Source organism: Gossypium hirsutum, chromosome A03 (genome assembly GCF_007990345.1).
Source record: "Gossypium hirsutum isolate 1008001.06 chromosome A03, Gossypium_hirsutum_v2.1, whole genome shotgun sequence".
Lineage (NCBI taxonomy): Eukaryota > Viridiplantae > Streptophyta > Magnoliopsida > Malvales > Malvaceae > Gossypium > Gossypium hirsutum.
In genome coordinates this window covers 1623702-1695790 of record NC_053426.1, presented here as the reverse complement: position 1 = coordinate 1695790, position 72089 = coordinate 1623702, and the positions used below count along the sequence as shown (strand labels likewise).

The 72089-nt window shown below is 34.3% G+C and overlaps 1 protein-coding gene and 1 long non-coding RNA gene across 2 annotated transcripts; one reads left to right on the top strand and one right to left on the bottom strand.

Moving 5' to 3' along the window:
* Window positions 1-1284: 1284 nt before the first annotated feature.
* LOC107943414 (uncharacterized) lies at window positions 1285-3052 on the bottom strand. The gene is made up of 2 exons (XR_001696008.2): window positions 2923-3052; window positions 1285-1494 (listed from the first exon to the last, which is right to left on the bottom strand). It is a non-coding gene; the product is annotated as an uncharacterized lncRNA (long non-coding RNA).
* A 54281-nt stretch (window positions 3053-57333) lies between these two features.
* LOC107944100 (uncharacterized) lies at window positions 57334-60747 on the top strand. The gene is made up of 5 exons (XM_016877923.2): window positions 57334-57338; window positions 57731-58701; window positions 59328-59357; window positions 59448-59490; window positions 60223-60747. The coding sequence occupies exons 1-2, from the start codon at window positions 57334-57336 to the stop codon at window positions 58698-58700; spliced, it is 975 nt and encodes a 324-aa protein (XP_016733412.1). The 3' UTR covers window position 58701; window positions 59328-59357; window positions 59448-59490; window positions 60223-60747.
* The last annotated feature ends 11342 nt before the right edge of the window (window positions 60748-72089 follow it).

The following is a 72089-nucleotide window of genomic DNA, read 5'->3' as shown; positions in this document are numbered from 1 at the left end:
GAACGTCAATGTGCTTTGTTATCTCATGAAATATTTGATTCTTCGTAAGGAAGATGGCACTCTAACTATTACAAAACACTGTACTGATTTGAAGGTCTTTAATGAATTCACCAAAGAGTCCCTTCAACCAAATAGCTTATTTACAAGCCTCAATAATTATCATGTACTCAGCTTCAGTAGTAGACAAAGCAACTATAGTTTGCAAAGTGGCTTTCCTACTTATTGCATAACCTCCAATAGTAAAGACATACCGGATGAGAGATCTTCTTTTATCAAGGTCTCCAGCAAAATCAAAATCAACATACCCAATGACTTCTTCTCTAGTTCTTTAAAATTGTAAGCAAACATCAGTAGTACCCATAAGTATTTGAAAATCCACTAAACTGCTTTCCAGTGTTCTTTACCGAGATTCTCCATGTCTCTACTGACTGTATATGATAAATCTAGACGTGAGTAAACTATAGCATACATGAGAGATCCCATTGCACTAGAATATGGAACACGTGACATTTAGTCAATTTCATCATTTGATTGTGGAGACAAAGCCGATGAAAGTTTATGGCCTTTAAGTTTGAGAAAATTTCTGTAACACCCCTAACTCACGTCCGTCGTTAGCGGGGTTACGAGGTATTATAGAAGAAAAACATAGTATTCGTACAATCACATAATTCTATAGATCTTATTCGTAAAATAATTATATTAAATTATTAATCACACTGTAAGCAGGAATTATAATTCCCAAGTTCAAACGAATTCAAATCAAATATTACAAGTACTATTTAACCAAATAAAACATTTCACATAGCTTACTATTCAAATCATGTGCAGCATTAAAATTGGCTATTATAAAAAAAATAAAACATATTTGGCAATTCATTTAAAGACCAAACATGCCTACTTGCTAATTACAAAGCCATGCGCATTTGACCATTTTAATATAACCCATTTTAAGAACACATACCAACCACTAGTGTATTCAATTCCCATATCATCTATCATTTTTAGAGTATAACCGCATAATTAAAAAACCAATTATACTTTAAAAATAATTCACATCCTATAATAGCATATTAATACATCCAAATATCATAATAACTTGATATAACTCAATCAATTCATATAACAACAATGACATATGCGCAAATTTAAAAGTATATATGTTCTGTTAATTAACACCCTATTGCCGAACATATATATATATATCAATTATGCAAATTATAATCTATACTTATCAAATGGATTTAAATCGCAACTAAACCATCAAACCAAACATATCAAAACATCTAACCAAGAAGATTTTATACCAAGCATAACATATAATAATTAAGCCATTTTCGCATGGCTTAAATACACTTCTCATTCATAATGGATTCAAAAGATAGAATAGTTTATACATGCCATAAGTTCAAATTTAAGCTTTCAAGAGTACCAAAATATAGACGATAGTGTGATGAGCTTCACTGATGATCCCGAGCACGTAACAATCTCCAAAATCTATAAAATTAAGACAAGCAAGCACACTCTCAAAGTAAGCTACCTTAGCTTAGTAAGTTATAAGCAATTTAAACAATTTAAAAGACATTAATAGCTCAATTTGAGTAACCAAGTCATGCTACTATAATCACATATTCAACCAAACTTGACTACTCATATATCTATCAATCAATCAAGTTTAATCCCCAACATGTTCGAATACATAAACTCTTTAAAAATAATTACTTACCACTTCCCATCTTACCATTTAATACCTAGCCGAATGTTCACTCACATATAAAATAAATAATAAAACATTATAACATATATATATAACATATCATTTTATTTTTATTTTTTTTTCCTTTTCAACTCATCCATCTTTCATTTTTCCAAATCTATCATACATATAACATTTATTACTACCAACCACATAAATTTCAAGTTCAATAATATCAACCACAAAGGTTTGATTACGTACCTGCATTATTACGAACATAAATATTACACTACTACTCTTGCATTTGATCTAATTATTTTCATTCACCCGATGTATTCACACACTTAGTGCTATTGTTTAACTAGAAAAGCCATGAAATCGCACACTTAGTGTTTAATATTTTCCTTCGCACACCTAGTGCTCGATAATCAAACTTGCACACTTAGTGCTCGTTAACCAAACTCGCACACTTAGTGAAATTTTTATGTCCATAACTATTTATATTCACACACTTAGTGCCTAAATTTAATTAATCAATGCATATCAATTCATATTTATTATTTCTATTTGCATTCGGCAACATCAAGATTTTATACATTTCAACTTGGCTCACACATATATATAAATTATATTTATTTAAACCAACAATAAATATTTGCTAAATGACTTACTTCGGATATCGACAGACAATAAAGTTTGACTATTCAACTATTTTTGTTTTCCCCCGATCCACTTCCGATCTTTTTGTTTCTTGATCTATAAAGTTCCAAATTAAGCTTATTAAAATAAAATTTCATTCAATTTAATCCCAAACACATAAATAAGAAAATTACCATTTTGCCCCTCATATTTCACACATTTATATTTTAATCCAAAACACATTAAACACAAAAAAATACACCAAATCTCAACATAGTACGCTTAGGCCGAATACTCCCTAAGCTTATATAAGTCTCCATATTTCATAAATTTCACAATCTAGCCCCTTAATTTAATATTTTTGCAATTTGGCCCTAAATACTCAAAATTACCAAAAATCCCAATACCAAACATGTTAATCTAACACATATATTTTATTTTCTATCATCAAACATAAAGTTCATCAAATTATCAACAATGGCAATTCATGAGATCATCATCAAATTCAAAAATTCAAGCATGGGTCTTGTAGTACTCGAAGCAACGATCTCAAAAACGTAAAAATTATCGAAAACCGAGCTAGAACTTACCTTGGATTAAGCTTGAAAGTCACGAACCCTAAGTTTCTTTTCTTTTTCTTCTTTGTTTTAGTTTCGGTGGTGGAGAAATAAAGATGAACTAATGTTTTTCATGTTTTATTTTTTTATGATAATAAAACTTATTTGATAATTTACTAGTTTGCCCTTACTAATAAAATTTATAAATTATATAATCTATGTCTAATGCCGTCCACCATCCTTCAAAATGGCTTATTAATCACTTTAAGGCTTCTATTTAAAAACCCATCAACAATTAAGTTCTTCCAATTAAAACTAGCAAATTTTTAATTTACGCGACTGGGTCCTTTTATTAAATCGGGCATCTGAACAATAAAACTTTTAAACGAAACTTTCACAAAAGCAACTTCACACATTTCAAGCATATAAAGTAATATTTAAATATTATTTTAACTCGAATTTGTGGTCCCGAAACTACCATTCCAATTAGGGTCAAAATTGGACTGTTACAATTTCTTTAAACACAGTTAAGTGTTCATGCACAGACACACCTTCCTTCAAACGATGAGTATAAAGGCGTTGCTTCATATGCAACTTGTTAGTTAGGGTTTTCGACATGCATAGTTGTTGCAGCTTTGCCCATAATGCAACGATGGTCTTCTCCTTCATCACATCCTGTAGAATTTCATTCGACAGATGTAGATGTAATTGCGTTTAAGCCTTTCGATCTTTATGTTTCTTCTCTTCCTCCGTCAATGTTAAAGGCGTCTTATCTAACCTTAGCAAGGCATCCTCCAAATCCATTTGCGCAAGAACTTTCTACATCTTTATCTGCCACAATGAGAATCTAGTGTTATAATCCAACTGCAAAATATTATACTTTATTGTCGCCATTACCATGATCGAAAACAAACAACCCGAAAAGCTCTAATACTAATTTGTTAAAAAACTGAACATTGATAATGGAAATGTAGAAAGATCGCAAAGAAAAAGAAAGAAAAATATAACACACGAATTTTACGTGAAAATCCTTTCAAGGAAAATTTATGGTCAGAGGAGAAGAAAATTCACTAATGTCGAATTCGTATGATCCAAGAGGAGTTTCAACCACATCTATTTATAGGTTGAAAAAATCTAATTATAATTAATGTCAAATATATTATGCTAATAAATGATAAATATATTATACTAATAAATACTAAATCTTCTCAAAATAAAATATATTTTGTTTAACTTACTTGCAAGCAATCTCTTAGAATTTGGGTCACACAACTCTAACACAAATGATTTTATACACATTAGTCATTTTATATATAGTATAAATATATCACTTCTACAAAGGAAAAATCATTGTTTATGATTATCAATGTGTTATGAGGAGTTGCATCAGTTACAAACAATATAGAACTCTTCATCTATCTATGTACCATAAATGTTGTTGCTTTCTCGTTTTTTGGATCCTCTATAGCACCACTACCCGCTTGCCTAATGATGGTGGTCAAAGTGGAAGTGGTGGCTCATACTTTGATAGCTTCCTTTTAAAAAGTTTATCAGCTAATGATGATGGATGTGGTTCCTTTTTAAAAGAATCGAGAGGCATTACAACTCCAAAGGGCATGGCCAATGGAAATAGTCCATAGCCTACCATATAAAGGCATTGCACTAGCATAAAGACCCATAAACCTATCCATCCATAGCTGCATACCATTCCAATAAGGGTTACAGCCTGAGGGTCCTATAGACATCATAGCATTTTTAGCAACACGATCCCGAGGGGTTTTCAGTTTTTTCGATTTAATTGGTTCTAGAGTTCGATTTAATTGATTTATTTGTTTGATTTTTAATTTTTATATTTTAAATCAAATAAACCGATTGAATTTTAGTTATTAAACTTACAAGGCCATAATCCATTTACATATTCAAACTCAAAGTTAAATCTTAAACCCAAATATCTATTAAAACCCATTAAAACTTTAAAATTCAATACTTTTTTTAGAGTTGTATGATTCCATAAGTGTAGAGGTAACTCATGAACTTTAAGCCATGTTTCCTTCAACTAGGACCATTCAAGTTCTTCTATAGTGCTTCTAGTTTTCTTGTTTAGAAAGTCAATAAGGAATTGTCTATTAGATATCCATTTCACCTCTACATCTTACACTCCATTTCTTACAAGATTATATTTGTTGTAGGCCAATTTTAGCCCATTTACATCAAAACCCAATTTAGCCTTACCTAATCCACCGAAATTAAACCCAAAACCCAAAATCTTAACTACCCAAAGCCCAATTTACATCAAAACCACAATGGCCCAAACCCTAAGCCCAAATCAAAATAAAAAAACCTAGCCCACAACTTAAACTTTTCTCAACTAGCCACACCTTTTCCACCACCAACTCCACTAGCCACTCCTTTTCCACCACCTACTCCACTAACCACACTTGCTCCACCACCACTTGTACCTACAAATGAAGACATAAACAATAAAAAAATATTTTGTAAATGGCTATATAAGCCTTCTCATATTTTGTATATGAGGGGGATTTTTTTTTGGAGAGTTTTTGGGAGAGAAAGTTATTGTAAAGGATTTTTGGAGAGGTTTCTTTTTAAAGTAATCAAGGAGAAGAGTTATTGTGAAGGTTAGTTTTTGAAGAAGCTAGTTTTTGGAGAAGATTAATCAAAGATCAAAGCAAAAGAGGTTTCTTTGTCTATTCTCATTTTAAGTTCTTTGTTTACTTATTGTTTTCCTTTCAATCTTATTTTGTTTCTTTTATACGAAAGTAAAAAAAAATAAAAGGAGGAAGCTTACCCATTTTTACCGAAAAAGTTTTTTTGAGGTCCGGCTGCCGTGTACGGTGGCGCCGGCGGCGGTCCGGCGACCGGACGATGGCCGACCTTGTGGCCGAAAATCATCCACCCTCTCCCTCTCTCTCCTTTTTTGTTGTTATTATATTTCTTAATATTATATTATATATATATTTTAATATATTAGGTATATTTTAAATTCTATATTACGTATATATATATTATACTATTTTATGTATATATCTTTAATATTATATTATTTATATATATATATTTTTTACATGTTATCTTATGTATATATCTTAACTATATTATGTATGTATTTTTAACACTATATTATGTACATATTTTTAATATTATCACGTATTTATTTTTTATATATGTACATATTGATGTAGTATTATTAATAGTATTGATTTTTAAACATCATTATTATTTCTAATATATATTATGTACATTTTTTTATCTCTATTTTATTTTTTATTTGTCAATATTAATTATTATTATTCTAATATTTTGATATTTTAATATTTTATATTTTATATATTTTATTATTCACATCATTATTCGCATTTTTTTGACAATAATATTCTTGGATTTTTTTACTATCATTTAAAAAAATTTTACATATTAATTTTAAGAATAAGGCAATGTACCGATTTTAACATTAAGTCATCGATTTCATCGCTATGTTGGGTGAAATTAATCGGCTCGTGTTAAAAACGGGACGTCCTTCTAAAAAACAAAAAAACTTGCAACTTCTCATTTCCTTCAATCGGATCACACTTAAATGTCAAATTGAATTCTTATTTTTGAAAATCAAGACAACATGTGTTTAATAAGATACCAATTTTAGGCGTCGCGAGGGTGCTAATACCTTCCTCGTGCGTAACTGACTCCCGAACCCAACGTTACTCTGGCTTTTGACGTAGACCTAAATTCGGCCTTCATTTTTGTGCAAGAATAAGTTTTCTTTTCTAAAAAAGGATGATTTATTAGGTGTCCGGTCACACCTAGAAAAAAGATCGGTGGCGACTCCCTTTTTTAATAAAATCGAAAGTCAATTTTTTAAATTTACAAATAATCGCCTCAATTAGCGACCAAGCTAATCTAAAATTTTTACGTCGCTACAGCTGGCGACTCCACTGGGGACAGCCTTTTTGAGAGTCGTGTCTGGAATTAAATACGTTTTGTCAAAATTTTCAAATTTCCTTGTTCAAAGTAAATATTTGGTCGTGATCCGAAAATCTCGTTTTCAAAATTCATGCATTTGTATCTTGCTGTAAATATTTCTTCTAACTTGCTTATTTGGTTGTTTTTCAGTTTTCAATTTTTATGGTTTTAATTTTGGTTTAGTTTCTTTAAGTGAAACGTAAAGGTTTATGAGTTGTTCCCCACACACCGTGCACTTGCATTTTCACATAACACGAGCTCTCTACCCGGGCTCCGTCCGTTTAAGTGAAAGTAAACGCTACGCCTTCGTGAGTTAACACGTCCCTCCGCACAGGCTAGTGAATACTTTCGGGTTATAGATGACTTATGCTTTCGTGAGTTAACTTGTCCCTCCGCATAGGCATAAGTAAATGTAACCCCTCGAATTGAACTCGTGAGCCTGTGATAGGCTATGACCGAGGCTTCGTGTTAATCTTAGCAGATGATAGTACGGGCAATTCGAGTACCTATCTAGAACCAAAACTGCATATAATGAACCATACGAGCCACCTAACTAGAGCCATGCCGAACCTCCGCTCGTTTAGTAGTCACCGAAATAAGTATACGGGAAAAGCACATCTTACCTTCTATTCCTTTTACATTTGTGCTTTCTAAGCAAGGGAATCGAGTCCACTAGACCAAGTAGCTTAATTTGTTAGATTTTCCACAGTTTTTCTCTGTTTATATGTGTTGCGCTAACCAAGGTCGTTTGTCTGTATTTCTATTTTTCATCATGCATCGAAGGCATCTTGTTAGGAAGTTGTTGATCAGAGATTGGTTGCCAAAACGGGTTTCTAATAGAGGAGTCAATTATACGAATGACCGAAACGTTGTGTAATAGACTCCTTTGATTAAGGAAATGCCTAAATAGGGGCTATCTTGAAATTAACACCAAATTTTTGCATATTCATTCATGACTGACATTCATTTGACATTCATGCATTCATTTGACATTCATGCATTCATTCATGCATCCATTCATTCATTGCATATCCCATACTCGGTCGCTGAAGATAAAATATATAATTCGCAGTTGTAATACCACAAGACTGGAACCACGTCATCCGTATAAAACGCGCCGACAAGCTAGAGTAATGGAGGATGAATTCAATGAGAGAATTGAAAGGATAGAAAGGGCTCAAAAGGAATTACAAGAGCAACTGGCCAAATCGCAACAAGAGACGAGAGACCTAATGGTGAGATCTCAAGAGGAATCACTCGAGCAAAGAGATCAGATGGCTAAAATGATGGAGATGATGACAACTTTGGTCAAAGGAAAAGGACCCATGCAGAACCCCGATGTTATGGAACCTCGGTCAAGAATTCACCACGATCAGGATCCACTCTATCCCCCGGGATTCACTCCACCGCCTGCGTATACAACACAAAGAGGGTATACTCAAGGGGAACCCACAGGCTTGGAACATCGACCTATGCCACCTGCTCCACCTACTAATTTAGGGCAAGGAATATTCGCGTCGAACCCAGGGGCTAGTCCTGCTGATCCACTAGTTCCAGATCTGGATGACCCAGCAGAGGTAGCCAAGTTGAAATTGGATAACCATGACACAAAATATAGGAGCCTAGAGGAAAGACTCAAAGCAATAGAAGGCACTGAAGTCTTCTCCACACTAGGTGCCAAGGAACTCAGTTTGGTACCTGATCTAATTTTGCCTCCGAAGTTCAAAGTGCCTGATTTTGAGAAGTATGATGGGACAAGGTGCCCAAAAGCACATCTCATTATGTTCTGTCAAAAAATGACCGGTTATGTGAACGAGGATAAACTACTCATACATTGCTTTCAAGATAGTCTAACAGGGTCAGCTCTTCGGTGGTACAACCAACTTAGTAGAGAAAAGATTCGATTCTGGAAGGACTTGGCGTCTGCATTCTGCGAGCAGTACAAGCATGTATCAGACATGGTGCCAGACTGGATGACCTTGCAAATGATGGAGAAAAAGCCATCAGAGACCTTCAAACAGTATGCGCAGAGATGGAGAGACGTCTCGGCCCAAGTGGAGCCCCCACTAACAAAAACGGAGATAACCGTTCTCTTTATCAACACCTTAAAGACGCCGTTTTATGAAAAACTAGTAGGAAGTGCCACGAAGGAGTTTGCGGATATTGTAATATCTGGTGAGCTCATAGAGAATGCCGTCAAGAGCGGTAGAATGGAAGGTTCAGAAGGTTCAAAAAGGGCAGCGCCTATGAAGAAGAAAGAACTAGAAGCCCATATGGTGGGAATGGAAAATCGTTATGCCCCTAATCCATATCCAAATCAACCCCGACCTCGAAATTATCCACCTCCAAATTTCTATTATCCTCCTCAAACCCCTTACTACCAAGCGCCACATCCGTCCTACCCCGTATACGCCATGAACAACCAAAGACCCGTCACCACTTTTTCACAAAACACTGCACCAGTTCAAAACCAACCTAGAAACGAACCAAGACCAACGAGGCCCAACCCCGAGAGGCCACAATTTACTCCTATCCCTGTGTCGTATGGGGAATTGTACCCAAAAGTCTTGGAGAAATAATTGATATCTCCCCATTACATGGACCCCCTTAAACCTCCATACCTGAAATGGTACGATCCAAACGCTAGTTGTGCATACCATGCGGGGAACCAGGGGCATTCTATTGAGAACTGTCTTGCTTTCAAAAGGAGAATTCAAGGGCTCATCAATGCGGGCATTTTGCGATTTGATGGTACTGACAATACGACCGGGAATCCATTCCCAAACCACACCGAAGGGAATGTGAGCGCAGTAGGAGAGGAGGATAAACGACAAAGTAGAAGATGGGTTTCTGAAGTAAGAACACCTCTGCAGAGAATCTGGGAGGTGCTAAGTGAGAAAGGGTTGCTCTGTCGTGTTAACGGAGTATCCGAAGGAAAAGATGCAAAAGGTCACAGTTTTTGTGAGTTCCATGGCATTGAAGGGCACGACATTCAGTCCTACGAGGAATTCAGAAATTTACTGCAAAATATGATGGATAACAGGGAGATTGGGATTTTTTGTAAAGCTAAAGAGGCAGACAGTGGAGAAATATGTGCCTTTGACAATCAATTATCAGGTTTCTTGTATAGCGTCGACCGACTGTTAATAATTTATTATGACGCGAAGAAGGAGCCGGTGAAACCAAAAATGATAATCGAAGTACCATCTCCTTTCCCTTATAAGGACAATAAAGCAGTACCGTGGAAGTACAATGTCAATATCATCGCACCTGAAGGGGAAAATCCCGAAGCCACAACTGAAGACATTGGGGAAGTAGGTCATTTTACCCGCAGTGGGCGTTGTTATTCGAAAGAAGTCGAACCAGTAAAAAAGAATAGCGATTGGAAGCAAAAAAGGGAAAGCAGTAATGCACGAAGTCGAAGTCGAGCAAGAAATTCCACCCGTGCAAGAAACCAAAAAGCCTGTGAATGAGGAAGAAGCTCAGGAATTCTTGAAATTTATCAAGCACAGCGAGTATAGTGTGGTGGAACAATTGAGTAAGCAGCCAGCACGAATCTCAGTTTTATCTCTACTGTTAAATTCAGAGCCACACCGGAATACTTTATTGAAGGTGTTAAATCAAGCTTATGTGGCCAACAACATATCCGTTGAGAAGCTTGATAGGTGGGTAAATAATCTAAATGCGGACAATTTCATCTCTTTTAGTGATGATGAGATACCGCCAAATGGTAGGGGCTCGGTGAAAGCGCTACATATCACGACTCGCTGCAAGGGCTACATAATACCGAATGTACTCATTGATAATGGGTCAGCGTTAAATGTTATGCCATTGGCCACGCTTTCCAGAATACCGATGAATTTATCCTACTTAAGGCCCTGTCATTCCACGGTAAGGGCATTCGACGGAACGAGGTGCGAAGTCATGGGAAAGATCAAAATTCCTTTGAAAGTGGGCCCTTACATTTATGATGTCGAGTTCCAAGTCATGGACATTACACCCTCTTATAACTGCCTTTTGGAAAGACCCTGGATCCATTCTGCTGGAGCAGTCCCATCATCCCTCCATCAAAAGGTGAAATTTATCATGGACGGTTGTTTGGTCACTGTCGAGGGAGAAGAAGACATGGTCGCATCTGTCTCTGCCGATGCACCGTACTTGGAAGTGAACAAAGACGCATTGGAATGTTCCTTTCGATCCCTTGAATTCGTCAATGCCACTTTTTTTGTTGAGGGAAACAGAATTCCGATGCCAAAACTGTCGAGAAATACTAAAATGGGTGTCAAATTGACCGTAGGAAGGGGAGCTCGAGCGAGAAGAGGTTTGGGAAGGTATCTGTAAGGAATAGTCAGGGCTCTAAAGCCAGTGCACCACAAGGCCCGATACGGTTTGGGGTTCCAGCTAGACATGCAACCAAGAAGAAAATAGTTACAGAAAGATCAAAAAAGGCGGATTGTAAGAGCCTTAGGCCGAGAATTAGAATGGGAACCTATAACGTACCTTCCTTTGTCAAAAACATTTACGTCTACGGGAATGATATACCCAGGGTAGTATAGTGCACAAAGCACAATGTTAATGATCGAAGAGGGTTTTCAGAATATCAGTATAAATGTCATTGACAAAGAAGCTGACGCGAGTAAAGACGTCTCAAAGATACGCCCTTGTCCCCCGGGTTTCATGTTGAACAATTGGACTGCCGAGGATCTTCTTGTAGTTTATAAGTCTTCAGAGTAATGCTCAAACGTTAACATTCTATTATGTCCTTAGATATAATAGAGTTCTTTTGTAAGAGCCTGCATTCGCTCTTTATCATTCAAATGAATATCAATGAAGAAGCATTTTGTCATAATCTTTCACATTATCACTAATTTCATAATCATTTTCTCCTTGCATAGCCAATCCTCACATTTGCCTCATGCCATGCCATAACATTTCGTTTGTTGGTTCCAATACTTGGATGCCCCTCTATAGTCTCCTTTTTCATTCAATTTTCAGGTGCTCAGATATCAACGATATGAACAAACCCGTTACAAATCTTGAAATCGATTTCGAGAAGGCTATTTGTTTAAGAGAGTTTGAAGCTGAGGAAAATGCTAAAGACTATGTCTCGTCTCCTGACTTACTAAGAATGGTAGAACAAGAAGATAAACAGATTCTACCTCATCAAGAATCTGTTGAGATAGTAAACTTGGGAAATGAAGCAAAGAAACAAGAAGTGAAGATTGGGACGTCTATTTCAGAGGACACCAGGCATAATTTGATTGCTTTGCTCCGCGAGTACAAAGATGTATTTGCATGGTCATATCAAGACATGCCAGGATTGGATGAAGATGTAGCAGTCTATAGACTCCCACTGAAACCAGAATGCAAACCCATTCAGCAAAAGCTAAAACGGATGAGACCTGAGATGCTGTTAAAGATAAAAAAAGAGGTCAAAAAGCAATTTGATGCGGGTTTCTTACAAGCTTCCAAATACCCAGAATGGGTGGCTAACATAGTCCCGGTACCAAAGAAAGACGGCAAAGTACGAATGTGCATGGATTCCCATGACTGAGTCGAGCAAGTCCTAAAGATAATTTTCCCTTACCACACATTGATACGTTGGTGGATAACACAGCAAAACATTCATTGTTTTCTTTCATGGATGGATTCTCGGGGTATAATCAGATTAAGATGACCCCTGAGGATATGGAGAAAACTACCTTCGTAACAATGTGGGGAACATTCTGTTACAAGGTGATGCCATTCGGGTTAAAGAATGCTAGGGCAACATATCAGAGGGCTATGGTGACGTTATTCCATGACATGATGCATAAAGAAATAGAGGTCTACGTCGACGATATGATTGCTAAATCCCAAGGGGAAGAAGAGCATGTAGTGAACCTCAAGAAGTTGTTCGGAAGGCTGAGAAAGTTTCAGCTAAAACTTAATCCAGCCAAATGTACGTTTAGGGCTACCTTGGGAAAGTTGTTAGGCTTTATTGTCAGTGAAAGAGGTATCGAGGTTGATCCAGATAAAATAAAATCCATTCAAGAGTTACCACCTCCGCTCACATAAAATGAAGTCAGAGGATTTTTAGGGAGATTAAACTACATCGCCCGATTCATCGCTCAACTTACCAACCAATGCGACCCAATTTTTCGGCTTCTTCGAAAACATAACCCGGGAGAATGGAATAAGGAATGCCAGGTGGCCTTTGATAAGATAAAACAATATTTGTCTAATCCTCCAGTGCTAGTACTGCCAACTCCGGGAAGACCATTGATATTGTATTTGACTGTGTTTGAAAATTCAATGGGTTGCGTACTGGGGCAACACGACGAGTCAGGAAAGAAATAAAAGGCGATCTACTACCTCAGCAAAAAGTTCACTGAATATGAGGCAAAGTATCCGTCCATTGAAAAATACTGTTGTGCTCTAATTTGGGTAGCTCGGAGACTCAGGCAATATATGTTGTATCATACGACATGGCTAATTTCAAAGCTGGACCCAATAAAATACATGATGGAATCACCGGCACTCTCAGGAAGAATGGCACGATGGCAGATCCTCTTATCGGAATACGACATTGCCTATGTAAGTCAGAAGTCGATAAAAGGGAGCGCAATAGCTGATTTCTTAGCGACTCAAACGACAGAGGAATATGAGCCCTTGAGATTTGATTTCCCAGATGAAGACTTAATGTGCATCACAGAAAAGGAATCCGAGTCATCAAAAGAGAAGCCATGAAAGATGAGTTTTGATGGTGCGTCGAATGCCTTGGGGCATGGAATTGGAGCAATCCTAGTCTCACCAGACGGGAATCATTATCCGTTCACTGCTAGGCTGAATTTCTTCTGTATCAATAACATAACAGAATATGAGGCCTGTATCATGGGACTTAGTGCAGCTATTGAATGAAACGTCAAAACTTTAGAGGTATATGGAGACTCAGCATTGATGATTTACCAAATCCGTGAAGATTGGGAAGTGAGGGATCCGAAATTGGTTAAATACAGTGATCTAGTGGTAGAGCTGATTAAAGAATTCGAAGAAATAACTTTTAATTACTTCCCACGAGAAGAAAACCAATTGGCTGATGCCCTGGCCACTTTGGCTTCAATGTTCAAAGCAAACAGAGAAATAGAAATAATGCCTCTTCAAATGAGCATATATAAAGTCCATGCACATTGTTTCAGCATTGAGAAAGAGCCAGATGGATGACCATGGCTCCATGATATCTTAGAATACGTCAAGAATCAAAAGTACCCTGAACAAGCAAATGAGAACGATAAAAGAACAATCAGAAGAATGGCAGCGGGATTCATTCTTGATGGGGACATCCTGTACAAAAGAGGAAAAGATCAGGTGCTCTTGAGATGTGTAGATGCTGTTGAAGCCAGAAAAATACTTAAAGATGTCCATGAGGGAATTTACGGGACACATGCTAATGGTTTCACTATGGCTAGGAAGATTATGAGACTCGGATATTACTGGCTGACGATGGAAAGCGACTGCATTAATTTCACATGAAAATGCCACAAATGTCAAATTTATGGTGATAAAATTCATGTAGCCCCTTTGCCCCTTCACGTCATGACTTCTCTGTGGCCTTTTTCTATGTGGGGCATGGATGTTATAGGGCCAATTTCCCCAAAAGCTTCTAATGGACATCGATTCATTTTTGTGGTTATTGATTACTTCACAAAATGGATAGAAGCCGCATCATTTGCCAATGTGACGAAGACTGCGGTTTGCAGGTTTTTGAATATGGTTTGCCTGAAAGAATCATTTCAGATAACGCCTTGAATTTGAACAACAAGATGATAAAAGAAGTGTGTGAGCAATTCCAAATAAAGCATCATAACTCCTCACCCTATCGCCTAAAGATAAACGGGCCTGTTGAAGTAGCCAATAATAATATTAAAAAGATTATTGGGAAAAAGACCGAGACATATAAAGACTGGCACGATAAGCTACCATTTGCTTTGTATGCATATCGCACATCTGTACAGACATCTACAGGGGCAACTCCTTTCTCTCTGGTCTATGGAATGGAAGCTGTGTTACCCATCGAAGTTGAGATTCCTTCTCTACGAGTCTTAATGGAGTCGAAATTAGAGGAAGCAGAATGGGTTCGAGCTCGATATGACCAATTAAACCTCATCGAAGAAAAACGTCTGAAGGCAATCTGCCATGGACAGATGTACCAGAAGAGAATGATCGTAGCCCATGCAAGAAAGTACGGCCAAGAGAATTCCACGAAGGAGAACTCGTGCTGAGAAAGATTCTCCCAATACAAAAAGACTTCCGAGGAAAATGGGCGCCAAATTAGGAAGGTCCATACATCGTAAAGAAATCATTCTCGGGCAGAGCTTTGATTCTTACTAAGATGGATGGGAAGGAGTTACCGAATCCAGTGAACTCAGATACTGTGAAGAAATATATGCCTAAAAAAATAAAAAAAAGGGTAATCAAGGTGAAAACCCGAAAAGGGCGTCTTGATTAACACAAAAGATTAGGATGAAATCCCGAAAGGGCGTTCTAATGAAGCAAGCACTGGCTTAAAAAGTAAGGCGTTTTGAACGGTGGGTCAAACAGAGAGACTACAGTATTTGAAGCATTTCTGAAAACTCGAAATATCTTACGTAAGAAAGCCATGCTCGAAAAGATTCTTGATTGAGGAACGTGGAAGAGTTCATACGTTGAATATCTAGAGCATTTTTATTTGTTGAAATGTGATCCCCTTTCTCTTTATGACACTTTTTTTTACTATCATTGATTAACTTTCTTTGTTTGCTACATTTGAAATGAATAAATGTGAGGTATCCTTTTGTCCCTTACCTGACCATTTTCATGCATCTCATTATGTGGTTCATTTACATGATAAATAGTGAAATGACATACTCTAAACAAAAGAAGTGCTAAGCATTACCCGGATAAGAATTTGATAACTACAAGAGCCTCAAAGCAAGGACAAAGTTCAACAGGGGCAAAATAGCGATATCTGAGAAACGCAGATTAGTTGTGAAGCTAGAGGACAGGTATAAGGCCTGAAGAGAAAGTCGAGAATCAAAGCAATGAACACAGATCCTCAACAATCGTGGCTAAATGGACATACGACAAACATGCTTAAGGAGCACTGCATAATCATGTAGGCATAAAAGCATTTAAGACAAACATGTGCATATCATGATAACATCATACATAGCATATATAGGTACTCCAGCAGAGCAAGAAATCTTGAATGAGAGTCGCACTGAATCAAAGGAAAAGACACTCAAGTTCTACCAAAGGACAGGTTTTGGGTATTTTGATGTTTTTAATTCATGCTTTTCAAGGAAAATCAACTCGTATTGCGAGAGATGAGTTGAGCCTCAAGACACGTTGAGATACTTTTAATTTTTGTTTTTCAAAATCAACTCATATTGCTAGAGGTGAGTTGAGCCTCAGGACACGCTGAGGTAATTTCAATTTCTGTTTGTCAAAAATCAACTCATATTGCGAGAGGTGAGTTGAGCCTCAAGACACGCTGAGGTAATTTCAATTTCTGTTTGTCAAAAATCAACTCATATTACGAGAGGTGAGTTGAGTCTCGGCTCACTTGCTGAGGTCTTTTCAATTTCTGTTCTTCAATTTCTGTTCATAAAAAAATCAACTCATATTGCGAGAGGTGAGTTGAGCCTCAGGACACGCTGAGGTATTTTTAAATTTATGTTTTTCAAAAATCAACTCATATTGCGAAAGGTGAGTTGAGCCTCGGGACACGCTGAGGTAATTTCAATTTCTGTTTGTCAAAAATTAACTCATATTGCGATAGGTGAGTTGAGCCTCGGCTCACATGCTGAAGTCTTTTCAATTTCTGTTCTTCAATTTCTGTTCGTAAAAAAAATCAACTCATATTGCGAGAGGTGAGTTGAGCTTCAGGACACGCTGAGGTATTTTTAAATTTCTGTTTTTCAAAAAATCAACTCATATTGCGAGAGATGAGTTGAGCCTCAGGACACGATGAGGTAATTTCAATTTCTATTTGTCAAGAATCAACTCATATTGCGAGAGGTGGGTTGAACCTTTTAATTTCTACTTTTTCAAAATCAGCTTATATTGCGAGAGGTGAGTTGAGCCTCAGGTCACGCTGAGGTATTCTTAATTTTTATTGTTTCAAAAATCAACTCATGTTGCGAGAAGTGAGTTAAGCCTTTTAATTTCTGTTTGTCAAAAATCAACTCATATTGCGAGAGGTGAGTTGAGCCTCGGCTCACATGCTGAGGTCTTTTCAATTTCTGTTCGTAAAAAAAAATCAACTCATATTGCGAGAGGTGAGTTGAGCCTCAGGACACGCTGAGGTATTTTTAAATTTCTGTTTTTCAAAAATCAACTCATATTGAGAAAGGTGAGTTGAGCCTCGGGACACGCTGAGGTAATTTCAATTTCTGTTTGTCAAAAATTAACTCATATTGCGAGAGGTGAGTTGAGCCTCGGCTCACATGCTGAGGTCTTTTTAATTTCTGCTTTTCAATTTCTGTTTTTTCAATTTATATTTTTCAAAAATCAACTCATATTGCGAGATGTGAGTTGAGCCTTGGGTTCACATGTCAAGGTATTTTCAAAATCTACTTTTGCGAGAGGTGAGTTGAGCCTTGGCTCACGTGCTGAGCTATTTTCAATTTCTGTTTTTAATGTCTAGTTTTATAGAGTCAATTCATATTGCGAGAAATGAGTTGATTTCAGGATCACATGCCGAGTAAAGAATCAATATTAGAGCTGATTGAAGACACCAGATTTTGTCTCCCTGAAGTTGCAGTGGAGTTGATCGAGGATATCAGATCTTGCCTTTCTAAAGTGGCAGAAGGGAAGACCCAAAACCTTATCTCACTGAAGCGATAGAAGAGCATATTGAATTACATTGGAACAGATTGAAGCTACAAGGCATATCTCCGAATTTGCAGTGGATTGAACCAAAGCTACAAGATGCGATGGATTGGAAAGAGACTACCTGGATGAGAAGAGCACCAAAGAAGTCCATACTTAGCAAGACCGGGCAAAATTGGCCTTTCTTTATATCTTTGCTCTATTCTCGTTACACGATAATAAGCAAAGAGGGGCAGCTGTTGTAGGCCAATTTTAGCCCATTTACATCAAAACCCAATTTAGCCTTACCTAACCCACCAAAATTAAACCCAAAACCCAAAATCTTAACTACCAAAACCCAATTTACATCAAAACCCCAATGGCCCAAACCCTAAGCCCAAATCAAAATAAAAAAACCTAGTCCACAACTTAAACTTTTCTCAACTAGCCACACCTTTTCCACCACCAACTCCACTAGCCACTCCTTTTCCACCACCTACTCCACTAATCACACTTGCTCCACCACCACTTGTACCTACAGATGAAGACATAAACAATAAAAAAATATTTTGTAAATGGCTATATAAGCCTTCTCATATTTTGTATATGAGGGGGAATTTTTTTGAGAGTTTTTGGGAGAGAAAGTTATTGTAAAGGATTTTTGGAGAGGTTTCTTTTTAAAGTAATAAAGGAGAAGAGTTATTGTGAAGGCTAGTTTTTGGAGAAGCTAGTTTTTGGAGAAGATTAATCAAAGATCAAAGCAAAAGAGGTTTCTTTGTCTATTCTCATTTTAAGTTCTTTGTTTACTTATTGTTTTCCTTTCAATCTTATTTTGTTTCTTTTATACGAAAGTAAAAAAAATAAAAGGAGGAAGCTTACCCATTTTTACCGAAAAAGTTTTTTTGAGGTCCGGCTGCCGTGTACGGTGGCGCCGGCGGCGGTCCGGCGACCGGACGATGGCCGACCTTGTGGCCGAAAATCATCCACCCTCTCCCTCTCTCTCCTTTTTTATTATTATTATATTTCTTAATATTATATTATATATATTTTAATATATTAGGTATATTTTAAATTCTATATTACGTATATATATTATACTATTTTATGTATATATCTTTAATATTATATTATTTATATATATATATATATATTTTTTTACATGTTATCTTATGTATATATCTTAACTATATTATGTATGTATTTTTAACACTATATTATGTACATATTTTTAATATTATCACGTATTTATTTTTTTTATATATGTACATATTGATGTAGTATTATTAATAGTATTGATTTTTAAACATCATTATTATTTCTAATATATATTATGTACATTTTTTATCTCTATTTTATTTTTTATTTGTCAATATTAATTATTATTATTCTAATATTTTGATATTTTAATATTTTATATTTTATATATTTTATTATTCACATTATTATTCGCATTTTTTTGACAATAATATTCTTGGATTTTTTTTACTATCATTTAAAAAAAATTTTACATATTAATTTTAAGAATAAGGCAATGTACCGATTTTAACATTAAGTCATCGATTTCATCGCTATGTTGGGTGAAATTAATCGGCTCGTGTTAAAAACGGGACGTCCTTCTAAAAAACAAAAAAACTTGCAACTTCTCATTTCCTTCAATCGGATCACACTTAAATGTCAAATTGAATTCGTATTTTTTGAAAATCAAGACAACATGTGTTTAATAAGATACCAATTTTGGGCGTCGCGAGGGTGCTAATACCTTCCTCGCGCGTAACTGACTCCCGAACCCAACGTTACTCTGGCTTTTGACGTAGACCTAAATTCGGCCTTCATTTTTGTGCAAGAATAAGTTTTCTTTTCTAAAAAAGGATGATTTATTAGGTGTCCGGTCACACCTAGAAAAAAGATCGGTGGTGACTCCCTTTTTTAATAAAATTGAAAGTCAATTTTTTAAATTTACAAATAATCGCCTCAATTAGCGACCAAGCTAAGCTAAAATTTTTACGTCGCTACAATATTTAATCATTTGCGTATCCCTTAATGCATTGGTTATGCCGATAAGACACTTGTCAAGATGATGTAATGTTTCATTTTTCACATGACCCATTACAATTTTGGCTTGACAATGTTGGATTTAGTGCCCATAGTGTAGTAATTTCATCTATATATATTTGTATTTTTCAAATAAATTGGTTTAATAAAATATTCATTGGTTACATTAATATCATTTTTATATTTTCTTCAATGATTTTTGCACGCAAAGCAAAATGAAAACAAATATTGACTCACTTATTATTTAAGTTTAATTAATACTAAGCGATATTATATGGTCGGATCGTAATACAGAAAGACAACTTATATTAGTAGATAATCTAAATATTTTCTTAGTCTAATCAGGAATAAGCAAACCAGTTGAAAGATTAATATGTCATTTATCAAGACCAACTGGGGAGATATCTTATCTTGGATATTGGAGTGGATGAATTTCAGAAGATAGAGACATAAATGTGACTGACTAGATTGATAATGCATCGGAAATGACCCAAGTAGAATAGATCTTAGATCCATTTATGGATTTATTCTCTCGTGACGTTCATAGTGTGGCATCCATTAATCATGAGTGGATAATGGACTATGTATGTATGACTTATACACTTTGATGTAAATGAAAGTCTAAGTTCAAATAGATAAGGAACTAAAAGTTATTGTGGTTGTGTATACGACTTCTGCAGTATGTAGCATCATTCAACAATAGTGAAATACATAGTCCAACTAAAGAGTAAATAATATCCTCTCATTGACATTACATGATAGATAAAATACAAATGTGACCACAGGTCATTTGTTTGTGATAAATGATCTTATTACTATTTGATAGTAATTAACTTTTCATAAAGGAAGATATAATGGTTACCATGAGATAAAATTGGATCACACTAGGAGAACTAATTTATCCTAAAGAGATTAAGGATATCTTATGAGGGCAACACACTTTTGACAAGGTCATTAGACGAGCACTTATTAAATAACTTTCTTAATTATATATAATCAGAGGGAGCTTGGTCACAATCTTTAGTGGAATGACTTTGTGTCCAAATAAATTTATAATTAATAGGCAAAACGTTGAAATTTAATTATAAATCATTTGAGCTCTAATTATAAATGTCCAATTGGTCCTTCTATTAGCTCATTGAAACCAAAAATAAATTGCATGTAGAACCAAATGAATAGAAATGAATGGAAACGATGAAGTAAGAGAAATAGATCACATGTATAATTATTTGTAGTGAATGTGCTTTCTCGCTAAGTACTGAAATGACTTGAGAATTAATTTAAAATTCTTTGAATTATTATTTAATTAATTATAATTGAATAATTTAAATTAAAAAAAATTAAATTAAATTAACTAGTCCTTACTAGGTTTGTTGAATAAGAAAATTAAATATTTCTTCATAGATTTTATTATGATAATGTTGTTATAACTTTAACAGAATTAGAATTTAGTTGAGAAAATTATTTAATTTTAAAATTAATTTAGTTAATTTAATTAATTAAATCAATTGATTAAATCTGATTTATTTTTAAAAATAAAAAAATATTGGGTTGGTTTAAATTATAAAGTATTGGATAAAAAGTTTAAGAAGCATATAATTGGATTCATAAGAGACCCAATTTGCCCTCATCTCATACTTAGTATGAGGAGTGTCACCTTAATAAAAAATAATAAGGTGTGTCACTCACCTCTCTCTCACTTACCTCTCTCTCACTTAGACTGAGATTGTGTTTTCTATTTAAATAATACTATTTGTGAATGGCTTATTCGACTATGACTCTTGTACTTCCCTTTATAAATATGTAGCAGCGATTGACCTATAAAAACACTTCATACATTATTTATATATTTATTCTGCTAGAAAATAGTGATAATTTGTTAAGAATAAATTCTATTTTTTGATGATTATGACTTTTACCAGTTATAGAGAGAAATTTACTTTCATACTGAAAATACGTAATTTGTTATCTTTTCTGTGTTTTTGGTTCATGTTCCTAAGCCCATACTTAACACAATTTGTGGAATGAGGATAGTGCAGAAGGTTGATCAATTGAAAGTCAAGATCGATTGAATATGTCTCTCACGAAGCACAAATAAAATCTTGGTTTAGATTTTATTACTATAAATATCACCAAAAAGAAACATCATTTTAAGAAAAATTTTAACATCCGATATAACTATAAAAATTGTTTCCTTAACCAAATTTTTCCAATAGGTTCATCTTCCTCTCATTGATACTCTACATCACTACCTTCTCTGAAATCCTCTTTTGACTCTCCAATTTCTTCACCCGTTGGCGTTCCCCCAAGAATGGTTTTTTGTCATTTTCTCCTCCTAATTCATCTCTACGATCATCACCTCCAAGCTTCCCATTTTCAACTTTCTTTTAGCACACCACTCTTCCCTTAAGCAAGCTAAGTTCGCATTCACTTTACTTCCATATATACAGAATCCATTAAGGCTACTAATCGCCCTCTTAGTATTAGACCTAGTCATGGGTTGGGTTATTCGTCCAAGTTAAAAGGTCCGTCTGAAAGTTGGAAGGATTTGGGCAAAAATATTAGGCCCAAAAAATTAGATTGAGAAAAAAATTAGGCTTATTTAAAATATGGGTTGGGCTCGGGCTTGCACATTTAAGGCCCAAGCCTGAGCCAACCCATCTTAAGTTTATAATATTTTATTGTATGTTATTTTTATATATTATGTAATTTAGAACACATTAAAAAAATAAACCTATATTAAATATATAATACTACTCTAATATAAACATTAAAAATAATGTAAAGATTACTATATAAAAAATTTCAATAAATAAAAAATGTATAAAACTTTTAAATATTAAAATAATATAATATAAATATTTTAAAAAATTAATAAAATAATATGTACGGGTCTAAAATAGGTTTGGGTTAGTCTTTTGAAAATTTGGACAAGTTTGTACAAAATTTAAGGTCCAGATTTTGAAACGGGTCAAATTTGAGTAAACATAAGGTATATTAGCATCATGTTTAGATCTGACTCGATTCGGCCTATGAGCACCTCTACTTAGCATCCATAATGCTTGCGAATCTTAAAAAACCAAAAGGTAGACCTTTTCAATTCCTCTTGTTAGGAATAACGCGTCCAACACTTTACCATGGTACTCAGAGATTTTCCAGAGTCCCTTCCAATGAAAACAAGATGAAGATTAGAAACATAAACTGAAATCACCGTTTTCTCTTAGGATTTAGCGTAGTAATAGTTAACAATAACTCCACGGCATCTAATTAAAAGCACAAGTTAATTGAATTACCAAGAAAAAGTTAATCATTACCAATAGCATACATAGCAGAATTAGAGATTAAATGTAAGATGAAATCAACTAAGCTAAGCTGGAAATGACTAAACCAAAATATTTATCTACTTGTTAAGTTGCAATTATTTTAGTGTTATTTAAGTATAAAGATTTTTTTAATGTATTTTCAATTTGTTATGAAATATTTATTTTAATGTTTTAAGTGTATTTGATATATTATATTTTTTAAATTTCTTTTCATATAAATAATAATAATAATACGAGCGGGCCGGCTCAGGCTCGGGTTTAGTATTTTTTTATCTGATCTAAACTTAGGTAAAATTTTAGACTCATTTTTTTAGTCTGGTCCTAAAAAACGAGTTTCAAATTTGATATTGACCCAACCCGAACTCGGCATGACCCATGATTAGGTCAAACCACGTGAAGCAGAATTTTCTTTCAAAGGAATATTCTTACCATTTCTATTCATTTGGTATAAATCTAGAAGATAAATAAATTAACTAGTCATTTGCTTTATCAACAGAGAAGGTAACAGGCTAGCTGATTCCTTAGCAAAATTCGGTATAACAACTCAATTTTAGTTAATGTTGAAATTTTAATTTTGAAATCGAATTTTGTAAAATGAGTTGGTTGTAAATTTTGTTAAGAAAATTATGTTTCAATAAGAAATAGTAATATTAGTATACCGAGTGATTAAAATTTTGATTAAGCTATTAAAAATAATATAGAGATTAAATTGCACAGTGACTAAATTTAGTGAGGTTTAATTGAAGAGAATTGAAAGGTTTTAATGTGCAATTTTATCAAGGCCTATGGAAAGATTAAACCAACTATAATTCATGGAAATGCTTTAGCATTATTATATCGTCAAAATCCACTAACCATCATTAAACCATATTTTTTAACTAATAAATTAAAGTTTAATTAATGTTAATTTACTAAGTGTATATATATATTGTAAACGGCCTAATTTGTCCGGGTCCACGTCAAAACCAAAATACAAAATAAATATAAAATCCAAAAAATAAAACAAAATAAATACTGTCCAAATTACAGCCCAAATTACTTGGCCCAATTTCACAAATGATCCAACAATAAAAATAGGCCTAGATGACCCAAAAGTTAAAACGCTAATAGAATCCCTAGGGTTTCTCCCACTCTAAGGCCACAACCCCCAGTCCGCAACACGGTACGACTGCCACGCGCACCTCCGTACGCTCTCACGTCGAGTGCCACATACCCCCACAACTGGCCTCCATACCTGCGAAGAAACAGACCAACAACAGCACAGCAAAGAGGAAAAACAAATTGATTTGTATTTTCTTTTTTTTCTTTTTTCGTTTTTACTCTGTTTCGGTTATAAAGCCAAGAACATGGTCATTGTATTTTGGTTTTTATGAACGGATATCAAGCAATCAAATAGAGAAAGTAAATATTTCAAGGTGGTTCATTCACCGTTTTTCTCTCTTATTTTTCTCATTTATCTCTTGTTTATTTTTATCTGTTATACGAATATAAAAAAGAAAAAAGAAAGATCCCTTACCTATCAATCGGCGCCGACCTAATCGGTGGTTGTTTCTCCGTCCAAGGGCAGACGGATCCCTAGGGATCCAGCTAGAGCCACGACGGATGATGGAGGCACGCGTAGTGCCGTCGTGGCCCGCAGATCGACCAAAGGGAGAATGGGGAATTAAGGGTTAAAAAAAAGGATTTTCAAACCTTTTTAAGAAAATAACCAGCCAAATGAAGGTTTTAGGGTAAAGTTTAGCATATATATGTAGCACCCCAAACCCAGCCCAGAAGTTATGGCCGAATCTGGCATGCCACATCAAAAACGTTAAAAAAATTTCCATTCTAAGTCCAGAAAATCGTACTTGATGTTCAAAAGATTAATTCATTAAGGGTTAAAGTGAATGGAAGCTGTGCACCAGGTAGGAAACCGGAAAAGAGGTGGTGAGTCCATCGGACTGCTTAAATACCAAGCTCCATTCGGATCCAATCCTAGACATGCATACCGCCATTGCCACACCTTAACGTCATGGATATTTCTAGGAAACCGATTTTGATTAAGTCATTTTTAGGAAAAGTGATTAATTTTGGAAAATACTTTCATTGCGGAAGCTTTGCTTGTTGTCATATTATTTTGAAATCAATTGTTGTTTTTGAAAACGCGTCCTAAAGCTATCCAATTTCAACAGTTAAAATAAGTAATACCTATCTTAGTAATACATATTAAAACCATCAAAAATAATTAAGCGGCCTTATTACATTTAAAAAAACCCAAAACTTCAAACGTAAATAAAAGGATGTCCAGTTCACCAGAAGAAAACCAAACTTTCAGAACGAGTGGCCACTCCGAATTCCCTCACAGCTCCAAGCCCACTATGGTTGGGGATTTCCTGCGTGGATGAAAATAAAAGGGGTGAGTTTGGGGAAACTCAGTGTGTAAGGAAAACCCATTCAAAGTCCAAGTCAGCTCAAGCCTATTGGGCCTAAGCCCATTCAGGTAACAGTGGTACTGGGCCAGAGCCCTTTTCATATTACAATAAACTGGGCCTTAGCCCCTTATTCAGATAACAGTATGGCCCATAGGCCCATTTCAAAATACATGCAACATCAGTAAACATATGCAAGCCCATTTGGGGAGACTACTCAACCCACCAACCACTACACTCCACCCGTACCAGCCATACACTCCATGTGGGGAATAGCTCAACCCACCCAGCCCAACACTCCACAGTTGCAGCCTTGCTGCTCAGTTAACAGTAAGTTGAGGCAAAGCCTCCAGTACGTGGACAAGCCACTTTCAGTACTTCCTCCGTCAATATCCCAATCTCATGCATCAGATAATAACAACATGGCATGCAGTAAATAACAACAGTCAAACATGCATTTAGGTCAATTTAACCCTAGGGGTATTTCGGTAATTTATCTACTAGGAGTAGAACTATAAATTTTCCACTTTTAAAGGTATTTCAGTAATTTATCTATTTTAGGGTTTTTCATGTATATTCCTACTTTTCACGTACTAACAGAATCACGTACCGAGGGTTCTTACCGAATTGGGCCCGTTGGCCCATCATTCCAATTTTGGCCCATTAAGCCCAAAAATATCGAGGGCACAGAAATCATGCACTTTGCAGTCCAAATTTTGCAGTTTACTAAAAACATTAATCGATTTACCTCACGAGCATTCGTACACTCGTAAATCTACAAAATACCGGTTTTCGGCATTTCGGCTTTTGGACTTTTGCCGATCCAGACTAAGAAAGAGGGTGTTAGTTACACACTTGTTTGCGATGATATGCTGACGAGATCCACACACGAACCGCCTACAATTGGATTACTAACACGTTAATCTAACTATCCAAATACAAACTACGTATTAACCCCTTACAATATTCGGCCAACCACACCTACAGATCATAGTAAGCTTATAAGAAAACAATAAGCAACTCATTAACAAATTTTTGTCAATGTTTACCACATAATCATAATTTCACTGCAAGCTGTCTTCCTGAGCAACAGTCACTAAATTATTTATAACTGGAGCTACGAAACTCCAAATCAAGTTCCGTTAATTTTCCCTGAAAATAGACTCATATATATTCTATCCATAAAATTTTCAGAATTTTTGGTATGGCCAATCAATACCAGATTTTTCTTAAAGTTTCCCATGATTCACTGTTTGACTAATCTGACCACTCTTCATTACGAATCAAATTTCTCATTGTACAGAATTAAAAATATGTTCTCGTTTATTCCATTTGAAACTAGACTCATTAATATTTAATTACATAATTTATTCAGCTTCTAATTCATCTCCCACAATTTATGGTGGTTTTCCAAAGTCACGTTACTGCTGCTGTCCCAAGCAGATTTATTACCAAATCACTCTTTCACACCTAACTTGCATGCTTGTTATTTAAACATGTATATCACCAATCAATCATCACATATCTATGATTTTACTTAAGTATAATCTCCATTTCATCATTTTAAAGCACAACATGATAGCTGATTTTTCCCTTTAACATCTAAGGCACATGCATGTTCATTTGTTTGGCTCAACTTCACCTATCTTCTATTTTTCATCAAAAGAACATGAAACAACAACCATTTCCTTCCTTTTAATTCATGACCAAATGCTCACAACACAACCAAAAACCAAAATATGCTTCAAGAGTTAAGATAGAATCAAGAAGAACTCATGAACATCAAGATAGAAGCAAACTACCATGAACTTACCTTCAATTTTCTTCCCCAAGTGACCGAACACTCAAGAGCTTTTTCCTCTCCTTTCTCTTCTCTAACTTTCAGCTATGATGAACAAAGATGGACAAAACTTTGTTCTTTTCACCCCTTTTTCTTTTAATAAAACTTCATATTTCATCCATTTAATTCTTTAATACAAAAGACATGAAATTCTTATCATGAAACATTTACCTAACCCATTATCATGGAACATTTACCTAACCTATTATCAATTTGTATCAATTTGTACCATAAATTATGGATATCAAGTGTACATTTTGTCTACAACAACATGATGGCTGGCCACTTCATGTAAAATGGGAGGTTTGTCATGCAAATCCTCCTATTTTGCACTCCTATTTATTTGGTCACTTCAATTTAGCCTATAGCATTTTCAAACATTTTCACATAGGTTCTATTTCATAATTTCACCCATTTTTTCTTATGGAACAAAAATTAACTAAAATTGCCGGGTTCTATCTTAAGCTTGGGCCCACTAACATAATTAAACCTATGCCAACATTCACAGAATTCCCGAAAATTGAGGCGTTACAACTTATATGCTTGAAACGGTGACGTTTTAAGCCTTGGTTGCTGGTATTGAAACGGCGGCGTTTCACGATGCAACTCGATGACCCGACTCAGACGTGGCCAGACCCGCGTGTTTTGGTCTTGGAGGGTTATTCGCGCGACTAGTCCCTCTCATTTGCACTGGCATTTGATTTGGCCTTATTCATTTTTTTTAATTCTTTTAATTCTCCCCTGGAATTTGTGCACCGTTTCGATTTGGGTCTGCGCCTCAACACAGCGTTTTGGGATCAGGGATATTTACATCATTAGTCCCTGTGAATTCGCGTGTGTTATGCACGGGTCCTTATTTTATTATCAATAGTTTATTTTATTTGTAAATTATTCTCTTTATTTTAATTTGATTTCAATTAGGTTTCTTTTTAGATTCATTTCATGTTTTTTTTTAATTTGTGTTTATCTATTTGTATTAATTGTATCATTTGTATCATTTGCTTACTTATTTATTGTAATTTGGGTAATTGTATTTTCACATTTTGTATACTATTTTATTGAAATGTTTTTTTTATATACACTATTATACATATATATATACACTTTATAATAAAGTTAATTTTATTTCATGCATATTATTAATCTTAATTATTTTATACATATAATTTCTTTTAAATTTATTCTTATATTGTATTACATAATCCTACATAATATATCTTTTAAATTATTATATATGTATATATATATTTATTGATGCCTATGTTTAATCTATATACATTACTAAATCCATGTATTTTATACCTATAGTTTTCTTTGTACATAAAAGTATGTTTTTAAGTCTATTATATATAATTTATAATAGAATTAACTTAATCTTAAATGCATTATTAAGTGCATGTACTTTTTGCAAATAATTATTTCTAAATCTATTTATGCATATATATGTTTTTGTAAACCTATTGTGTGTATTTCTTAAGATTATGTTTTACTATGTATTTTTTTATTCTTGTATATCCTATACATTATTTAAATTTTCCTGTATGTATTTTAATAAATATTTTTTCGCGCTTTGTATATTTCTTGATTTTAAAAATATTCATTCTATAATACATTTTCTAATGATTGCATATATATATTAAGTTTGTTTTTACAAATAGTTTCTAATTTATCAATCCACCAATTCATATATTATATATTACGTGCTTATCATTATTTTAAATTTGTTTCATACCATATTGTTTTTTTAATTCCATTTTGTTTTGTATATCTTGTGTTGATTATGTTATATTAGGCTATGAATATTATTTGTGGCAAATTATTTTCATTTTTGTATCAATTATTCTCTATACATGATTGAAATTGGGTTTTATTTTTGGTTAGTTATATTTAATTATGTATTTTGTTAGCCGATTAAATATGATATATTATCTTCATTCATCTATCATTGTATTTTATGCATACATATTATCCTATGCTTTTATTTTTGCTTTTGGTTTACGAAACGTTGTTTTACAAGGTCCAACTCTTTAAAACTAATTAATCTATTCTATTTCAAGACAAATTAATGAGTTTTAAACGGGTTTTATAATTATTCGTCTGAAAATTCTTTAAAATGAAGGCAATGTTTGATGTTTGGAAATTCGGGGAATCGTGCCCTATCGTGCTGGGTTGCAATTTCCCATTTGTTCAAAATAATCAAATATTCCTTTAGAATTTCACTCATGCTTTGAAAATTCCTTAAAACGAGGCAATGTTCGATGTTTGGAAATTCGGGGAATCGTGCCTTATCATGCTGGGTTGCAATTTCCCGTTTGTTCGAAATAATCGAATATTCCTTTAGAATTTCACTCATGTTTTCTAAATGCTAAAGCGAGGCAATGTTCAATGTTTGGAAATTCGAAAAATTGTGCCCTACCGTGCTGGGTTTTGGCTTTTTGTTGGACTAAATAATCGGGTATCCTTTTGTAATCTTCAACGTATAAACTTTTGGAAGTCGAAATTTATCATGTTTTCGAGGGTATAAAGGATCGTGTCCTATCGTGCTGGATGTGATGCTGTATTCCTCTGAAACAAGAGAATTTTGATGACCAACTTGGGCTATTCAAATGTTTATAAAAGGAACCACATTTCAAAATCATTTTTAAATCTTAGACATAATGACAGTATTTAAACAATTTGGTACCAATTTTGGGTGTAGTGAGGGTGCTAATCCTTCCTCATACGTAACCGGCTCCCGAACCCGTTTTCTCATATTTACGTAGGCCAAAATTGATTTAAATGGAATAAAATATTTTATTCGGTGATCCAATCACACCTAAACAAAAAAGATTGGTGGCAGCTCCACATTTGGTTTTAAAAGTCGATTTCCGTTTTTTTAAATCAAAAAAATGGTTTCGACATATATATATATATATAACATGATAGGTGAGAGAGAGAAGAGGTGGCCATTATCCTCATCCTTTCACCACCGAATCCAAAGAAAAGGAAGAAAGAAAAATTTTGAAAGTTTTCCGAGCTTTTGCCGATCCAAAATTCACAAGATAAGAACTAAATTTTTATGAATTTTATATCACAAGAGCTTGGTTTATATGACTCAATTAGGATGATTTGTTTAAATTGCCATTAATGGATTTTAGAGAAATTGAAGCTTGATAATGATGGATTTATGAATGATAGGCTTAGTAAATCTTAGGACTATGTTTGAAGGTAGTAATTCAATTAATCAATTGAAATTCAACTATGATTTTAAAGAAGGCACTTGATATTATATAAGATTATATAGGTGGTAATTCAATTTCCTTTTCCTTGTTGGAAAAGGAATTCCATTTTGACTTTAACTATGATTTTTAAGTTGTTGTTTTCTTATTTTTATTTATTTAAAAAAGAATAGCATTTTAACTTGCAAACTAAATCATAAACTATTATATTTATGTTTACTTTTTTAATGATAATTAATAAAAATATAATATTTATTATAATTTTATAAATAAATAATAATAATTGATTATATCAATAAACTAAATAAGGATAATTTTATTAAACTAGTTAATATCGATAAATTAACACTTTCTCTTTTGTTAGAATTTTTATTAATAATTGACTATATCGATAAATTGAATAAAGATGGTGAAAGAAAATAGTTTATGTTTCACTAATAAATATACATAAAATGGTAAGAAACTGGCATTTTAATTCCATTAAAAATGTGTCAAATAAATATTAGATTAGATATTTAATATTAGTAATCAATATATATTAATTGAATTAGACATTATGATTAGTTATGAGTATCGAAATTCAAATTTGTGAAAATTAATATATATATTGAATTAAATGACTACATATATAATCTTATTCAAATAAGAATAATGAAAAAAAAACAAAAAAACGAGTGTTATAAGAATCTCATAGGCTATCAAATATTAATTACAAAACTCTTAGCCAACTTCAGGCAATTTGGTTGTATTTGTTTGTTGTATGAATCAACTATGGTAGGCGAGCGTGGTGTAAGTTGACTGTACTCTCATCCGGTGTCTTTAATTTATCTTAATCGAATTGAAAACGAAATTGATTTTTTAACTTTATTTTTTCTTTTTTCTCTTCATCTTTATCATTGGAAATCAATTTCATTTCCGAAAAAAGTTTTGATTCGATTTTGGGGTTCCAATCAATATCATTGATATACATATTTGCTGCATTACTTGGTAACTTATTTTTGTAAGGAAAACGATGATAATATTCTCAGAATCTTTGTTTGACTTCCTGAAAGCTTTTAAACTAAATGAATTATTCCACTCAAATACTTTATCGGTTTCAAATAAATTATTCTTTGATTCAACAAATCTTTTCCATGACAGCAGATAGAATTTTTTCTCCCATGCAGGTAATGGTTCCATGAATTACCATATCATTTGGTTTGGGACGTGTAAATTTCTGACTGTAGTATTTTTCCTAACGATTATAATATCTTTTTTGATGATATGACTGTTGAAAAGTCAAAAATAGTGGGAGGTGCAATTGGCACCGAAAGAAGAAAGTAAAAAGTGGTTGGCAAGTTTAGTTTAAAGTTGAATGGGATAATTGTAATTTTAGTCCCTAATTTTTAGGCCATTTGCAAGTTAGTCCCTAAACCTTAATTATAAATAGGCCTAACCATTTCTCATTTCAACCATCCCAACCAATCTTTCTCTCTTAGTTTTCTCTCTTCTCCTATTTGAGAATTCTTAAGGAATTCTATTTGTTTGTAATATTTTGAAGATAGTAAAGTTATCATCTTGTGTTAGTGGCCAAGGACGTAGGTATAATTTACCGAACCTCGTTAAAACTCTTATGTTCTTTCTTGTCCTATTTTTCTTTCAATATTTGATGGTATAATAGTAGTATTTAATTGTGCTATTAAATTACTATAGAAGGGATATTCTGACTAAGGAAAGACTTGGTATTTAAGAGATCCATGTGATCCACCTCTCTTCTGTGGGAATTGTACTTTGTGTGATTTTTTAGTACAATAATTTACACGCTTCCGACCCTATTGTAACAACAAGTGATATCAGAGCCGAAGGTTAATCGTAGTATGCTCTGTTGCTGCAGTTTAAACTGATCTTCCACATCAGAAAATATTTCCTTAGGCATATTGAAAGATTATGGAGAAAAAGGACGGTTTAAGAGCTTCAACATCATCCATGTGGACAAGACCGACAATTGCAAATAAAAGATTGGCCGTGGAGATCTTTGATGGCACGGGCCATTTTGGTATGTGGCAAAGTGATGTTCTAGATGCCCTTTTTCAGCAGGGTCTAGACATTGCTATTGATGAAGAGAAACCAGATGATGTACAGGAGAAAGATTGGAAGGCGATCAATCGGTTGGCATGTGGCACAATTCGATCATGCCTTTCTCGAGAGCAGAGGTATGTTTTTTCAAATGAGACTTCTGCAATTAAGTTGTGGGTGGCACTTGAAGAAATTTTTTTGAAGAAAAACAGTCAAAATAAGCTTCCCTTGAAGAAAAGACTGTTTCGCTTCACTTACGTCCCAGGTACCACAATGAATGATCACATCACCAAATTTAATTAGTTAGTCACTGATTTGTTAAATATGGATGAGCCATTCAAATATGAAGATTTGGCTTTGGTGCTGTTGGGGTCACTTCCTGAGGAGTTTGAGTTCCTAGAAACTACTCTACTTCATGGCAGGAGTGATATATCTCTGAGCAAAGTCTGTGCGGCCTTATACAGTTATGAATAGAGAAAGAAGGACAAACAGAAAAACTCAATCAGAGATACAGAAGCCTTAGTAGTCCGAGGTCGTTCATACACTCAGAAGAAAATTCAGAAGGGGAGATCAAAGTCAAAGTCCAGACTTGGGAAAGATGAATGTGCCTTTTGTCATGAGAAAGGCCATTTGTCATGAGAAAGGCCATTGGAAGAAAAATTGTCCAAAGCTGAAGAATAAGGGAAAAGCTGCTGTAGATGCTTGTATTGTAAAGCATGATACCAGTGACTCTGAACTATCAATGGTTGCATTATCATCGTCGTTTCATTCAGATGAGTGGATATTGGATTCGGGTTGTACCTATCATATGTCCCCTAACTGGGAGTGGTTCTCTGATTTAGTTGAACTAAAAGGAGGAGTTGTTTACATGGGCAATGACAATGCCTGTAAAACTGTTGGGATAGGTTCAATCCAATTAAAGAATCAATATGGATCAACTAGAGTTCTGACTGATGTTCGGTACGTGCCCAGTTTGAAGAAAAATCTCATCTCATTGGGAGCCTTGGAATCCAATGGTTCAGTTGTTACTATGAGAGATGGGGTTTTGAAAGTGACATTTGGCGCACTTGTGATATTGAAGGGCATCAGGAAAAATAACTTGTATTACTACCAAGGTAGTATAGTTATTGGAGCAGTCGCTGCAGCTTCCGGTAACAAAGAATTGGACTCAATGCAGTTGTGGCATATGAAGTTGGGACATGCCAGCGAAAAATCCTTGCAAATTCTGGCAAAGCAAGGATTGTTGAAAGGTGCAAAGGCTTGCAAATTAAAATTTTACGAGCATTGTGTTCTGGGAAAGCAAAAGAGAATTCGGCACTGCTATCCATAATACAAAAGGTATTTTGGAATATGTTCACTCAAATGTGTGAGGGCCTTCCAAAACACCTTCGTTGGGAGGAAAACATACTTTTTTACTTTTGTTGATGACTTTTCCAGAAGAGTTTGGGTGTATACCATGAAAATTAAGGATGAAGTGCTTGGAGTTTTTCTTAAATGGAAAACTATGATCGAAAACCAGACTGGCAAGAAAATCAAGTGGCTTAGGATGGACAATGGAGGGGAATATAGAAGTGATTTGTTCTTCGATGTGTGCCAAGAGTATAGTATTGTTCGACACTTCATAGTTAGGGATACACCACAGCAGAATGGAGTGGCAAAGCGTATGAATCGAACATTGCTGGAGAAAGTTCGATGTATGTTGTCCAATGCTGGGTTGGGCAAGCAATTTTGGGCTGAGGCTGTGACATACACTGGCCATCTTGTTAATCGTTTGCCATCATCTGCATTAGAAAGAAAAACTCCTATAGAGGTATGGTCTGGAAAACCGGCTACAGATTATGATTTCTTACATGTGTTTGGATCCACTGCATATTACCATGTGAAGAAGTCAAAGTTAGATCCGAGGGCAAAGAAAGCTCTCTTTATGGGAATCACTTCTGGAGTGAAGGGATTTCGTCTTTGGTGCTTAGACACAAAGAAAATGATCTGTAGCAGAGATGTTACCTTTGATGAATATGCCACATTGAAAAAGGTAGCAGATAAAGATATTCAAACGAGCGATACTCCACAGCAGGTGGAGTGTAGTCCAAAACAGGTGGAGTTTGAGCAGATGGGGATTTGCCCAGTTAATAAGTCTAATTCTCCAGCCACAATGGAGGAATTAGAGGTTGAAGAGGTTCTGACCCAAGAACCGTTAAGTACACCAGAAGCAGTTGCAGTTGCAAGGCCACGGAGAGAAATTCGTAAACCTGCTCGATTTACTGATATGGTAGCCTATGCCCTTCCCGTTGTTGTTGATGATATTCCTGTCACTTATCAAGAAGCAATGCAAAGCTTAGAATGTAGCACCCCAAACCCGGCCCAGACGTTATGGCCGGATCCGACATGCCACATCGAAGCATTCAAAACATTTTATATTGTTGATCCAGAAAAACCTACTTAGTGTTTTAAAAGATAATTTCATTATAGGTTAAAGTGAATGGAAGCTGTGCACCAGGTAGGAAACCGGAAAAGAGGAGGTGAGTCTATCGGACTACTTAAGTACCAAGCTCCCTTCGGATCCAATCCTAGACATGCACACCGCCATTGCCACACCTTAACGTCATGTATATTTCTAGGAAACCGATTTGATTAAGTCATTTTTAGGAAAAGTGATTAATTTTGGAAAATACTTTCATTGCGGAACCTTTGCTTGTTGTCATGATATTTTGAAATCAATTGTTGTTTTTTTTTTGAAAACGCGCCCTAAAGCTATCCAATTTCAACAGTTAAAATAAGTAATACCTATCTTAGTAATACATATTAAAACCATCAAAAATAATTAAGCGGCCTTATTACATTTAAAAACCCAAACCTCAACGTAAATAATAGGATGTCCAGTTCACCAGAAGAAAACCAAACTTTCAGAACGGGTGGCCACTCCGAATTCCCTCACAGCTCCAAGCCCATTATGGTTGGGGATTTCCTCCGTGGATGAAAATAAAAGGGGTGAGTTTGGGGAAACTCAGTGTGTAAGGAAAACCCATTCAAAACCCAAGTCAGCTCAAGCCTATTGGGCCTAAGCCCATTCAGGTAACAGTGGTACTGGGCCAGAGCCCTTTTCAGATTACAATAAACTAGGCCTTAGCCCCTTATTCAGATAACAGTATGGCCCATAGGCCCATTTCAAAATACATGCAACATCAGTAAACATATGCAAGCCCATTTGGGGAGACTACTCAACCCACCAACCACTACACTCCACCAGTACCAGCCATACACTCCATGTGGGGAATAGCTCAACCCACCCAGCCCAACACTCCACAGTTGCAGCCTTGCTGCTCAGTTAACAGTAAGTTGAGGCAAAGCCTCCAGTACGTGGACAAGCCACTTTCAGTACTTCCTCCGTCAATATCCCAATCTCATGCATCAGATAATAACAACATGGCATGCAGTAAATAACAACAGTCAAACATGCATTTAGGTCAATTTAACTCTAGGGGTATTTCGGTAATTTATCTACTAGGAGTAGAACTATAAATTTTCCACTTTTAAAGGTATTTCAGTAATTTATCTATTTTAGGGTTTTTCATGCATATTCCTACTTTTCACGTACTAACAGAATCACGTACCGAGGGTTCTTACCGAATTGGGCCCGTTGGCCCATCATTCCAATTTTGGCCCATTAAGCCCAAAAATATCGAGGGCACAGAAATCATGCACTTTGCAGTCCAAATTTTGCAGCTTACCAAAAACATTAATCGATTTACCTCACGAGCATTCGCCCACTCGCAAATCTACAAAATACCAGTTTTCGGCATTTTGGCTTTTCAACTTTTGCCGATCCAGACTAAGAAAGAGGGTGTTAGTTACACACCTGTTTGCAACGATATGCTGACGAGATCCACACACGAACCGCCAACAATTGGATTACTAACACGTTAATCTAACTATTTAAATACAAACTACGTATTAACCCCTTACAATATTCGGCCAACCACACCTATAGATCATAGTAAGCTTATAAGAAAACAATAAGCAACTTATTAACAAATTTTTGTCAATGTTTACCATATAATCATAATTTCACTGCAAGCTGTCTTCCTGAGCAACAGTCAGTAAATCATCTATAACTGGAGCTACGAAACTCCAAATCAAGTGCCGTTAATTTTCCCTGAAAATAGACTCATATATCTTTTATCCATAAAATTTTCAGAATTTTTGGTTTGGCCAATCAATACCAGATTTTTCTTAAAGTTTCCCATGTTTCACTGTTTGACTAATCTGACCACTCTTCATTACGAATCAAATTTCTCATTGTACAGAATTCAAAATATGTTCTCATTTATTCCATTTGAAACTAGACGCATTAAGCTTTAATTACATAATTTATGCAGCTTCTAACTCATCTCTCACAATTTATGGTGATTTTCCAAAGTCACGTTACTGCTGCTGTCCCAAGCAGATTTATTACCAAATCACTCTTTCACACCTAACTTGCATGCTTGTTATTTAAACATGTATATCACCAATCAATCATCACATATCTATGATTTTACTTAAGTATAATCTCCATTTCATCATTTTAAAGCACAACATGTTAGCCGATTTTTCCCCTTAGCATTTAAGGCACATGCATGCTCATTTGTTTGGCTCAACTTCACCTATCTTTCATTTTTCATCAAAAGAACATGAAACAACAACCATTTCCTTCATTTTAATTCATGACTAAATGCTCACAACACAACTAAAAACCAAAATATGCTTCAAGAGTTAAGGTAGAATCAAGAAGAACTCATGAACATCAAGATAGAAGCAAACTACCATGAACTGACCTTCAATTTTCTTCCCCAAGTGACCGAACATTGAAGAGCTTTCTCCTCTCCTTTCTCTTCTCTAACTTTAGGCTATGATGAACAAAGATGGACAAAACTTTGTTCTTTTCACCCCTTTTTCTTTTAATAAAATTTCATATTTCATCCATTTAATTCTTTAATACAAAAGACATGAAATGCCCATCATGGAACATTTACCTAACCCATTATCATGGAACATTTACCTAACCCATTGTCATGAAACATTTACCTAACGGCCATTATCAATTTGTATCAATTTGTACCATAAATTATGGATATCAAGTGCACATTTTGTCTACAACAACATGATGGCTGGCCACTTCATGTAAAATGGGAGGTTTGTCATGCAAATCCTCCTATTTTGCCCTCCTATTTATTTGGCCACTTCAATTTAGCCTATAGCATTTTCAAACATTTTCACATAGGTCCTATTTCATAATTTCACCCCTTTTTTCTTATGGAACAAAAATTAACTAAAATTGTCGGGTTCTATCTTAAGCTTAGGCCTTCTAGAGGCCCACTAACATAATTAAACCTATGCCAACATTCACAGAATTCCCGAAAATTGGGGCGTTACATAGAAAGTGACAAATGGAAAGGCACCATGGGTGAAGAAATGCAGTCTCTTTGGAAGAACAATACTTGGGAGTTGGCGCAATTACCGAAAGGTAAAAGGGCAATCGGATGCAAGTGGGTATTCGCAAAGAAAGATGGACCTCCTAGCAAGAAAGATGTTCGCTATAAGGCAAGATTGGTAGCTAAAGGCTACGCTCAGAATGAGGGAATTGACTACAATGATGTATTTTCCCCTGTTGTGAAGCATTCCTCCATTAGAATTTTGTTGGCCTTGGTAGCACAGTTGAATTTGGAGCTAGCTCAACTTGATGTTAAGACGGCTTTCTTGCATGGTGAGTCAGAAGAGGAGATCTATATGACTCAGCCCGAAGGATACACAGATGCTGGTAGTAGAAATTGGGATTGTAAGCTGAACAAATCGCTATATGGATTGAAGCAATCCCCGAGGCAGTGGTACAAGCGATTTGATAGCTTTATGAGAAGGCAGAAGTACACAAGAAGCAAATATGACAATTGTGTGTATTTGCAGAAGCTGCATGACGGATCTTTCATTTATCTACTCTTGTATGTTGATGATATGCTAATCGCTTCGAAGAGCCAAAAGGAGATAGATAAGCTGAAGGCTCAGTTGAATCAAGAGTTCGAGATAAAAGATCTAGGTGAGGCCAAGAAGATTCTCGGCATTGAGATAAGTAGAGATAGACAGAGAGGCAAGCTTTGTTTGAATCAGAAGCAATATCTGAAAAAGGTATTACAATGTTTTGGTGTAAATGAAAACACAAAACATGTAAGTACCCCACTTGCTTCTCATTTGAAACTTAGTGCTCAATTATCTCCGAAAACTGAAGAAGAAAGAGAATATATGGCAAAAGTCCCATATGCTAATGCAGTTGGGAGTTTGATGTATGCGATGGTGTGTACGCGGCCTGACATTTCACAAGCTGTTGGAGTTGTGAGCAGGTATATGCATGATCCTGGAAAAGGACATTGGCAAGCTGTGAAATGGATTCTACGGTATCTTCGAAAAACCGTAGACGTTGGTTTAATTTTTGAGCAGAATGAAGCACTTGGTCAGTTTGTAGTTGGATATGTTGATTCCGACTTTGCTGGTGATTTAGATAAACGTCGTTCAACTACAGGGTATCTGTTTACTCTTGCGAAAGCCTCAGTGAGTTGGAAGTCTACCTTACAGTCTACAGTAGCTGTATCTACTACAGAGGTAGAATAAATGGCAGTTACAGAAGCTATTAAGGAGGCTATTTGGCTTAATGGATTGTTGAAAGACTTGGGAGTTGTTCAAAGTCACATTAGTCTATATAGTGACACTCAGAGCGCTATTCATTTAGCGAAAAATCAAGTCTATCATTCAAGAACCAAGCATATCGACGTAAGATATCACTTTGTGCGGGAAGTCTTTGAAAAAGGAAAAATTCTACTTCAGAAGATTCCGACAGCAAATAATCCCGCAGATATGATGACCAAGGTGGTAACAACAATTAAGTTTAATCATTGTTTGAACTTGATTAACATCCTGAGAATTTGAGCACGTTCAGGTGTATGGCGCTCAAGAGCTCATTTGGAGGCACTACAAAAGATAGCTTTATCAAATTTGGGGAGTTGAAGGAAGTGTGTGAAAATGTGATTATCCTAATAAAATCTTCAAGGTGGAGATTGTTGAAAAGTCAAAACTAGTGGGAGGTGCAATTGGCACCGGAAGAAGAAAGTAAAAAGTGGTTGGCAAGTTGAGTTTAAAGTTGAATGGGATAATTGTAATTTTGGTCCCTAATTTTTTAGACCATTTGCAAGTTAGTCCCTGAACCTTAACTATAAATAGGCCTAACCATTTCTCATTTCAACCATCCCAACCAATCTTTCTCTCTTAGTTTTCTCTCTTCTCCCATTTGAGAATTCTTAAGGAATTCTATTTGTTTGTAATATTTTGAAGATAGTAAAGTTATCATCTGGTGTTAGTGCCCGAGGACGTAGGTATAATTTACCGAACCTCGTTAAAACTCTTGTGTTCTTTCTTGTCCTATTTTTTTCAATATTTGAAGGTATAATAGTAGTATTTAATTGTGCTATTAAATTACTATAGAAGTGATATTCTGACTAAGGAAAGACTTGGTATTTAAGAGATCCATGTGATCCACCTCTCTTCCCTGGGAATTGAACTTTGTGTGATTTTTTAGTACAATAATTTACACGCTTCCGATCCTATTGTAACAACAATGACATGATTTCTTGTAATCCAAACAAATAAATGAATTGAAATCGCTAATGATATGGGTTTTCAGCCAGGGGACTTGTTGGGTTTATATAAGATTATTAGAATTGGTGGTCACTCAATCCTTTCCCTTATTGGAAAAGGATTTCTAATTTCAGATTGACTATGATTTCTCTTTTCTAAATATTTGTATAATAGAATTATTAAAAAATAATTATATTTGTACTGATAATATTTCTTATTAAATGGATTTTATGAGTTAAATAGCAATCAAACCAAGACTGGGAGACTGAACTGCATTAGGTCTTGGTGGTGATCCATCGCTTCAACCACTATCCACCATCTACATCCTTCCCCTATATAAACTCTGCAAAATATATACATATATATATATAGAGAGAGAGAGAGAAACAAATTATGGAAGGCAGGAAAGTTAGATATCAAAATACAGTTGGCATGGTGGTTTCACAGCCGCTATTTCAAAATAGCTAAAGATCTCAATAGCTGTGTGAACAAATTTCAGATGTTCTTCGAAATCCAAAGCAGAAAAATCACATACAGAGGCTGAGATCAGATAACTGATACTCAAGTAAAAATTTAAGGGTTTCGAATTTACCTCATTTGATCAGAGTCGTGGTGAGATGCTCGCTTGGCGCAAAGATCCGTACGAAGAGAGATGAGGGTAGGAAAGAGTTATTATAAAAAAAGGTTAAGATATGCTATTAGTTCCTGTACTTTGTAAAAGTTGTGAATTCAGTTCCTATATTTTAATTTGAATAATTTCAGTCCCTTTACTTTTTGAAGTAGTAGTTACATCCATTAAGTTCAATTATTTGTATTTCACTACACGTACGGTTGTACACTTAGACTATATGCCCCAATTGGGTCATTCTAAGTCTTTATACTTTTTGAATTTTAAAATTTTAGTCTCGATGCAAATGATAGTTATTAATCAATTAATTAGATTTTTAGTGAGTAATATGCTGAGATAAAAAACTAATATGACATTACATATAGGATAATATGTTTATCGTATCAGATTTTTAAAATAGCAGAACTTAATAAATTTAACAGGTATCGTTTGGTAAGGATTAAAATTTTAAAATTCGAAAAGTATAGAAACTAAAATTGACCAAATTAAAGTATAGAAACTAAATTCACAATTTTTATAAAATACAGGGATTAATAACAAATTTAACCTTTTGTAAAAAATAAATTATATATAATTTTAGATAGAGAAGAGCCCAAAACTTCTTCTGTACTTTTGTCATTAAATTAAATTAATATACAACTTAGAGTAAAAAACCTAATTTCTTAATTTTTTTTATACATGTAATTTTTAACTTTTTTATATGTCATCCAAGTGCAAAGGAAACTCCTTTTGATGGAAGAATCAACTTAAAAACCCTCATCATATAAAAGTTGTTGGTTCAAATTTAAAAATCTCATCCAATTTGGATTTGGAAAATTCTTATTAAAATAAATTCTTACCTGAAAATTTTATATCTCATGATCAAAACATTTTCACTAGTGTAATCAATGTTCACAAAAAGTAACATGTATGCATTACTTGAACAAAATAACGAGAAGCAGTAATTATTCTTTTCTAACCTAGCCAACTTCATATTGGCTTCCCAAATAGTTTCTCGCAATCTCTTTATCTATGTTTGATCCTCCAATGTTTGACGAGTCTTTGCCAACTTCTCCTTTAGCCATAAAAATTCCAAACCGGTAACTCCGTGTCTTTCACCCTTACCAACATATCATTGATATTAGTTAGCTCAAGCTTATTCAGATCGCTTTCTAATTTCTGATAAATTTCAACAACTGCATTCATAATGTTGCTTTGAAACTCTTGATTATTCAATTAAAATTGGTCAGCAAAGTGAGCATGGTTTTGAAATATTTCATTGAGCGCATCAGCATTGTGTTGATGAACCTCGTATCTGTTGATGATGACTGTTGTGACATCTAACATCAAAGATAATTAAAGATCCTGTCTCTATATATCATTACATATGATTGAGAAGAAAAGAAATGCTAAATACTCAAAGAAACAATAAATTCATTAAATAGTAGCTTGCAGCCATTACTTTGGAAGAAATCATCTATCCATCTTCCTAAGGACAAAGAATATTCAGAGTCAAAGGACAAGTCCCCCAAAGCACTCATACGATTCAAAGATTCATGATTCAAATGTGTTGGAGGAACCTATAAGCAAAACAGAATCAAATATTGATCCAAAAATAAGTAGATAAAGTTAAAAACTTTGCAACATGATAACATAATAAATAAGGAGAAAAGTAAACAGCATTACGCATAGATTTAGAAACTGAAAGCTTTCCAACTTAGGATTTTTTTTTTTTTGGTTTCTACCCGATGTTTCTTGTTTGGTTTGGTATCTTACCATAAATGTGGGATCAATCCTTTTAAGTTTTCTTTCTCCTTTATTTACTTTCCAATTATTTTTGATTTATCAATTTTATATATATATATAGATGATATTTAGACCTATTAATGGGTTGAGTTATTGATTCAAACTCAAAAGATTATTTAAATTTTGAAGGAGTTTTGGTAAAAGTATTAAACCCTAAAAATAGGATTGGACAAAAAAAGTAAGCTTGCTAAAATATGAGTTGAACTCATGTATGAACATTCAAGGTTTGAACTAGGCTCGGCTCATTTTTAAAATTTGTAATTTTTATATTATGTTATTTTTATATATTATGTAATATATAATAAAAAAATTAAATCTATAGTAATATATAATATCGTAAACATTAAAAAAACATTAAGATGAATATATATATAAAAGTTTAATAAATAAAATATATAAATTATTAAATAGTATTAAAAATAATATAAATAATTTTGAAAAAATAATAATATGGGTGGATTTAAAATGGATTTGAGTTAACCATTTACAAGTATGGATGGACTTAAACAAATGTTAGGTACATATTTTAGACTGGATCTGACTGATCTTGACAATAAACCAAAATATGTGTTAACATCATGCTTAATTCTAATCCAAACTCAACCTGATGCATAGGGGAAAATGTTTGAACATCAAACGGTATTAGTGAAATATGATTAATTTTTAGATATTCTTTAGGTGGCTTGTGAGTAAAACTTTTTTATTAGTTTGAGGAGTTGTGAGTTTAATACTTTCTCTAAATCAATTCTTTAATCGATTTCCAATTCAATCGATTCTTTAATCGATTTTTAATCCAATTAATTTGATCAATCAATCTAATTCGGTTCAGATAATCTTAGTTATATGAATTTCAAGCTGTTGAAGAAACTAAAATAAATCGGAACCTTGGTCTCACCAAACTTACTCTAAACCAAGAGCATAAAAAATAAAAAAAAATAAAAAAATCCTCCTCTAAACCATGCAGTGTCAGCAATCATACGATCTGTTAGTGAAACATTGAGTAGAAACTATAGATGACAACAAATGGGAACCCTCACCTTGTTAGAGAATTAAGTAATGAATTTCTAATTTTAATGATTGCAGTTCTACGCGGTAACTTTTACTAACAAAAATACCAATCCATCAACATGTGTTCTCGAAACTTATATTCGCCTTGCATTACAACCACTGCAGACTCCAACTCACTTATATTATTCACTTCTAGACTCGTAAATAAAATCCCAAAGATTGACACTGTTCCAAGACACATAAACTCAATCACTCAAAGTCTCTAAAAAGATCATAAATGAAAATTGCAACAGGCTTCAAGCTAAAATATATTCGGATTGCTTTCTAATATCTCAGTGACCACTTCCGTTCTATCCTTATCAACTCTGTATCTTTGAACCGTAGAGCATGTTAGGCTTCTTTTTCTCCGGCATCACCAGTGCTGCAACTCCCATCTAGAAAACAAAGCTAAGCTATTAAGATAAACATCAAAGTATAAAATATGTACTACTAAAAGTTAAAAAGTATTTTATAAGACAATTAAATTTGTTATACAATAATCTAAGACCAAATTGTTACTATAAAGTGAAATCTTCTATCTCTAGATATCATTACAGATAATTGACAGGAAAGGAAAAATAAGTTCAGCAGAATGGCCACTGAAATAGTAGCCGATATTGTTAGAAGATTCAGGGTTCAAATGTGCTTGAGGAATCTATAAGCAAGAGAGAGTCAGAAAATGGTCTAAAACTAAACAGCTCACCATAAATTACCACACGCTCAGAAGTTTTTACCTCAGACTCATGAATCTCAACATTGGCATCTACCTGGATATACAAAATATAAAGTTAATAATGATTTATCTAACAGAAAAAAAAAACATGATGAGAGAAAGGAGAAATCAAGGCAATTGGTATTGACTGCATAGGTTGCTCCTCATTGAATTGCGTCATCATATCAGTATCATGTATGATCTCTGCCTTTTGACTTAGTGGCTGCATAATACATTTGAAAGTTAAGTTCCAACAAAACAAAAAACCTGAAATCAATTAAAAATGGGTAAGAGAGAAAACATTACAGCCTCTGTAAATCTGAAATCACCCCTCATTTTATTGATCAGAATCCCCATTTCAAACAAGATTTAAAAGTTTCCCTGATTATATCTGTCTTTTGATCAAATCGCCCCTGTATAATAGATTTAAAAGTTAGTTCCCACAAAAAAAAAAACCAATTGCAAACAAGATCGCAAACAGGGAGAACATACAGCCTGTTCAAATTTGGTATCGCCCCTTATTGTACGCATGAATTCTGTCACTTCAACGTCCTCTATCTGCAGATGGAGAACGTCCAAAAAGGGAGTCATTCAAAATAAATTAAGAATTAGGTTGTCGAGAATTGGGGGGGGGGGGAAGCAGCAAAGCTCCACACAGAAAGAATAAGAGGAAAGTAGTATCACCTTCTTCCATGCACTACTGGCTGCGTCTGGTTTCATGTCATTGCTGAATTTCATCTTGAAATCCTTGAAGCAAAAAACCAAGACATAAATACATGCTACATCTGAGATTAGAACAAAAAGAAAAACATAAGAGAAAACTGGTCACCTTCTTGTTCTTGCCAGTTTCCCCCATGATTCCTTGGCAATAAAATCAAGGGATTTTTAGACGTTGAAAATAAAGGAAGCCTAATATAGAGAACCAGCTACAGTTCCATTAGCGCAATAGCGCAACCTTTTAGCGCTCTTTGTCTACTTTATATTTTTGCACTCTTCATCTCAATTTTTTTATATTTTTTATGTTAAAATATATTATATTAATAAATACTAAATTTTATATAAAGAGATTATCTTTTGTTTAACTTGACTTATAAATAATATCTTATTTTTTAGTCACACATATATTTACTAATTTATAATTAAAATTAATTTTTAAAAAATATTTTAAATCTAATTTATATGGGTCTCATATATTTTTATTATACTTAATTTCACTACTTTTATACCACTATAATTTGTTTTTACTTTCTTACCCCATTGTAAATTTATAACTATATAATAGGTTAACTATTTTTTTTTTCTTTCTTACGCAGATACTAATATCCCCTTTATTTTCTTCCCCATTTACCCCTTTTTTCCCCTTCTCATTTACCGTCTTTACCTTTGCCTCTGTATTTCATTCTCTGCAAAAAAACCCAGCATCATCATCTTCATATAAGCGAATCGACTTCAAAGAAGACAGGTATGTTAAAAATCCCATAAATTATCACGATTAAATGTTAAATTTCTTTTTATCTGTTTACTAAAGTTCTATTCTTGTATATGGGTTTTTTTTTCTGTTTTTGATTCAGGCCAAAGTAAAGTTCAGGAGTGTCCTTTTTTGACACGCTTTAAGGTATGTCCGTTACGTATCCAGTCGTGTCGGCGGCATGTCCGTGTCGGACACCAATACGACACTGGTAAGAGGGGATTTTTCCCGTGTCGGTGCTTCCTAGCTCTCTGCGTATCTCCCCACTACATTTTATGTCTTAAATCACCTTTCATGATTAGTGAATCCCGACCACACTAAAACTTAAGGCTTCTTAAGGCAGAGAAACGAGTCCAACTTATTGACTTTTGATGAAGAACCAAAAATGATCCTTTTAGTTGGATCAAAAGAAGATCCATGCTCTACTCCTAATTGCATTACCATGCATATTTGCTCACAACTACAGGATTCCTGTAACAATTCAAAATTACAGTTTTGCCTCTGTTTTTTTCTGAATTTGCCAGCTGTCATTGTTTTTTTTTGAATTTTACAGTTTTATCACTATTCTTCAAAAAAATTACAGTTTTACTATAACCTCTATTATTTTATGCAAATCAGTCCTTAAATAGAGCTGGTGATGCCGGAGAAAATGAAGCCCAACATACAGAGTTGACAAGGATACTAAAATATATATCACTAATGAAGCTTTACCAGGAAAAAATACTAATAACCCTAAACTATAACAGAAACAAATGGGCCAAAAAGTATTGGGCTCTACTTGAGTTTTAGTTTTTATTGGCTTTACCTTTGTTTTGTTGACAATGAAATAGTATCCTTATCAACTCTGTATGTTAGGCTTCATTTTCTCAGGAAAAAACAGAGGCAAAACTGTAATTTTGGATGTGTTTGTGAGCAAATATGCATGGCAATGCAATTAGAAGGAGTAGAGCATGGATCTTCTTTTGATCCAACTAAAAGGATAAGCATTAAAGAATTTTGTGTTAACTTTTTATATGTTTAAAAATATTACAAATTTAGTATAAAAAATATTACAAATTTGTTAGTATAAATTAAAATAAAATTTTAAGTGTTAATAATTTATACATATTCATTTATTTATTCTTGTTTATTTTAATTTTCATCTTGCATTCTAATTATTAATCGTATTTTATGTCTATGTCATATATTAGTTTTACACACTATCATAATTATTTATATGATTTATATTTCAATAATTTAACTGTTAAATTTATCAATATAATTACATTTGTCATGCATGTAAAATTTTAAATTAATCTAATATTTTTATCAATCTATCTAAAATACTTGATATATTAATATATATTCAACGGTTGTATTATTTTTATTAATGTAAAATAAATAGTTAAAAATTTTAAATTTATATCAAATTTGGTATACATAAATGAAACATATAATATAATAATTGAATTATTAAAATATTAATCATATAATAATTAATAATTACAAAAGCAAGTGAATGCCTCCCTCCCTTAATTTATATATTTTATCCTTTGCATTGACCCTCCCCAAGACCTTTCACGACAACCCCCCATGAGCCGTAATCAAATTGTACAAATTGTGGTCTTCCAGTTGGTCAATCTTCTCTGCTTGAGACTACACTCTACAAGTTGTCTTTTGTGCGGGCATGGGCAGGAAACAAATGTACATGTCAGACGGGATTGTTCAGCTGCAGCGGTGTTTGGAGGCAGTCAGGGGTGTAATTTTAATTTAACCTTTTAAAAATTATAAATATATAAATTATTTAAATAATAAAATTATATTTTTATCGTCATAAAATTTTGTTTTTGATTTCACCCCTACCGCAGCTCCTACCTACTAGTGCACTACACAGGTTCTTCTCTATTGATCTTGGGTTAAAGGAAAATTTGATGACGTTGAATAACTCTCATTTTACTGTTTTTGGGCTAGTTTTCTGGGCTTATGGAAATATCAGAATGGGATGATAATTGATACACATCATCATTCGTTACATCCTATTGAGAGCATTAATCATTTATTTTAAGTTTTTAAATCATTTAAATAAATAAATAAATTATAATTTTGAAACCTCCTAAAAAATAATTATATAATCTAAAGAATAAGTTTTTTAATTAAAACCCTTGAGAATTTTAGAATTTTATGTCAGCTCCCAAAATAAAATTTCTAACTTCCTCCATGGATATAGAATGTGTGTGGTGAAATATAATAAGAATTTTATACCATTTATACCTTTTTTATAATGTAAATTTGTCTCTTCTTTTTATTTTTTTATTTAAGATTATCTCACAATCTAAATGGACGAATTCATTAGATCAAATCATTATATACAAATAAAAAGTTAATATTAGTATTTGATTGAACTAAGTTCATGCAAGTTATTTTATTATTTATTAAAAAAATTCTTTAAATCAATTATTGAATTGAACGAACAAATAAACTGAAATTCGAATTATTCAGTATAAAGAACAACTCTTTTAAAATCATAGACCCTAAATTGATCCCATAAAAAGTCCTAAACTCATAATATTGAAATTGAATAAACAAAAAACAATATCAAAATAAAGTCTCTAGTGATGCTAAGAGCTTAGTCTTCATGCAACTAAGAGCAAGGTCTGCAATACCATCATCAACTCTGTACCTTTGAACCGTAGAGCATGTTAGGCTTCATTTCTCCGGCATCACCAGTGCTCCAACTCTCATCTAGAAAACAAAGCTATTAAGATAAACATCAAAGTATAAAATATGTACAAGTATAAAATATGTACTAGTAAAAGTTAAAAAGTATTTTATAAGACAATTAAATTTGTTGTACTATAATTTAAGGCCAAATTGTTACTATAAAGTGAAATCTTCTATCTCTACATATCATTATCATTACAGATAATTGACAGGAAAGGAAAAATAAGTTTAGCAGAATGGCCATTGAAATAGTAGCCTGCAGCCATTACCTTGGTTAGGCCAATTTGTTAAGTCCATAAGACTGTCAGGGCCAAAGTCCGAGTCCGAGTCCCCCGAAGCACCAACAGTGTTTGAAGATTTGGGATTCAAATGTGCTTGAGGAATCTATAAGCAAGTGAGAGTAAAAAAATGGTCCAAAACTAAACAGCTCAGATAAAAAACTTAACTGATCTAACATTTAGATGTGCTTAAAGAATATAGTAATTTCTCTATAAAAGAAGGAAAGCAATAAATGAGAATCTTTTAATTTTTCACTCAACTAAGTAAATCTTTAAAAAAATCTAATTTAATATAATTTAAACTCTTAAATAATATCTACACCATAAATTACCACATTCAGAAGTTTGTACCTTAGATTCATGAATCTCAACATTGTTCTGGTTAATTTGGGTAGGGTTGCAAATGGCATCTACCTGGATATGCAAAATATAAAGTTAATAATGATTTATCTAAAAAAAAAAAACATGATGAGAGAAAGGAGAAATCAAGGCAATTGGTATTGCCTGCATAGGTTGCTCCTCATTGAATTGCCTCTCATGTGTCCCGTATACTGTGCGCGCTAATAATATAAAGAAAGCAACGGGAAGATTTTATTTAGATGGTCTAAAAATACATCAAAGTGCATTTGGAATCTCTGTATTATTATACAAAAATTACTTTAATATAGATTAATCTTTATACATAAAAAATAATTTGAATAATTATGACATAATTCAATTCGCTGTTAAGTTATTAATAATTTGAACAAAATATGTCATATTTAATTGATTTATACATGACACAACTTGACTCATAAAAAATCCAATAATTCGTAAAAAAATCTATATATTTTTTAACTATTACGTGGTTTAAATTTTTTTTACAAGAGTTCATAAATACATGAATATTTTTGGGCAAGATTGAGTTTTCATGGGTTTGGTTAGGGTGAGCATAAGTCGGTTTTAATTGCAAAATCAACACATTTAATTTTTTTCGATTTGGTTTAATCGGTTTTTGCGGTCTTATTGGTTTCGGCATTAGTTGTCTCGATTTGGTTGATCAAATTTCTATTTTTGAATTTCTGAAACCAAATCGACCGAAAAAATAGATTTAAATTATATTTTTATTTTAAATATATTTATTTTTAACAAATATACTACCCACTAAAATTAATCCAATAAATTTAAGCCCAAACCATTAACCCAATTACAGCTAAACCCATTAAATCTAATAAAACACAACCCAATTAAAAAAATAAAAGTTGAACCAACTCCTATATTTTTCAGAATTTACTAAACAGGCCCTACTTTTTAATATTACAGATTTTTTAGAACAGTCCCTAAAATTTTAGTTTTTAATTATTTTTTTAAGATTTAGTCTCTGAAGTTTAACTTTTTACTGTTTTGCAATTTTAGTCCCTCAAAACAGAACTGTTCTCCCAAAAATAGCCCAGAATTCCCAGATTTTTATAAATCAGCCCTTTCTTCCAAATTTTTAGTTTTTAAAATCTCTACAATCTGGTCCCCATTAATTCAAATTTTATCACATAATATCTCTTTTCTAAATTTTCAAAGTAACACCATTCTTGTTCAAAGATCGTACCTATACCACCATTGGTATTTTTTGAAAACCATTCAATGGTTCGAAATGCGTCATCGAGAAACGGATTTCCCTGCAACATTAAACGTCTCAACTGATTCACTATGGAAATTAGGTCTTGCCTCATCATGCGGTTTTTTTACCCAATTGAGTTAAAAAAAAATTTTAAATACCAAAATAGGATGTCAGATACATTATTTACGGAAATGGGTTATTTTTTTGGGTCGAGCCTACCTGACAGGCGCGACCCATTTTTTTTATAATATAATTTTATTTTTTTTAAATATTATTATTTTATTATATTTTAATAATTTTTAAATTTTTAAAATTCAATCGGGTCAAAACCGGGTCGAGCCAAACCCGGAGGCGCGACCATTCGCTCCTACTACAGAGGCGCGACTTCCCTGCAGCCCGCCACGTGTCCCTACCCCCCACCCCCCGGCCCTGCACCCTCCCATGCCACCTGCAAAGAGAGAAAAGAAAAAAAAAATATTAAGTTTAATAATTATTTAGGGTTTTTTACTAAAATAAATTTTAAAAAAAATTATTTATCAAATAGGTTGTCAGCCCAATTATATACGAAAATTGGGTTTTTTTTCATTCGCGCCTATCTGACAGGCGCAAATGATTATTTTATATTAATTTTTTAAATAAAATATTATTTTTTATTTTAGGGTTAGTATGACTCGCGTATAAATACGAATACAGGTTGCGCCTACTTGAGAGGCGCGACTAATCGAGCCTTTCTCAGAGGCGCAAATGAATATGGTTGTGGTGGGGCCCACACGTGCTTAACTTTTCCCCTATATATACTCCCGAAAATCAAATGGTTCATATACCACAAATTTTAGCATACGAAAGTTGAACGGAAAGAAAAAGATAGGGAGAAGAAAAAAAAGAAAGGAGAAGAAAACAAGGAGGAGGATAAGGTATTTTAGTATTTTTTTTTTGTAAATAGAATGTAAAGTTTTGTTAGTAATTTTATTATTTAAAAGTTATTTTGTTAGGTTATTAATTTTGTTAGCTTATGAATGAAAATTTTTGCATTAAAAATTTTATGTATTTTTTTTCTATTCGAAATTGTTTTGAAAATTTTAAAATTTTTTTTAACAGATCTAGTATTGAAGATGGAGAATCAATTTTTCGTATGTGTTTTTTTCGATGGAGAAATTTTAACAACAACCGTGGGATGTATATTTGAATGTCGCAAACAAGTAGCAATGTGATTTAGTAAAAATATCTCGTTTGATGATATGAAGGAAAAAAATAGTGAAAAAATTTATAAACGTTGTAGGAGAAGGATGTCCAAACTTTTCTACAAGTTTCCAGTTTCGACGGATCCCATAAAATTCACCGAAATAGAAGTCGTAGACGATGAAGACGTGGAGACAATGGTCGCTCTTTATTGTGGGACTCGAAGCAACCAAAATGCACCGATTCAGTTATTTGCTGAGTTAGCTGGTATAGAGGCAACTGAAGATCCCACTTCATTAGGTGAAGAAGATAGAGCTCAAGAGCCGTGTATGGTGGTTCCAATATCGTACGTTGATAGCCAATCAACTATACACGGGATCGACATTGATCTTAATGCTGCACCCGAGACTGATGTGGTTGGTGATGATGTATACCATAGTAGTGATCCTTCTGATCATGAAGTCGATAGTGAGAGTGATCCCGACGTAGATGAGGTCCCGGATGATATTGACGACAAAGACGTTAATAATGATAGAAACGTTAACGCGTCTTCAGTCGGGAACCAGATTCGTCGTATTGCGATACACAATAATCCTGGGGTACACATGTCTCAGATAGACCCCGATGCGGCGCACGCAGTTGAGTTTTCGGAGTACCCTGAAATACTACCTGCTCACTGGATAGCTGTATATTCTGATTCTGAGGAGTTGTTCGTAGGCCAAAGATTCGAAAGTAAAGAAGAATGTGTTTTTGCCATTAAGCGGTATAGCATGAATATATCAGTAGACTATAAAGTTGTAACGTCTAAACCGGCATTATACATTGGAGAGTGTTGGAGGTCGGCGGAAGGCTGCAATTGGCGGATACGAGCTGCATTTATCTAGAAGTCGCAGATGTGGGAGATACGAAAATTTGTTGGGCCTCACACATGCACTTCAACACGTATGACAGAAGATCATCGAAAACTTGATTCCAAAACTATCTGTACGTGCATCATGCCAATTGGTGAAAGACATGCCTACCATTAAAGTTTCAGTACTGATTGCCGAAATGCAGGCACGATTCCAGTATCGAGTATCATACCGAAAGGCATGGATAGCTAAACAAATGGCAATGGAACAATTGTATGGAGATTTCGATGCATCGTACAATGAGTTACAATGATGGATAGCCGCTATGAGGGAGTACGTGCCAGAGACTGTCATTGAGTTGCAGACACGACCTTATTACGAGCCAGATGACCAACTACAATCGGGAAAAAGAATATTTCATCGAATGTTTTGGATGTTTGATCCATGTGTACGCGTATTTCCCCACTGCAAGCCGTTTGTGCAAGTAGATGGGACATGTTTATATGGAAAATATACACAGATCCTACTTCTTGCGATTGCTCAAGACGGCAACAGGAACGTGCTTCCGATAGCATTTGCCATCGTCGATAAGGAGAACATGGAATCGTGGGAATTCTTCCTTACCAATCTACGGAGGTATGTTATTAGCAATGATAATATTTGCATCATCTCTGGTAGAGGGAAAGGATTAATTGCTACCATTAGGCGTTCTGGTATGCCATGGAGATCCGTTTACTGCATCCGGCACATCGCGGCTAACTTCCAGCGAGATTATAAGAATGCAGACTGGAAGAGACAAGTTGTGAGAATGGGTAAAGGATTACCTTATCTTTTCAATATAAGTTTTAATGTTTTAGGGCAGTGTTGTAACTTATCTTTTCTTAATACATATGTAGCGTACGAGTTAGAGCCACACATTTTTCGCCAAAGAATGACTCGACTTGAGAGCGACATGGAGGGTCAAACAAACACATCTTTTCGACAGTGGTTGGGTACTATAGAGCCGTGGCAATGGACTCAAAGTTTTGACGAGGGCTTTCGTTATAGTCAAATGACCACAAACTTGGTGGAGGGGATCAACGCTGTGTTGTTAAAAACACGACATCTTCCAATTTCATCTGTCTTCTCAGCTACATTCTACAGGTTGGCTACCTTAATGCCAAGAATGGGTCAACAACAAGTTAACCAAATGGAGGCGGGACATGTATTTGGAGAAGATGTCAGGGATGCAATTGCTGCAAACCGTCGGATGGCGAGGTCAATGACTGTAGAAGTATATTCACGACGTAATGAAACGTTTTGAGTTATTGAGACTATCGGTCATCGACCCTGTATACCACCTAAATCCTACGGAGTTGATCTTTGAAATAGACGATGCGATTGTAGGAGGTTTCAAATACTTCATTATCCATGTGCACATGTTGTAGCAGCTTGTACTAAAGTCTCACTCAATGTAGAACATTTTATCGATGAAGTGTACACCCTTGTACACACGTTGCGTGTATGGGAGAACGAGTTCCCCGTGCTTCCTGACCTATCTACTTGGGAGGTACCTCCGACGACCTTCGAGCTTGTTCCAGATAAAGGGTTACGTAGGAACCCGAAAGGTCATCCACAATCATCCAGAATTCGTAACGAAATGGACATTAGGGAGAAATCCGACGGAAAGCTGTGTGGTGTATGCAGATTAGCCGGTCATAATCGAAGTAAATGCCCGTTCTGAAACTACCATATTGGACAATCGTCGCAACCGAGTAGAAATTGAGATGTAGTTTCATGACATGTTAAAAGGATTGAATCACAAATTTGTCAACAATTTGTTGCAGTTAATCTAATTTGACTTACATAGTTAGTATAAAGTTTATTTATTTAAATAATAAATAAAAAACTATAAAATTGATAAATAAAATGGCAAAAAAGTCATTACATAAATACAAAGTTAACTATTTAAATACGAGTTGCGCCATTAGCCGTTTTGGTGTGCCATGGAGATCCGTTTACTGTATACGGCAAATCGCGGCTAACTTTTATCGAGATTATAAGAACGCAGATTGGAAACGACAAGTTGTGAAAATGGGTAAAAAATAACCTTATCCTTTCAATATATTACAAAACCCCTTAAAATTGATGGTTTGATGGTGTGGTTCTAGGGGTATATCTTTGTGGAGCTCGACGTTCACGTTGTGGGCGACTACGACGATCAACGTTCTCTTCGTCCATATGTAGGGGTGTAGAGAATGTCTCAAATGCCACTGATGAACTCGAGCCGGGTGGAGTAGAGAATGGTGGTGGATATGAGCCGGGAAAAGTAGAGTACAGATGTGGCAGTGGGCTGAAGATATCAAAATCTGAATAATATTCATGGGCTGAAGAGCTCGGGAAATAGTCATCAGCCCCCAAATTTGGATGATAAGAACTAGTCCCTGAGTGTAGCTCCGGCTCTAGCCGCCGCTCTGGGTCCGGCACTGCCTCCGGCTCTGGCTCTGGCTCTGGCTCTGGCTCCGGAGTTGGTGCATGATGCGGATCTAGAAAATATTGCCCAATCCGTGTCGTATGAGGGGGAACTACCATCGACCGCCCACCAAATAAAAATGGTTTCCCCTTCTCATAGTACCACTGTAAGTACTGTGTCGAGGGCCGCAGATCCAAACAACGATCCATCGGAGGTATCCTACCAAACCGGTTGTTCCACATCGTAACATACTCTTCATCCACATCTCCCCAATCTGCCCAATGCATCCCCCTCCTAGTCATGCCATGAAGTTTTCTAGGCAATCGTACTGGTTGTGTCGGGATATATTGTACACAACCGAACTGTCGGAGTACTCGATCGCCATGACACCACTCCACCATCTGAAAATGGATAAGGGGTGCGCTAATGCACCATAAGTTTGAGTGGACGTATGCATGCGAGGGAATAACGGCCATAATCTTAGGAACAGAATACGGCATCCAAATGAACTGCACAGTTAATAACATTTTCATATTAACGTGAGTTGAGTGAGATAAAAATAATAAAATTAAATTGATATTGAAAAACCTACCCCCTCCCCAGAATGATTCTCGATCATCAGACGATATATCGAAACCGTGTATGACCTCCTGATACCCGGATTCGTGCTCCATCTACGAAAACAAATTGTTAGAACAATATAACCCAAAAAATTCAATTAATTGCTATAACGTGTAAAGATTCATCACCTATTAACAAGTGGAAATATATATGGCTGGTGACTAATGGATGCCAAGAATGGCATCCGATAAAGTGCCCACGACTGCAGCAGTATAAGGCATCCGCCTATGTCCATCGCAGAAGGATCTGTCGTCCGACAAAGTTCGCGGTACAGCGTGGCTAACACTGCAGACTCCCAACTGTATGAACGCGTGTTATGCAAATTAGACAGTAGCGGTAGGTACATCAAACTGACCTCATTGCCGTGTGAATTCGGCACGAGTACACCTCCTATAAGGTGCATAATGTAACCTCGAGCGGCCTGCATAACCTCCAATTCAGTGGCAGTATTGGGCAAATGCTCAAAATTGGCCTTTAGCCATGAAAACCGTAATGTGGCAAATTTCCCCTCACTTGGGGAGCGTCCAAGTAACTGTAGCAAAGGTGAGCTAGCCTCGAGATCGAACTTACGCCCGTGACCACGTTCCCGTCGATGGGGAGCCCCAGTTGTACTGCAACATCCTCTAAAGTTATGGTGCACTCCCCGCACGGCAAATGAAATGTGTGCGTCTCCGGACGCCATCGCTCGACTAAAGCAAAAATTAAGTCATATCGCAGATCAAAAGTCCGGATCAATGCTGCTGATCCGAACCCTGCTAACTCTAAGAACGGTATTACGCGTTCATCTGGCTGAAACCCTACATTATAAATACAACCCCCCAATACGCAATACTCGACCTGACATTATTATATTTACGAAATGGTTAATACAATATAATTTCATTCAACAAATAATGTGACTATCAAATAAAATTTTCATTACCATTTCATTAATGTTACTCGATATGTGACCCTTATTTTCATTATCAATCAACGAACCCATTTGCTGCAAATCTGCAATTAAAATTATCAAATAAATAAAAATTATAAATTTACATTATATCAAAATTACATTAAAATTACATTAAATTTTCTTACTCTCTTCAGAATTATTTAATTTTATTTCTTACTCTCTTTAGATCGTTTATTCAACATCTTTCCATATTCAAAGTAACTTATTTCTCATATACTCACTTTCAACTAGTCAATTATGAATCTATTCAACCGCAAAGTACTACATTACTTCCAATCATAAAGCCAAATGCATTTTAACATATCATTTATATTAATGTGTTTAATTCTTTAATATATATTATTTCTCTTGTTATGTGTTTTATACAAGTTAAAATATAAGCATAATTTATTAATAGTCTATTTTACTCTTAAAAATATTTTATTTTTTCCTTAAGTTTTGATTAAATTTTTATAAAATTTAAAAGAATTATTTTTTTAACACTTTACATAGGTAAATTTAATTAATTTTAAAAGTTTGAAATTAAATTAAATTATAATTTAAGAATATTTGAAAAGATTAACTCTCAAGTTTATACATTTTACATAGGTATAAATTTTTATTTTATTTTTTAGAATGTATTAGTCACTATATTTCTCACTTTTTGTTAACAATGAAGTGAATGCTAGTAAATTTTTTTTAAATAAAATACAAAAAATATTGATTCCAAGTAAATCCGGAAATGGACAATAATTGGCAAAATATTGATTTTTTTATATATTTATTTAAAAGGGAGGCTGCCATCAAGTTATCAAAATCGAGCATCAATGGTAAAATAATGGGGTTTTTTACCCAACTAGGTTAAAAAAAAATTAAAACACCAAAATAGGATGTTAGATAAAAGTAAAACAAAAATCATGGACTTGAAAATTCAACAAAAAAAAGTTTAAATTAAAAAACAAATAAAGCAAGACTTGACAAGTAGTATTAAAAACAAAAACAAAAATTAACAACTAATAAACTATATTCAAGCACAATAATTACATAACACTCTTAAATTACTAATGCCATGTTTGGTTGGGTGTATTGGCTATGCCAATACACCCCTAATCGGTGGGCCCCACTAATCCCTCTTTATTCCGTCGTTTGGTTCAATGTATTGCTAATACGCGTGTAATACATTACTTTTCTAATCGGTGAAAACCACCGATTTCTAATCCCTCTCTTTTGCCCAGATTAGATGCCTCTTCAGTTTCCCCTCTCTGTTTTACCCTCTGCCTCAACCCGAGTCCAACTCCATTTTCTTCTTCACTTTCAACCCAGATCAAATCTGCCTCTATTTCTAAAACTAAAGAGAACCCTTTTTCTTCTTCACCATCTTTCATCTTTGTATCAATCTTTTCCCTTTCGATTTTCTTAAATTCTGTGGTTTCAATCTTTGATGCTTTCAGTTCAAAAGATCGGGTGGGGACGGTGCTCCAGTTACAAGTGCTCTCACTTGCTCTGCTCTTCTTGCTTTACTCTGCTTTAGGTCTTTTAAATAATAAGAAAGGTTCATACTTTTGGCCTGATCCTGTTCTTGAATTAGTTCTGCTTTTAGCTTTTGTTGAAGAATTTTTGTTGTATTACTTGCAAAGAAAGGATACAAGTGGGATTGAGAATAGATATTTTGATCTTTTATGTGTTCCCATAGCAATTTGTGTGGTTTCAACAATGTTAGAATTGAGATCTAACAGGTCCATTTACTCGAAATCGGTACGAGGTATTGGGTTGATTTTACACGGAACATGGTTTGTGCAAATGGGATTTTCATTTTACACTAATTTGATGGTTCATGGATGTAGCTTACATGAAAAAAGTAGAGGGAATTATACTATTAAATGCAGAAGTTTCCCTGATTATCATAGAGCAAGGTTTATTGCCACATTGCAATTCAATTGCCATCTTGCTTTGCTTGTGGTTCTGGTTGTTGGGATGTTATCGCTTATTGGCAAAAGAAACGGTGTTGTTGTTGGTGCTTCAGGGGATGGTTTGCGGTATAAGCCATTAGGGGCTGAAATACAGCTAATGGATAGTAATGGGGGGAATTTCACTTTGGATTCCGATGATGATCTCGATAGTGGGATTAAAGAAGAAGATGGTTTGGTGAAAGAGAAGTCGGCTGTTGTGGAATTGGGTGGTAATGGCCATGCTTCACATGTCTGAGGTAAACATTTAGTGGTTTCTTTCGGATAGCTGGCTGAAAAGCATTGTAATTTTATTCTTTTGTAATGATATTAGTTAATAAGTGATGATTGACTTTGCATAAACTAAAATATACCCGTTTGTTTGTTGTTTTGGTCAATGAGATTTGAGTTCTATTTCGTGTTCTATCTGATTTTGATTCTCGTATGTTAATGCAGTTTTCGAGTTTAAAAATTGTATTGAGTGGTTGCCTATATCATAGTATTTGACATGATTGTAATTCCTTTGGATAGTTGAACCTTTTCCAATATCTAGTCATACTTTGGATAGTTAAATGGCATTCGGCACTTGTATATATTTGGAGAGTCATACTTCATAGTTCATGCCCATATTTGAATGATGTTTATATTTTAAAAACTTCTAAATAATGTTTATTTTGCACTGGTTTGTCATACTGGTCGGGTATTTGTTCTATTCTCATTTCCTGACAATTAAGTATTTAAGTCGTATCTGCTCTCAGTAGGATGGCTATCTTATGTAGAACAAATCGAGATGCTCATCTTGCAGTTCTTTTTCTTTTCCCTCTATATTCCACTGTTCTTTTATTTCCAAATAAATGGCATTTACTTTGTTGCAATTAACTCGCAGATAACTAAGCAAATTCAGGCTGTTAACGAGGTTTACAAGTTTCACAATCTTCCCGAGTTCTATAAGGGCTGTGCCGTTATAATTAATTGCCAAGTCTAATCAATACTTCATAAAATGCAGAGCAATGATCTTATTCTTTGACATTGACCCAAATACCCAACAGGTATGCTATGCCTTTACTTTCTACATCATTACATCTATTCTAACAAAGAAATTGTTTGGGATTAAGCTTTGGGTTGTGTTGGCTATCACTAGAGCTTCTGGATTGTTAAAGCAATTGCTGGTTTTGATTAATTACATCTATGGTCTGTCCAATAGGAGGATTGAATTGCTTTGCACGTCATCAAGGTCTTTTCTTTTAGAGTTTCTAGTTTGCTTGAGCTTAAAATGTGGATGTGTTTTAGTAGCATTTTGTCTTTATATGTTTCTTACAAAAGTTCCTCTTATGTGCCTTTTACTTTTGTGAATCATGAGGATATTGATGGAACTTGAGCTTCAGTTTAGGTTTCTGGATTGGAGTGTTTCTCCTTGTATTAGGGCTGTTAATACCACCCTGTGTTTATCTCAAAGCTAAAGATACGAGGTGTCAAACTACATTTCTTTCTGCTTTCATTTAAATGGGGCCTACTTGCTACTGCTGCCATTACTGTATTGAAAACCTTGTTTCTATAGGAAGTCTCCAATGATACCGTAATGTTGTTACTGACTATTATTGCAGTGAGTGTTGGAGCATTTCGGAATTAGTTCTGACTTGCTTGAGCATCATATGTTTCATGTATGTTGAGTGCATTCGTTCAGTCCCTATATTGTGAGCCAAAAATTGGAGGTTATGCTATTTCACTGCTGCTGCTGTTGGCGCTGCTAACTATGAATTCTATTTTTATCTTGAAAACAGGTTGTGGTGGTTGATCCAGAGGCGTATACCTATGACGATGAGGTGCTAAAGAAAGCTGAAGCTATGGGCAAGCCAGGTCTTGTGGAGATATATGCCAAAGAAGACAGTTTCATCTTTACAGTTGAATCCACTGGTGCGATCAAAGCTTCTCAGTTGGTTCTTAATGCTATAGAAATCTTGAAACAGAAGCTGGATGCAGTTCGCCTGTCTTAGGATACTGTGGAAGCTGATGATCAGTTTGGTGAACTAGGTGCCCATATGCAAGGAGGATGATCTGCTTGTAATTAAGAACTAGCCATTGACATTTGTAGGTTTCAGAAAAGGCGTGTTTACATCTAACTAACTACCTTTTGTTTAAAACTCTTGAGATATTTTGGGTAGAACAGACTACTTGTTTTCCTCGATGAAAATTGTCAGCTATATGGCATCTGTTTTAAACTTAAAAGCCAGCAAAGCATGGACTGGCAAATCTTACTTGTTTTGAACCGATACAGTTGAAACTAAATTTTACTTAATTTATGTAAATCTTGGCGGTCCAAGAATTCTCTTATCAACTTAAACATGAAACAAGCCAAAATAATACAATGACACGTTTAATAATCGTCTTCCTTGGCACGTATGTTTGGAACTCGGATTGAGTGTTTATGCAGATTATAATTCTCAAGTTATATTTTGATTTTAGTAAATTCATATAAGAACATTTTATTATTAAGAATTTTATGAAATTATATATCATTATTAAATTATATTTAATATTAATTATTTTAAATTGTATAAATTCATATAAGAAAATTTATTATCAAGAATTTTATGAAATTATATATTATTATTAAATTATATGTAATAATAATTATTTTAAATTATACAAATTCATATAAGATAATTTATTAGTTATAATTATTTTAAATTTTATTAAATCATATATTTTAATTAAAATATATTTAATATTAATTATTTCAAATTATCTTTCATGTGGACTTGTGGGAAATGGGGCCTCATTAGCTTCTATGTTGCTTATAGCTTTGATATGTATAAATATAATATGGAGATTAACTTGAATAATGTGTACTGTGGGTTGAAACTATAAGGACCTTCGAAGTCCATTGAAGGATGTTAAATCATAAGATTATTAATAATTATGTTAAATTATATTTAATATATTTAATAATAATTATGTTAAATTATCTATATTATGATTTGAGTAAATTCATATAAGAATATTAGTTATTAAGAATTTTATTAAATTATATATTTTAATTATAATATATTTAATAATAATTATGTTTAAATATGATTAAATTATTTATTATTAATATTAATAATCTTATTAAAAATTAAATAACAATAACAATAATAATTTACCAAAACAAATTTCTGCTAATTATTAAGAATTTTATTAAATTATATATTTTAATTAAAATATATTTAATAATAATTATGTTTAAATATGATTAAATTATTTATTATTGATAATAATAATCTTATTAAAATTTAAATAACAATAACAATAATCATTTACCAAAACAAATTTATGCTAAGGGTATTCTAGTCATTTTAGTTTTTTCCATTATGCTATTACATCTCTATTCCATTCAACCAAACACAAGATTACTATTACGCCTCTATTCCATTACATTCAACCAAACAGTTGATTTGCTATTACACCTCTATTCCAATACACCTCTAATCCATTACACCTCTAATCCATTACACCTTTAATCCAATACAGCGAACCAAACGTGCCCTAATATTTTACTTTTTTAAAAAATGTACTTTTTTTTAATTTTAAAATAATTACAAACACTAAAAATTATCACATAACACTAAACTACTAACATTTTAATCTTAAAATAATTATAAAAAAATTACTAATATTTTTTTCTTCTTTCTCCTCCTTCTCCTTCTTCTTCTTCTTCTTTTTCTTCTTCTTCTTCTTCTTTTCTCTCTTTGCTGCTGCATTCACAAAATTGGGGGACCGGTGCTTATATGGTCCCCCATTACAAAATTTAATTTTTTTCTCTCTGTCTCTACAGATGGGATGGAGGGGTGGGGGGGCAGGGACACGTGGCGGGCTGCAGGGAAGTCGCACCTCTGCAGTAGGAGCGAATGGTCGCGCCTCCAGGTTTGGCTCGACCCGGTTTTGACCCGACTGAATTTTAAAAATTTAAAAATTATTAAAATATAATAAAATAATAATATTTTAAAAAAAATAAAATTATATTATTAAAAAAATGGGTCGCGCCTGTCAAGTAGGCTCGACTCAAAAAAACAACTCATTTCCGTAAATAATGTATCTGACACCCTATTTTGATATTTTAAAAATTTTTTTAACCTAATTGGGTAAAAAACCCTCATCATGCAAGTCTCATGTATAATTTCGGGCTTTTGACTTAGCGGCTGCATAATAGATTTAAAAGTTAAGTTCCAATAAAAAAAAATCTGCAAACAATTAAAAATTGCTAAGAGAGTAAACATTACAGCCTCTGTAAATCTCTCATCACCCCGCATTGTATTGATGAGAATTCCTGTTGCAACATGTAAATTTTGCACAGCCACAATAGTTTGCCTAATTATATTTATCTTTTCATCATATAGCCCCTGCATAATAGATTTAAAATTTAGTTCCCACAATAACAACAAAAAAAATGCAAACAATTAAAGATTGCAAAGAGGGAGAACATACAGTCTCTGCATATTTGTTATCACCCCATACTATACGCATAAGTTCTTTCACTTCAACGTCCTCTATCTACAGATGGAGAGCGACCAAAAAGGAAGTCATTAAAATTTAAATGAAGAATTAAGTTGTCGAGAATTGGGGGGGGGGGGGGAACAGCGAAGTTCCACACAGAAAGAAGAGGAGGAAAGTAGTATCACCTTCTTCCTTGCACGACTAGCTGCGTCTAGTTTCATGTCATTGCTGGATTCCACCACGAATTCCTTGAAGCAAAACACCAAGACATAAATACACGCTACATCTGAGATTAGAACAAAAAGAAAAACATAAGAGAAAACCGGTCACCTTCTTGTTCTTGCTGGATTCCCCCTTGATTCCTTGACGATAAAATCCAGGGCAAAATCGGAGATTTTTAGACGTTGAAAATAAATGAAGCGTAATATAGAGAATCAGCCACAGTTCCAATAGCGCAATAGCGCAACCTTTTAGCGCTCTTTGTCTACTTCACATTTTTACATTTTTGCACTCTGCATCTTAACATTTTTATAATTTTTACATATCAATTCTATATATTATAAAAATAATAATACCTTTAATCATAAAAAAAATTATAATTTTTCCATAATTTATGTGAAACAAAATTAAAGCAAGTTTGTACTTATTAATTGCATAAAATAAAAGATTAAATTGGAAAAAATTTATACTCGAACTTGTTCTTAAATCGCATTAGCCCCTCTCTAAAAAGGCAGTATAATTATTAAAATATTACTTAGCGCTAATAGGTGATATATGTTAGATGATAATATGTCGCTGAATTTTGGAATCGATTTCCAGGTTCTGAAGAAAACGACCTCTTATCTGTTTTCGGGCGGCACTCTGCAGGTTTGCTTTGCTACTGGAGACTAGACTTTATTCAAAATTGCATATTGTGTCATATATGACGTGAGTATTGAGCATTATTAAACCCAAAGCTACTACCCTTTCAGGCTTTCATTTCATTTGAGGGTGTTGCGCGGAAGCGTGTGAAAGAGTAAAATTATTGTACTGAAAAATCACACTAAGTTCAATTCCCAGGAAAGAGAGGTGGATCACGAGGATCGCTTACATACCAGATCTTTCCTAGCCAGAATATCCCTCTATCGTAATTTAATAGCACAATAAATCACTACAATGACACTTGCAAAATATGTAGAACAAAAAATAAAGAACACTAGAATTTTAACGAGGTTCAGCAAATTTTGCCTACGTCCTCGGGCACTACCAAATATATTTCACTCCAAAAATACAAGTGAAAGTTTACAAATAGGGAGAGAGAACAATTGCCTTAAGTAGAGAATGGCAAGTGTGGGATGAAGAAAGTAAGAAATGGTTAGGCCTATTTATAGTTGAGGTTTAAGGATCAACTTGCAATGTCCCTATACAATTAGGGACCAAAATTGCAATTATCCCATGCCAACTAATCTTACTTTCTACTTTCGGTGCCTTTCGGTGCCAACTTTCTGCCACTATTCATCTTTGAAAAGTCAAAGATTGTAGGTATCCAATAATCTCCACCTTGAAGATTTGATTAGGATAATCTTATCTTCACACAATTCTTTCTACCTTTGACAACAATACTTGATAGTGTCTTCTTCAACTGTTAAACTTGCAGGATATTGATCAAGTTCAAACAATGTTCGAACTTGGTTGTTGTTACCACCTTGGTCATCATATCTGCGGGATTATCTGCAGTCTTGATCTTCTGAAGACAAATTTTCCCCTCTTCAATAATTTCCCGCACAAAATGGAATCGTATGTCGATATGTTTTGTACGTGCATGATAGACTTGATTCTTTGCTAAATGAATAGCACTTTGACTATCACAATACACGTTAATATGCTCCTGAACCAACCCCAAGGTTTTAGCCATACCTTGTAACCAAATAGCCTCCTTTACAGCCGCTGTTACAGCCATGTACTCGGCTTCTGTGGTTGACAATGCAACTGTAGACTGTAGTGTAGACTTCCAACTTATTGGTCCTCCAGCAAGTGTAAACACATAACCGGTGGTTGATCTTCGCTTGTCCAAATCACCGGCATAGTCAGAATCAACGTACCCAATAACACCTTTACCAAGTGTATTATCCTGCTTGAACAGTAATCCAACATCCACGGTCTTCTGAATATACCGTAGAATCCATTTCACAGCTTGCCAATGTCCTTTTCCAGGATTATGCATATACCTGCTCACTATACTAACTGCCTGTGAAATGTCGGGTCTTGTACACACCATTGCATACATCAAGCTACCCACTGCATTAGAATACGGAACTTGCAACATGTATTCTCGTTCCGTATTCGTCGAAGGAGATAGTTGTGCAGAAAGCTTGAAATGAGAAGCCAACGGGGTACTTACAGGTTTGGTCTGCTCGTTCATGCCAAACTGCTGTAGTACTTTCTTCAAATACTGCTTCTGAGACAAGCTAACTCTGCCATGAGCTCTATCTCTACATATTTCCATGCCAAGAATCTTCTTAGCTTCACCTAGATCTTTCATCTCAAACTCGAGATTGAGTTGAGTTTTCAATCTCTCAATCTCAACTTTGCTCTTAGATGCTATCAGCATATCATCAACATATAAGAGCAAGTATATGAAAGTTCCTTCTTGTAGCTTCTGAAAATATACGCAATGATCAAATTTACTTCTTGTGTACCTTTGCCCTTTCATGAACTGATCAAATCGCTTGTACCACTGCCTCGGAGATTGTTTCAATCCATAAAGCGACTTTGTCAGTTTGCAAACCCAATTTTCTTTATCAGCAACATTGAATCCATCAGGCTGAGTCATATAGATTTCCTCTTCCAAATCACCGTGTAAAAATGCTGTCTTCACATCAAGCTGAACTAGTTCAAGATCGTATTGCGCAACCAAGGCTAGCAAAATTCGAATAGACGAATGCTTCACAACTGGAGAAAACACTTCATTGTAGTCTATTCCTTCTTTCTGAGCGTAACCCTTTGCTACCAATCTAGCCTTGTATCGAATTTCATTTTTACCAGGAAATCCTTCCTTCTTTGCATATACCCATTTGCATCCAATTGCCTTCTTTCCCTTGGGCAGTCTCACCAACTCCCAAGTCCTATTTTTATGAAGAGACTGCATTTCTTCATTCATAGCTTACTTCCACTTTACACCATCAGAGTTACTTATTGCTTCTGTGTAAGTGGAAGGAACATCATCATCTGCAATTGGAAGTGCATAGGCCACCATATCGTCAAAGCGAGCAGGCTTACGAATCTCTCTTCTTGGCCTCCTATATGCAATTGAATCTTGTTGCTGTAGAAGTTCTTGGGTCGAAACTTCTTCATCATTTATTCTTTCAATATTAGCTGGATCATCATTAACCTTTTCAAACTCCACCTGCTGCAAAGTACTACTGGTTTTGTCATCCTTTTGTGAATCCTCGTTCTTCATCATGGTTGATTCATCAAAAGTTACATCTCTACTGAAAACAATCTTCCTTGTATCAGGACACTAGAGACGGTATCCTTTTACACCACCGGTTATACCCATGAATAATGCTTTCTTTGCTCTTGGGTCTAACTTAGATTCTTTTACATGATATGCAGTAGAACCAAAACATGTAAAGAATCATAATCAGTAGCAGGTTTACCAGTCCACATCTCCATAGGAGTTTTTCCATTTATTGCAGCTGATGGCAATCGGTTAATTAGATGGCACGCATATGTAACTGCCTCAGCCCAAAATTCCTTGCCCAATCCAGCATTGGACAACATACATCGAACTTTCTCCAGTATAGTCCGATTCATGCGTTCTGCCGCCCCATTCTGCTGTGGTGTATCTCGAACAGTGAAGTGTCGCACAATGCCCTCATCTTGACATACTTGTAGAAATGGATCATTTTTGTACTCAGTACCATTATCTGATCGAAGTCGTTTGACCTTTCGACCTGTCTGAGTCTCCACCATCTTCTTCCACTTCAGAAATGCATCCAAAACTTCATTTTTTCTTTTCATTAGATACGCCCATACTTTTCTTGAATAATCATCAAGAAAAGTGACAAAATAGTGCATACCTCCCAAAAAAGCCACTTTGGTAGGTCCCCACACATCACTGTGAACATAGTCCAGAATTCCTTTCGTATTGTGAATTGCTGAACCAAATTTTACCCTCGTCTGCTTGCCCAGAACACAATGTTCACAGAATTCCAATTTGCAAGAATTTGCACCTTTCAACAAGCCTTGCTTCGCCAAAGTCTGCAAAGCTTTTTCACCAGCATGTCCCAATCGCCTATGCCATAACCTGGTAGCCTCTGAATCTGCATCTTTCGCAGAAGCTGTTGATGTTGATCCAATAACTGTACTTCCATTTAAATAGTACAAGTTATTTCTTCTAGTGCCTTTCATCACCGTCAATACCCCAGCTACTACCTTTAGTAATCCATCTCTCAAAGTGATTGTGAGCCCTTTAGATTCTAGGGCCCCTAATGAGATGAGATTTTTCTTCAAGCTGGGTACATAGCGAACATCTGTCAGAACTTGGATTGAGCCGTCATGGTTCTTCAATTTGATTGTACCTACACCCATTGTCTTACAGGCACTATCATTGCCCATAAAAACAACTCCACCTTCTAGTTCTTCAAGACTAGAAAACCAGTCCTTATTAGGACACATATGGTAAGTACATCCCGAATCCAATATCCACTCATCCGTTTGACATGCCATTGCCATGCCAACCAAGCTAAAGTCTGACTCCTCATCATGCTCCGCTACACATGCATTAGAAATAGACTTGCCCTTTTGTAACTTAGGACAATTCTTTTTCCAATGTCCTTTCTCACGACAAAAGGCACATTCATCTTTGGCGGGTCTCCCTTTGGACTTACCCCTTCTACCAGGTTTGCTGCTGTGTGAACGACCTCTTACTGTTAAGACTTCTGCAGTTGTATCTCTGTGATCTCTTTTATCTTTCTTTCGAGTCTCAGATCTATACAACGCACTACAAACTACATCAAATGTGATTGAATCTTTCCCATGAAGCAATGTGGTGGTAAGATGATCATATTCATCAGGAAGGGAATTCAACAACAATAATGCCTTGTCTTCATCTTCAAATTTCTCATCCAAATTTAGCAAGTCTGCTAAAATTTTATTGAATGAGTTCACATGGTCATTCATCGACATACCGGGTGCATACGTGAACAAAAAAGTTTCTTTTTCATATAAAGCCTATTTTCAAGACTTTTCGTTAGAAACTTTTCTTCCAATGTATCCCACAACTTCTTCGCTGATGTCTCCCTCATGACGGAGTACTTCTGCTCTTTGGCCAAACATAGGCGGATTGTACCACACGCCTGTCTATTGATCTTGGCCCACTCCTTGTCATCCATCTTGTCAGGTTTTTCTTCAAGGGCTATATCCAGCTCTTGCTGACATAAGACATCCAGGATCTCACACTGCCACATACCAAAATTATTGGTACCGTCAAATTTCTCTACTTCAAATTTTGCATTTGTCACAGTAGTCCTTGCTGATGACGATGCTGCTGCCATTTTTCTCCTCAATCCCAACTACTGTATACGTGAACAGTACCGTATACGTGAATAGTGCCGTATACGTGAATAGTACTGTATACGTAAATAGTGCCGTATACGTGAATAGTACCGTAAACGGTCGTATTCCTCAAGTACGAACCTGGCTCTGATACCAATTGTTGCGCGGAAGCGTGTGAAAGAGTAAAATTATTGTACTGAAAAATCACACTAAGTTCAATTCCCAGGAAAGAGAGGTGGATCACGAGGATCGCTTACATACCAGATCTTTCCTAGCCAGAATATCCCTCTATCGTAATTTAATAGCACAATAAATCACTACAATGACACTTGCAAAATATGTAGAACAAAAAATAAAGAACACTAGAATTTTAACGAGGTTCAGCAAATTTTGCCTACGTCCTCGGGCACTACCAAATATATTTCACTCCAAAAATACAAGTGAAAGTTTACAAATAGGGAGAGAGAACAATTGCCTTAAGTAGAGAATGGCAAGTGTGGGATGAAGAAAGTAAGAAATGGTTAGGCCTATTTATAGTTGAGGTTTAAGGATCAACTTGCAATGTCCCTATACAATTAGGGACCAAAATTGCAATTATCCCATGCCAACTAATCTTACTTTCTACTTTCGGTGCCTTTCGGTGCCAACTTTCTGCCACTATTCATCTTTGAAAAGTCAAAGATTGTAGGTATCCAATAGAGGGCTTTAGCAGTTTGATTATTGATTTTTCAATTAATTATTGTATTTTATGAAAGTTGTATATTTAATCATTATATTTTAATTTAATCATTCTCAATTCCTATATTTTTTAAAATTTAAAATTTTAAACTTCAACAAAGGATGACTGTTAAATTTACTAAATTAAGTTATACTACTTCTAAAATCTAATGGTCTAAACATATTATCATAAGCGTAACGTTATGACGGCTTGTTATATCCACATTTTACTGACCAGAAAATCCAGTTAATGGATTAACAACAGTCATTTGTATCAAGGTTAAAATTTCAAATTTTATTATACTCATATCGTTCAAGATCTTACTCCTCAACCATTGCAACAACGCTTCGGATTCATGTAAAGCCGTGGATTGCATTGGCAGCCGTTGTTCCAATGGCACCTCCATCATCCTCCAGACATTTCTAGATTTCGATTTTTGTCTCCAATCCAGAGGCGACTATTTCACCTGTCAGTCTGTCTTCGACTATATGATCATCGGTTCGATCCCAGTCTTTTTCTGGCATCAAACAACTTACCTTCAATACCAATGGTTCTTACCCAGTGACCCCAAATCTTACTCTGTTTTCATCCACCATGACTTAGTCAAAAACGGTACCTCCTCCATTAATATCGTTCTTCAAAGTTATTACAAACAAGAAATAAACCAAATGAGGGAGAAAGTGATTCAATACATTCCTAAATTAGTTTACTCAAAACCCGAAAAGGGTTTAAACAATGTAAAGGATGCATTTGATATTGCCATTGATGGAGTTTTGAAGAGAATTAAAGAACAAGAGCAGTCAAATGGAAATGATTATACACATACGTACGTACGTAGATTCATTCTTTTTCATTTTAATTTTTTTGAAGAACAGACTAGGGGAAGACATGATTGTATTTGTATTTTTTCTATATATGATAATGATATATAACATATGTAAAATTTTTGCTGGGGAAGATAACGCATCAAGAGTTGCAGGTAAGAAAATTTCATGTTTAAGTACATTTGTATTCATGTTTTATTAATTAGTGTAATAACAAAAATGTCAATTGAACTGATATTAAATCAGTGTTAAATTATTTATTTTAAATTTGATACTTATAATTATTAATTTTAATGATAACCATTGACATAATTGTAAATTCTAACTTTAAAAATATTTTTTAAATATTTAATTAATAATTAATTACATAAAATAAATTATTAAATTGAAATAAATTTATACTCATATCAGTCCATCTCTAAAAAGGCAGTGTAATTATTTACAATTTATACTCTTTTCTGTAGCGTGAATCGTTCAAATTATCTTGTAAACCTCAAAACAACCATAAAACTTCTATCCTTTGAGGGGTTTAGTAGTTCCATTATTGATTTTTGGCTAAATTTTTGCTATTAGTTATTATATTTTATGAAAGTTGTAGATTTAATCATTATACTTTAATTTGATCATTCCCAATTTTTATACTTTTTAAAATTTAAAGTTTTAATCCTCACTGTTGGGGATCAACTCGTATAAATAATGAGATAATAAAAGTGTAGAAAAACGAATACAAATATTTTACGTTGAAAAAATAGGAGAAAACTATGGGCAAAGAAAGCTTTGACTTTTCACTAAATGAGTGAATAAACGAGAGCACAATATGGAGAAAATTAACCTAATTGTACTAAACATACATTACTCAAAACCTCGAATACAAAGCTTAAAATCCCAAACAGCAAATTGGTAACTAAAACCTAAATCTCATAGGACTCTCAGAAAAGGGTATAAAATACTCTCCATAATTACCACGAAACTCTCACCAAAACTCATATGCAACTATATCTTGTCGCATCCAAAGAAAAACATCTCAAAACAATGATATAAGACCTCTTTAAATAGACTAAGATTGAAGTTCTAATTGTACTAAAATACCCTGGAATAATCAGAGTTTAACTAGGAAAATATAACAAAGTTTAATTGAGAGAAGAATACGAGGCACACCCCACACTCACCAAAAGATAACTGTTAAATTTACCAAGTTAAGTTCTATTATTTCTAAAACCTAATAGGCTAAACATATTTTCATATGCGGAATATTATGTTAGCTTGTTATTTTCATATATTACTTACTAAAATTTTCGGTTAATGGATTAATAACTGCCGTTTGTCTCGAGGCTAAAATTTCAAATTTTGTTACACTCATACTCTGGCAATGACATGTAGCAGAACAAAAGACGATTCATGATTTTAGTTCAGAATAAATCTAAAAAGAACCTAAACTATAATTAATGGGACATGAACCTAAACAGTATTTTGTAATATGGTCCTTATATTCCATTAAAATGTAATAATGCGACATGATAATATTGTATTACATCATCACTTGAGTTTATTTAATTTTTAAAAATTTCAAATGATGAATTGACATAATCTCTTATTATCACATCATCACACCTTAACTAAATTTAAGTTCATGGACCAAATTAGAAAGAATTCAATGACCAAGATGAGACATGAGTGCTTGATATAATTTTTCTTTCATGGGGCTCAAGCTTGAAGGACAAAACATGGGTACTTAACATTATCGATTTGTAACATTTTAATCATTGTGTCCAACTCAACTAAAGGTTATAAAGTACTAAAGTAATGGTTCTTTGTAGGTTAACTAAAGTTAACTTTATTGACATGACATGTGATTGTCCGGGTATATGCTTCTGTTAGGATTTCTACCCGATTAAGCAGCAAACAAGTAAAATAGCAGAATAAATTGAGAAATTGAACACACAAATTTAACGTGGAAAAACCCCTCCAAAGAGGATAAAAAACCACGGGCAAAGATAATTTTACTATAATGGCAAAAGAATAAAGAGTACAAAAGATGGAGATTAAGACTAAACCCCGAAAACCCGAAAACAAAGAACCCTCAAAACGTAAACAC